A 56,837-nucleotide genomic window follows, 5' to 3' on the forward strand; every position below is an offset into this window, starting at 1 on the left:
CATCTCGAAATATGTCCCTTCAGTCTCCCAGCATCAAGCTGATGCAATAACCCCACTCAGTGGCCAGAGGTGTCCTACCCAGACATGTATTTTTGCCTTATTGAGCCTCCAGGTAAGCAAATTACCAGTTAAATATTTTACTTCTCAGTCCTGCTCTACAAATAGTATGCTAGCTAGCAATAGTACTGTGCTCTGACAGCTGACCTAGCTAACGTTATCGTTAGCCCGGTCAGTCTAGCCTGAGCCCCAACCAGTAACTACAGCCTACAAAGTACCCGGGTATAGACTCTGTATATCCTGTAGTCTACAGCAACATCATTCTTTCCACTCCTGCAAATATTCTGTGTATATTCTATTTATTATACTCGCATGTTGGGGCAGTACTGTTTAATCTGGGAGCCTATGTCCACCTGGGTTACACCAGTTGCATGTACTAGTATCGCCTGTGCCTGGAATGGTGTCTCAACCAAAACCGTTAAGCCGGCAATGATGAAGGACATTGAGTTCTACAGAAAGAAGGCCAAAAAACGAGGAAGTGGCAGGAACCAGAGACCCGTCCCAAAATCTTTGGCCTTACCGGAAAACCAGCTATTGCAATTGCTCTCTAAAACAAAGGAGCTTCCCATTGGCCTCAACACTTTCAAGAACCATGCTGATGCTTTCATCCCCAAACCCTGGTTCAACAACTTAGAAGGTTTTACAGAAGAGCAAGCCTCTCAAGTTGAGGAGGAAACAAAAGATCAAACTGCCTGTAAGGCTTGGCATCTGCATCGGGTGGGGCAGATCACAGGCTCCACTGCACACAGAGTCATGCACACATTACTGGAAACACCATCACAAACACTTCTAAATGATATTTGAATAAATTTCCTCTCAAGAAATCATTACATTACAATAATCAATATTAGATTGTTTAATATTACAATGAATTGTAATCAAACAAATTTAATTCACACTAAACAACAAGATTGAGCATCAAAGCTTTAAACATACAACAAATGAGTGACTGAATGTTAATTTTAACATAAACATGGATAAGCATGATAAACAAAGTGTCAAATGAATTAAAATCAAACTAAACAAATGTTTTGTTAACATTCATTAAAGCACAAATTAACAATTACTTATAATTTTAAACAACATAAAACAACTGCACAGAACATGTTTACATTTATGGCTGAGCTGAATCCACAGATTTAATACCAAATACATGTTGGTTGATGTGCTTAATAATTATTTTCATAGGCAGATTGTGTATTAAGTGGTCAACGCTACCGGAATAGACGTGTTCTGGTAACGCGTAGACGTCCAAATCACTGCTGAGAAGGTAGCATGTGTCACTGATGTCCGAGACTCCAATTATCTCCACAATCTGCCCTTCAGCAATCTAGATTTGACCAAAAAAATAAATGTTACATTAGTTCTTGTCCTCCAATTTGATTGGTCAAGAGGCACTCCAAGAGTGCTGATATCTAGTATAACAGCACTGGAACGCTTCATTGTTTGTATCAGTCGCGTATCTGTGTTCGCAGCATTCCACATCTTTGTATGCTGTTCGGGGAGAATATTCGTGATTTTCTCTCTCTAGACCAATATTTCCTAACTCTGTTCCTGGAGGCACACCAACAGTACACAGTCCTTTGGTAACCAACTGCGTTGTCATCAACATTACATTGAGCATTCACGTCAGGCCCATCAGACAAAGCAGAAGCACTTGGCTCACAAACGGAGGTTCCTCCATCCTCATTGGATTTCTTGCGTCGTTTCGTACTCTTTTTGGTTGTTGGCACTTCATGCGATGCTCGCTTAGTGGTACTGCGAAAACGGCTGATTTTTCTTGAAACAGAAAGGGTCTGTCTTAGGTGGGGGAAAATGGAGGACACGTAATCAGGATGAAGTCTGTCATTTATTTGGAACCCTGAAATCACGATACATCAATTTAGCTAAGGTTAGCATTAACGTGTTAGCTTAATGTAGCAATGGGCTTTCAGTAATCTAAACACAGGGATAGTATTTATAGCTAGCTATCTGCTCATAGCATATAATTGTTAATCAGACACAGCGGTAGCTAAGTTAGCTCTTACCTGATATGAAATGTTTTCCACACACATAAGTGTGTGGAGATGCAGGGTCCCATAGCTTCCTGTTGTCTTCCCTTCGTATAGCTTGGAGCCATAAAGCCCTTCTATCAGGATCTTTTTTAGGACATGGCAGGGGAACAAATAGCAGATCAGTGTTTTTGGATTTATTGTTGGTGCAACCAACTACACAGCAACTCTTCAGCATAGCGTTATTAATTTAAACCGGTTTGTATGAAGTGTTTATGCTTTTGCCGTCTATGCAGTACGTGGGATTGTTTTCCCCCAAAAGGGGGCGTGGTGATGAGAGCCTACTCTGGATGACGTATTGCCGGTCTGGTGTATGCCCGGATGTGATCTTGCTCAGCCCATTTTTATCGAGGAAGCATTGCGAGGTGAATTGTGTGGACTTGGGACAGCCAAGTATCCCAGAATGCATTTTGCACCAACCAGCAGCAATGGCGGAGAAAGCACACAAAATACTACTGTTGTTGTGACACGGAATGTAGTTTTAAGATTTTTTTAGGTGAGAAGTCCCGCTTGCTATCAAGATGACCGGGCGGTCAGCGCTCATGGTACCCCACCGAAAACAGCCTTATCTCGGCAAGTCCTTTTGAAATTTGCCTCTGGCTCTGTTGTCTCTGTAGTGGTTAAACATAAATAATTTATTTTGGGTATATCTAACAAGCAATCTTTGGTCTCATAGTCTAAATCTATTATTTGTTTCCAGGCTAATCGGTTTGGCTGAGGGCAAAGTTAAGGTTCATAATTTTATAATTTTATTTAACTTTAACATTGTACTAGAGCACTGCCTTTGTACTTTTGACCGAATTGTTTGCTTGTCTTTATTCCCTATTGTATTATCTTGTTATAATGGCTATTATTGTGCATTAAAACGAATATTTAAGCAATATTTTAATCAAGAGACAACTGAGGAAACCCGAGCCCTCGTTGACTGGCGGGCGGCCAATGAGAGCCTTTTCCGCTCACAAGGTGTTTACCTGTGTCAGACAATGGAGTATGCTTTTTAAAACCTGTGGATGAAGAGGATTGTATGTTCTCCTTAGAAGTAGTCAGTGTTGACCGGTGTGAAGAAACATCAAGGGGGGGGGAATTGCCTGGATGAGTATGTGGCTGGCTGATAAAAAATCTATGTGACAGTCATCAAAGGACATGCCTATGAGGAAATTAACAAAATGTTAGAAGACCTCATGCTGAGTAACACATCAAAACGGTCCATTGAAAATATCAACATATATCATCATCCTGGCAGTGGGGGAAGCACTGTGGCTCGACAGATTCTCTGGAATTGAAGGAAAAAGTGCGATGTGCTCAAAGCAAGCCACAACTGTCTGTGAACATGCTGTAAAGCTTTGGAATTATCTGGAGGTTGACAAGAATCCTGTTTACCAGTGCTTTTGCTGCTGGAGGATTGCAATGAAGAATATTAAGATGACCTGAGGTGAGAATTAAACACAGCATTAACAAGTATACCGTGACCAGCACCTCAATTTCATGGCTTCATCTGTGGGCTTTTTTGCCATGGCAGCATCTGGACCAGCATGTTGATGCTTGTTTCAAGTCAGCTCCAGAAAAGAACATGGCAAGGATAGGCACATGGTCATTCATTTGTGCATACCTTTGTAAGGAACTGTGGTCCTGTTAAAAAAAAAGAAATTTCTATTTAGAATTTTTTAACATTGTTTATCAATTGTTGTTATATTTATTATGTATTTATTGCTTATTTACAGTATGTGTTTTCACTATTTAATATTTATTCAACTGTATTCTAAATATATTATCTGATAAGAATTGTTGAAGTCTACCAGAATTACATTTCCCTCAAACATCTGACCTGTTTGGTCAGGTATCTGCTTATGCTTGAGAAGGTTTCTGTTTCTTTCAATGCTTGATAGGCTGTATAAGAGCACACCTGTCTTCCCAGGTCCTGAATCAAAAAGTTACTATAGCCTACATGATTACTGTATCATAGACATGAAATGTCTTGTTTGTGTTGAAGTCTGTCCTGGTTAATGACATACATGATGTACGTGACACAGATGAGGTACAGGTATTTGTTGCATTAATGTATAGTGATGTTTGTACACCTAAATGTACAAAGTCTGTCAGACTGAGTATCAATCTCATGATGTTTGAGTATCAAGAAGACAAACGCAGGTATGTAAGTGGAATGTAGGCTAATCCATTTCAATATTATTAACTGTCAAACCTCCCCTGTACTTGCCAGTTTATTAGGCAGACCTTGATAAATCTAATGTAGTCTAATACAGCAGCCCTGCAATACATTTTAACATTATAACCCTTAAAATTATAAGGTGTTTTTCCATCCCATTAATATGAATGAGATTAGACTAAATATTAGAAACACCTCTCAGTATCCACTACGGGAGTAACGGTATGACATTTTCACGGTATGATAATCGTCACAAAAATTACCACGTTATTACGGTTTCATGGTATTTAGGTGCATTGATAATATTAAAAGCAGTTCAATATTTGGTTATGAAATAGGCTATTTCTGATAAACACAGACAAATATTTCAGTTATAACCTATTTTGAATTTTATTTTGGATTTCTTAAACTTTAATCCTTTAAATTTTGATATTGAACATCAGGACACTCTCTTAATCCGACATGGTAAAAAAAACAACATCAACAACAAAAAAAAAAAAAAAAAAATCACAAACCGGTAAACATTAATAAAAAAAATCTGGCCAACAAGTACAGTAGTCAGATGATTATAACTAAATATATTTTGTTATTGTTATTTTATGATTTATGATATTGAATTGTAATCATTTGTAATGATTATTGCCCCTGTTAACACTTAAAATATGCATTTGCATGCATTCAGTAATTTGTTGCATTTGTGATTTAGTTCAATTCTACAATACCTACTGAAAATATATTATTCATGTGCAGTTTATTTATTGCCATTTTGTCCAATACTGACAATTTCTGCCACAGTTTCACTGTCAATTTCTTGCATGCATATTGTCAATGTCAATTTCCTGAACACCAAAAGCCATGCACTTTGTAAACCCTATTTAGTACTATGTTTTACAAATAAAACATTATTAATAGTATCAAACACATTGTTGGCCTACTGTTGCGCTGCACTTAGGCAAATGAACAAACAATTGGCACATCGTAATGTTGAACAAGTGCTTAATTCCGTTTGCTGCATTTGTGAATGTAACAGAAAGCATAAACATAACTTTAGCCTAACTAGTCTTTACAAATCACGTAAAACTACATTTAATCTGGTGTTTTTATGAAACGGGCTATAATTTATTATCCTGTGTACTGTATTTTCACTTACATTCATCCGTGGGATGGTGCTCACGGAGATGGTGCTTTAGGTTTGAAGTGTTTCCCGCCTGAGCCGATACTTTTTTGCGGCAAACTTTACAGACTGGGTAACCACCAACATTGATGGTGCCTCGTGGGTCTTTTACATAGCCAAGTAATCCCAGACAGCGGACTTAAACATCTGTGGCGGCAGAAATAAAGGTTCAGGCTCGGACATATCTGTATGTTGCGCTCGTGCTGTACTCACTTCTGATGTGCTCGTGATGCGCAGCGCTCGCGACACCTGCATGTCTCTTTTAAAATTGAGTGACAGTCAAATGAAACATGAGGAAGGCGCAATTTAAAGATTTATTTTATCTAGCCAAGTTTACATGATGCTTTAAATGTCGCAGATTCTGTCTTAAGTAAACTGATTTCGATTTTAGAAAAGTTCTGAAAAAAATCTATCTTCATGCAATACCGTCAATGAGAAGATTTCAACGGTATGATTACCGTCCGTTTTAAAACCGAGGAATATTGTGAAACCTTGAAACCGTTACATCCCTAGTATTTACCTTATTTTTCAGCAAAACTAGGGCGCTGCCATTATCAACCATGAATGTGGACCACTTCCGGTATAAGCCACTTCCAGCTATTTTAGCTATACAAAAATACTACATTATGCTGTTTTATATTACAGGCTGGCAATAAATGTCTACATATTATTATAATTAACTACGATTTTCATAAACTTGGGAATTGAAATTGGTTTTGAGCATATATAGTTTTACAGTTTATCGCATTTTGCTATTGTTTAATCACACACTGTTGAACTGGCAGAATGAATGACAGGCGCTGACATGATAGTCCTCCGCGCTGTCTGACACGCATCCACTAACTTTTCACAACCAGCAGAGAGAAGAAAGATGCCGGGAAAATCCTGCTTCAGCTTTCTTTGCACGAAAACTGCATCCATTTTTATTTTGGCAAATTAATATACGCATTTTACTCTATGTTCTTGTCAAAGAGCATTCTCTCTTTTTCTTAGCAGTGCATAGTAAACAAACACACAGATCTCACATTCAGCATGGCTTATGAAACATCGGAAATAAATAAATAAATAAAGGCATCATCAGAGGTTATTCAGGTACATATGAGCGGAGGTTTACATGGAGACAAGAAACACTGCATCGTCACGATCTCGGTAAAGAAATAAACAGATTTTATTACCATCTCTTCAGTACAACATCACAGCAACAAGCGAATTATTTACTTACACTTTTACTATAAATGCTGACATTAGAAAATTATCCAACATTAGCACATAATTCTGCTGTACATCCTGTGGTTGTGTGATAGTTTATAAGCTCAGATCACTAACTCTGGTATTATTATCCTTTTATTTATTTATTTACACTGCGGTCAATGCCAGCGGAACTTGTCACATTCGCCGGAAATGCAGCAGCTGCTTACTTCCGCATTGCAAAATAAGGTGGAAAACCCAGTAAAGTTCAACAGCACCACAGCCTACAACTGACAAAAAATCAATCAATCAGTCAATACCTCTCTAACATTAAATAAAGACTTTATACAATATTAAACTCCATTAATTTTGTTTCTACTCATTCAATCATTCAACAACAACCTTCCACAACATTTTCCCCGCCACTGACTTTTTATATGTAGGCAACAGATGTAGGAACACTACATTTTTACAGTTTTATATCATATTATGTTTTATTGTAAATATACATTACAGTGAAGATAACCGAAGTAGGCACGTATTGCCAAGACAAGCTGAGATAGTGTCGTCATCAAGTACGCTGCTGTTCCAATTGCAGAATAACCGTACTGTGTCCTCCCATCCTCAGGAGTTTGTACTTTTGAGTCGAACTTGCCAAGTCTGAACTGCCAAGTACGCAAGTCCGAACTTGGCATACGCAGAAATGCATTAGGGTACAACGGGGCTAAAGGAAAAGGAAAATTTGCTTTTTCTGGTAACAGTGCATCAAGATTGATATATTTCTTTTTATAAAAGATTGATGGAGCAACATAATTTGTGTGAAAAGAAATAATGAGGGAAGGTTCTTTTGACAGCAGGTTGTGTTTTTGTCTGACCCTGACTCCAAATCATCTGGACTTTTTCATAATTACCAAGAGTACCATGCAGTAAACCTCCACTTCCTGCACGATTATGATCATAGGGAGTACACACTGCTGACTTTAAGAATTTACAGCTATATGACAGGATGAGCAGGATTTTCTGCAATGGTCGAAGTGATTACATTGGAGGTAAAAGTCCATGTGATGAAAAACATGGATCAAAACAAGAAAAAAACTGTTAAAAAAACGCTATATCTATTATCTGCAATTAAATGCTCCCTAAAGAATCATTTGTGGTGCTTTTGATTCTCATGTCTGACAGTGAACAACCCTTTGTTGACTCTTTTCATGAATTCTATGCAGAAATGAGTGGCCATGAGGACATAGTCATGATCTCGGAGTCAAGGGAGAATTACAAGAAATGGTCAAGTCTTGCTCAAGTGTCTTGTTCGCTGGATGTGCTTGAACAAATTAGCATGGTTGGAATGCCAATGGGTCATGCAGATGCCTAAATTCAAAGCAATCAATTCACCAGTCTTCCGTTCACAAGGCGTTTACCCGTGTCAAACAACGGAGTATGCTTTTTAAAACCTGTGGATGAAGAGGATTGTTTGTTCTCCTTAGAAGTAGTCAGTGTTGACCAGTGTGAAGAAATAAATCTAAATGTCATGGAGCAAGAACAAATGCACAACATTGAGCAATACTTCTATCAAGGGGGAAAATTGCCTGGATGAATTTGTGGCTGGCTGATAAAAATCTATGTGACAAAGTCATCAAACGACATGCCAATGAGGAAATTATCAAAATGTTTGAAGACCTCCTGCTGAGTAACACATCAAAACGGTCCCCTGAAAATATCAAATCAAATCAAATCAAATCACTTTATTGTCACTCAACCATATACAAGTGCAACAGTGGGTAAAAGTCTTGGGTGCAGTTCCAAGCAACATAGCAGTCATAACAGTGATGAGACATATACCAATTTACAATAAACATCAGATTTACATAACACAATTTACATATCTAATATACACATAAATACACACAACACAATATACAAATAATAATATACAATGTACAGTATACAATACACACAATATAGAATACACAGTATACAAAAAAAAAAAAAATAGTACTATTGTAAATATATAGTAGGTTGTATTGTGCTGTATTGACATTCAGGCTGTCGGTTGATAGTCAGTTGCCAGTGTGTTGTTAGAGAGAATATAATTTATGGCAGTCCAGTGTTAGATTAATAAAGTGCAGTGCAGATGTATATTGATTGTGAGAGATCAAGAGTTCAAAAGTCTGATTGCTTGGGGTAAGAAGCTGTCATGAAGTCGGCTGGTGCGGGTCCTGATGCTGGGATACCGCCTGCCTGATGGTAGCAGTAAGAGCAGCTCATGGCTCTGATGGCTGGAGTCTCTGATGATCCTCCAAGATTTTTTTCACACACCGCCTGGTATAGATGTCCTGGAGGGAGGAAAGCTCACCTTTGATGATGTGTCTGGCAGTTCGCACCACCCTTTGCAGGGCTTTACGGTTGAGGGCAGTGCTGTTGCCATACCAGTCGGTGATGCAGTCAGTCAGAATGCTCTCTACCGTGCTAGTGTAGAACCGTGTGAGGATGTGGTGGTTCATTCCAAACTCCCTCAGCTATCTCAGGAAGAAGAGGTGCTGGTGAGCCTTCTTCACAACGGCCCTCAGTGTGGACGGACCATGTGAGTTCCTCAGTGATGTGGACACCGAGGAACTTGAAGCTGCTGACTCTCTCCACCGGTGCTCCATTGATGGTGATGGGGCTGTGCTCTCTGTCTTTTCTCCTGAAGTCCACCATAAGCTCCTTGGTCTTACTGACATTGAGGGAGAGGTTGTGCTCCTGACACCAGCATGTCAGAGTGTGCACCTCCTCTCTGTTTCATTATTGTCAGTGATCAGACCTACCACCATCGTATCATCAGCAAACTTAATGATGGCATTGTCTTGAAGTCATGTGTGTACAGGGAATACAGGAGTGGGCTGAGAACACAGCCCTGCGGGGCTCCAGTGTTGAGGGTCAGTGATGAGGAGATGTTGCTGCCCATGCTGTAGTCTACAAACAGCATTCTCACATATGTGTTCCTTTTTCCAGGTGGGAGAGAGCAGTGTGTCGTGTAGATGCAATGGCATCACCAGTGGAGCGGTTGTTGCGGTAAGCAAACTGCAGTGAGTCCAGTGAGAAAGGCAGCACAGAGCAGATGTAATCTCTGATTAGTCTCTCAAAGCATTTGCTGATGATGGGGGTCAGAGCAACAGGACAACAGTCATTTAAGCAAGTGATTTTGGATTGCTTTGGTACATGCACAATGGTGGACGTTTTAAAGCATGTGGGGACCACAGGTAAGGAGAGGGAAAGGTTGAAAATGTCTGTAAAAACATCAGCCAGTTGGTTCGTGCACGCTCTGATGACGTCCCGGATGCCGTCTGGACCCGTAGCTTTACGGATATTCACCCGTCGGAAGGATTGGGTTACATCCGCTACAGAGACGGAGAGTGAACTAACCTCTGTAGCTTCAGTCGCAAGAGCTCTCTCTGCAAGGGCAAATTTATTTCCCTCAAAACGAGCATAAAAATTATTAAGCTCATCCGGGAGAGAGGCAGCGGTGTTCACAGCAGAGTTTTTATTCCCTCTGAAGTCCATGATGATATTAATTCTCTGCCACATGCTTCTAGAGTCGGTGGTGTTGAACTGTCCTTCAATCTTGTCCCTGTACTGGCTTTTGGCTGCTCTGATAGTTTTGCAGAGGGCATAACTGGTTTGTTTATGCTCCTCCACGTTCCCGGAATTAAAAGCGGAGATCCGCGCATTAAGTGCACGAACATCGCTATTAATCCACGGTTTCTAGTTGGGGTAGATCCGTATAGTTTTGGTCGGCACTACATCCTCTATGCACTTCCTGATGAAACACGTTACGGTATCAGCGTAGATCTCGATGTCATCATCATAGGCGGACCGGAACATCTCCCAGTCTGCGTGATCAAAACAGGCTTGTAGCATAGAATCTGATTGGTCCGACCAGCACTGGATCGTTCTGAGAGCGGGTGCTTTCTGTTTCAGTTTCTGCCTGTAAGTGGGCAGAAGCAGAATGGAAGAGTGGTCCGATTTGCCAAATGGTGGGCGGGGGATGGATTTGTAGTCATCCCGGAAGGGAGAGTAGTAATGGTCCAAAACCCGGTCCCCTCATGTGTTGAAACTGATGTGTTGGTAGTATTTCGGTGCTATTAACTTGAAGTTGGCTTTGTTAAAATTCCCTGGTCAAAATGAACGCAGCCTCAGGGTGCGCGGTTTCCTGCTCACTTATACTCCCATACAGTTTCTTGAGTGCCCAGTCTGTGTCGGCTTGTGGGGGGATGTACACAGCTGTGATAATAACCACTGTGAATTCCCTCTGTAGCCAGAATTCCAGATCAGGAGAGCAGAAAGACTTGATAGAATGTACATTCCTCTGATCACACCAGGATTTGTTGATAAAACATACACCACCACCTTTGCTTTTACCTGAGAGGTCTTTCGCTCTGTCCGCTCAGTGCAGGGAAAACCCCATGGGTTCGATGGCTGAGTCTGGACTCTCCGCAGACATCCAAGTTTCTGTAAGGCAGATAATGCAGCAATCCCTCGTCTCTCGTTGGAAAGAGATCCACACTCTCAGCTCGCAGAGCTTGTTATCCAAAGGCTGAACATTTGCCAGTAGAATGCTGGGTATCGGGGGTCGATTTGCACAACGTCTTAGTCTGACAAGAATGCCGGCTCTCCTTCCCCTGTTCCAGATTCGTTTCCACGGCCAGGCTGCCCAGACAAAGGGCTCCGCTGTCGTGTTTGAAAACAGCGGGTCGGCATTGAGGTATTTAAAGTCCGGTTTTTGGTGTGCTATTGCAGAACCAATGTCCAAAAGTGTTTGTCTATCGTAGACAATAAGGCAGACAACATCCAAGACAAAAAACATAAGAATTGTAGTCAAAACAAACAAAGAACTGCAATACTGGGTCGGAGCTCGCAACGCAGCAGCCATACTCGGCGCCATCTTGAATGTGAACATGTATCAACATATATCATCACCCTGGCAGTGGGGGAAGCACCATGGCTCGACAGATTCTCTGGAATTGGAGGAAAAAAATGCGATGTGCTGTTGTTAAGCAATCAAAGCAAGCCACAACTGTTTGAGTACATGCCGTAAAGCTTTGAAATTATATGGAGGTTGACAAGAATCCTGTTTACCAGTGCTTTTGCTGCTGGAGGATTGCAATGCAGACTATCAAGATGACCTGAGACGAGAATTAAGCACAGCAGTAACAACAATAAAGATTGTTCCATCAACACTACGTTTTATCATTCTCTGTTGTAAGAGGTCTTTTGATCCAGAAAATGTGTGTAAAACTCTGCCTTTATGCACAATTGCAGTTACACACAAATTATCCCCAGAAGAAAAGAAATTCTTCTCAATGAAAGCAGAGAATCTCAAGCTGAAGTTTGAACCAGAGTTCATACTCACTTTTGTACTCACGTGTGAAGAGTTTGAACAATCTTACATCACAGACTGTGTTGGGAAACTGCTGAAGGAAACTGATCATTCATGTCTTCAGACAAAGTTGATCATATTTGTGGCACTACTAAACAGCCAAATTGAGAATTCTTACCTGTCTATGACTCACTGTGAGGCATTCTTACATTTAGGAATCCAGTTGGATAAATTGGATAAAACGTCCAAATACTCAGTCCAAATGGATGGATGAAGGTCGACGCCATACATTTTAAAATTCTTTAAAAGAGCAAGCAAGGTTTTTCTTCATTCAGCTAAATCTAATGAGACACACATCTCCTCTGTCAAGATAATTCATCATTTGGTGGCTAAGGAGATTCTAAAGAGAAGCAGCTCTCTAACCATCAGCCCCAGAGTGCCATAGCAATGAGTCTCCTTCAGGACAAAGCAATGTTCAACAACAGATTCGGAAAGGATGAATTTCAGATATTTGTCAGAGATTTGTTTAACAAGAGGGCCAAAAAAAAGCAAGGGAGATCCAAATGACAGTTGGTTTTCTCCTTCAATACAGCACGTTCAGGAAAAAGAAGATCTGGAGAAATCTATTGATCTTTTGAAGGTAGCTTACACCCGTTTTTAAGAGGATGCCTTTGTCGCTCAACTTGCACGACTGCTTTATGAAAACAAAAGGGTTGAGGAAGCACAGACTTGGGCTGAAATGGCAAAGTCTTATCTCCCACAGCACACATACATACTTTACACATTGGGACAAGTGTACAAGAAGTGGTTCTATGACAAACATGATGCCATACATAAGAAAGACTCAATTAAACCAGAGACATCATGGAAATTATTGATACTGCTCTAAAAGTAATTGCTTGTAGAGCCTCTGAAAAAGTCCAGTCACAGGCAGTCTGCTTGAATAATTCTTATTTTGGAGAAGTTGATATTGGATGTCAATTGCTTGAACTTCTGTCATATGTAGATGTTTTTGCTACGAAAGAGGGTAAGTCTGAGTAGATGGATTACCTGCTTACTGACTACATACCGGAGGTAGTACAAAAACCTTGGCAAAAGTTTCATGGCCTTTTGAAAGGAATGAAAGACAGCATTAGAATTGTCCTGGAATGCATTTGTGGGGATCTAGCTCGCTTTCAGACTTACAGTTCTGAAAAAGAGGAGGAGCTGGATGAAGGAGAGCCTGAAAAGGTAAATAATTCAAGAAAATGGCTCATCAAAAGTCAAGTGTATGCCAAGTTTGTCTGTGGTTCCATTCAAGAGGATGAGGTAGTTGATTATGACATATAGTTTCCCCTTTCAAGAGACAAATTAAAATTTTCCAACTTGGAGGTGGCAATGTTACAACAATTCTTTACCTGCTCTCTGACAACAAGAAACAAAGAGCTAGAGAAAAGCTTGAGAGAATAATTAACCTTTTCCCAAGTGACCTGAAAAACTATCTTGATTGGACAGAGCTCATAAACTTCATCTTCTGTCAGATAGCTCTCTCCTGCGCTTCACCTGGCTCTGGGAAACTTCTTTCTATTGAAGAACTTCAAGATCTCAGCAGAAAGTTGTGCAATGAAAGGAGAACTGCTTTATCAGAAACTGCATACTTTCTCCTTTCACTGTTATTTTGGCCAGAAGATTCTATGGGTACAGATCCATCCAATAAAAGGAGCAACACTGTCACAAATGCAATAAAAGCACTCCCCACAGACACAAGCTAAAACCTGCCTCAAGTAAAGGTAGAATTTTAGCTCACTTTCTCCTTGGAAAAGCATGGGGTCTCAATAAAATTGTCCACAAGAGCACAATTGAAAAATTCATCAAGGGTGGTCAAGTATGGACAAACCCAGATGTTGTTCGACTGCTTAAACGAGTTACTGGATACACCGAAAATGGAAATCTGTTCATTTGTATATCCGATCACAGCAATATCAGAGTCATTCCAATTTTTCTGCCTCTTTGCCAAGTTCAAATGGAAATGGTACCTTCTACCTAGGGTTTTCTTTTCATGGAGTGGTAGCCTTTGACATCAACGTTTCAGAGTGAAATTGCAAGGATTGAAAACAGATATATGTTTACCAAAATGTACCACCATTGGAAAATGAATATGACAGAAATGTCATTGTAAAGGAGAGTCATGATATGTGTATCTACAGTTTTGTGGAGTTGTACATTAGTTAATATTTTTATACATTTTAACATTGTGAATGTCCACATAATACTTAGATGCACACATAGATTTTTAAATGGTTAAGTGGACTAATCACAATCACATTTTAAGAGCAAGTTTAATGTCTTCTGAAACTGTTTTGATGGAAATTTATTTAACAATAATTAAAGATTTAGTATAGTTTAAGTGAATTGACAGGTATCTTATTTTTGCAATGCATGATTGCAAGGAATGACAAACTTGTGTCTGTATTCATGTTGTACAGGAAATTATATTTTTTTAAATGAACATGCTATTGCCTAATCACATATTTAACATTACAAATGTGTGGTTATATGGACATATGTCAATAAAATCAGAGAACTAGTGTCATACAAATCTGCTTCATATAAATGTATTTAGACTGTATATAAAGAGGCCACTTGAGAACTTAAACTTGTGATTTTAAACATTCTCTGAATTCTCTGAAATTTCTCTGAACAAAATACAGTGAGACTCAATCCAGAGTTTTTTTTACACTGCTTTAATTCTTTGAAGTTCTGACAGAATTAAATGTTGCTGGCACAAATTACAGTACAGTCATGCCAAATCTGAACAAGAGAGGAATTTCAGGAGCTGCACAATTCTAATATAATTAAACAAATTAACATGTTTTACAACATAATCAATATATACACAAACAGTTGATTTTTTTTTTTTTTTTTTTTACTATATACAGAATTATACTTAATTTCTTTGTGTTAATAACATTTACATCTAATTTCTGTAATAAGTTTAATTTTATATTAACAAGATTAAAGATTTTAAGGTCTTGTCTGTCTTTGGTAAGAAACATTATGAGATAGCCATTAAGGAGAAATATGAAAGGAATTAATTATGAAGTCACAAATTCTCAAAAAAGACCTAAATCATAGACCTAAATACAAAAGTCAAAAAGTACTCAAATATTAGACAAAAAAAAAAAAAAAAAAAAGACTTACAAAAGGTAAGTGTAATTTCCACTGGAATCTGTTGTTTTTGTCAGAGTGTAAAAAAGCTATCATGCTACTGGCTTGTGCTGAGCTTCATGATTAAATGATTAGCTTCCTTCTTCAGCGTTACAAACCATTAATGTACAGGACTGTCTGCTTAACACTTGGTTTAACATCGCACATCTTCAAATGATGCGTAAGACATCCGCTATGACACAGCTGAGACTACATACTAGAATCAGGTGTTACATATAAACATTATAGTATATATATATATATATATATATATATATATATATATATATATATATATATATATATATATGTAAAACCAAGAACAATTATTTAAATAAAGCTGGAGCATGTAGTATTTTCAGTTGGTCCATTGTATTGAATCTGTTTGGTTGATAATTATTCATAATTTTATTATCAGTTAAAGTACCCAAATCGACGTACAGCAGCATATCACAGAAAATTAGTTTTTGATCTTTGATGTTGAACCTCAACAACACAAACAAAGATGGACTAAACTTAGTGTTTTCGATTCAAGTTTGTTGAACTTGCCCAAAATGCAAATCTATGACCAAACTGCTATGGTTAAGAGGGCTTGCAATTCAGGGGCAACTGCTTAAAACAGATTTATTGAAATCCGGTCCTGCAGGGCAACCATTAACGCAGAGTTTTGCTCCAACCCTAATCATCAAACACACCTGAACAAGCTGATCAAAATCTTTAGCATTACTTGAAAATTACAGCAGGTGTGTAAGAGCAGGGCTGGAACTGAACTCTGCAGGAAGGCAGCCCTCAAGGCCAGGAACTGAAAAGCTGGTTCTCGGACAGGTGAGTGTATGAAACCTTGCGGCCCTGTGCGGACAGAGAGGTGTCAGTACAGTGTGGCCTGCGCCTGCTCACCGAGGAACTCTTCCAGAACTTTAATGATTCCGCAGGCCTCGGGAAGGCTGCTGTGCTCAGCACGTGCATTCTGCAGCAGAACGTCTCCATTTCCGCAGCTCTGCAGGAACAGACAGCAGCGGAACAGAGCATAGTGGCTCATCTCTGCCTGACGAATGAAGCGTTTCAGGTTGTTCATGTCCTGAATGGCCTGCATGGAGAGAGAGAGTGCATGTTGAAGACTACTGAAATGATGCCACTGAGTTCAGGTTGCAGTTAGGTGCAACAGGTCAGTTCACATTATTTGCCATTTCTGAATGTGATCAATCTTAAGAGGGTTTCCACATCTTTTGCGATTATATGAATTTTTAAAAATTATTTTATAGAGGTTGTAGTCACAAAGCGCAATTTCTATCCAATGAAATTATTTCAGAGCTGAGCATACTATAACTACAAATATGTAAATTTACTTTAGAAAGTTCCAAGACTTTTCCAGGCCTGGAAATAATTTTTTTAAATTGTCCTAATTTATCCAGGCTTTCCATGTCTATGGGAAGTTTGGGAACCCTGAATTACACCAGGCGGGGTACTATAAAGATAAGATATATGATTTGCTCCAAAAAATCATTCTGGCTTGGCAGATCTGGTGGTGTCAACTGTTGTGCTTCTTTGCTTTAAATTAATTTCCTGATGGATAATTTCACATATTAGTTATAATGTTAGCAGTTTTACAACTTGATTTAGACCATAATAATTAAACATAATATTATTTTTTTTTAAATAATAAAATGTAGAAATTCTTTGACATTTTTAAATATATATTAACTACAGTGAAACCAGTGTGATACATGTGAAGACATGTTTGTTATGTTTGTTCCATCTGTCATGTCTGTTTTGTACAGGAATGTGAGTGTCTGTGTGTATATGTTTGTAAACAAGAAGCAGTGAGAGACAAAAAAAGTGTGTGAGAGAGTATGGGAAAGAGAATTCATAGATATACAAAAAAAAATCTACATAATATCATGTGTAAAGCCACAATTGATGCCCGGTTCAAAATTGACCACAATTGTCCTTACTCAAAATTGAGTAAGGACAGGACAGCAAAATATGTACATTATTCCAAACTTTTTGTTTGGAATAATGCACATATTTTGCTGTTTCAGAAGGAAATTGGTACTTGAATTCACCAAAGTGGCATTCAACTGATCACAAAGTATAGTTAGGACATTACTGATGTAAAAAAAAGCACCATCACTATTTGAAAAAAGTCATTTTCGATCAAATCTAGACCAGCCCCATTTCCAGCAGCCATCACTCCAACACCTTATCCTTGAGTAATCATGCTAAATTGCTAATTTGGTACTAGAAAATCACTTGCCATTATATAAAGCACAGTTGAAAGCTATTTGGTTCGTTAAATTAAGCTTAACATTGTCTTTGTGTTTGCAACTGTATGCAATAGACTGGCAGGTCTTAAGGTCATTATTAAGACCAAAATGGCAAAAAAGAAACAGTTTTCTCTAGAAACTCATCAGTCAATTATTGTTTTGAGGAATAAAGGCTATACAATGCTTGAAATTGTCAAAAAAAACAGAACATTTCATACAAAGGTGTACACTACAGTCTTCAAAGACAAAGGACAACTGGCTCTAACAAGGATAGAAAGAGATGTGGAAGGCCAGATGTACAACTAAACAAGAGGATAAGTACATCAGAGTGTCCAGTTTGAGAAATAGATGCCTCACATGTCCTCAGCTGACAGCTTCATTGAATTCTACCCGCACAACACCAGTTTAATGTACAACAGTAAAGAGAAGACTCAGGGGTGCAGGCCTTATGGGAAGAATTGCAAAGAAAAAGATACTTTTGAAACAGAAAAACAAAAAGAAAAGGTTAGAGTGGGCAAAGAAACACAGACATTGGACTACAGATAACTGGAAAAGAGTGTTATGGATCTTAATCCCATTGAGCTTTTGTGGGATCAGCTAGACTGTAAGGTGCATGAGAAGTGCCCAACAAGACAGCCACATCTATGGCAAGTGCTACAGGAAGCGTGGGGTGAAATGTCAGCCGAGTATCTGGACAAACTGACAGCTAGAATGCCAAGGATCTGCAAAGCTGTCATTGCTGCACGTGGGGGATTTTGTGATGAGAACTTTTTGAAGTAGTTTAAGAAGTTCTGAACATTTTTTCAAATTGTAATAGTAGTTTTTCACGTTATTAATGTCCTGACTATACATTGTGATCAGCTGAATGCCACTTTGGTGAATAAAAGTACCAATTTCTTTCCATAAGAGCAAATCTGTACATTATTCCAAACCTTTGGCAGCCAGATATATCTATCTATAGATAGCTAGATAGATATTATGTTTGGTAAAAAAGAAAAAAAAGAAAAAAGATGCACAACAAAGCTTTACAGTATTAATGAAAACATTAAATGAAAAAAATCTGATTACCTGAGGCGAAAGGCTGCCATGGCTCAATCACAACATGCTGATATTCAGTACACTTGCTTTTGTGATATTGCTTACAGATAATAATACTAATAATATTATATTATTGTTATTATGAGTATTATTGTGACTGCTTTGAATATTACACTTTTATACAGTAGTGATATTTGTCTGTCGTAATGTCTTCAATTTCACAAATCCAGTTGAACAGAGCTCACATTTCAGCAGGACTTTTATTTTGAAAGATCTTTGAAGTTCTTCCTGTTTGCGAAGAGTTCGTTATATCAAGCTTCCTGCGACTCACGACCTGAAATCTCTGAGCTGCAACTGAGAAAGAGTTCATTTGAGAGTTCACAGCCGTTTATACAGTACACTCAACACTGATCTGTGGCTCTGCAGATGGATACTATTGGACACACTGCATGAAAATCAAGCATTAGTAGTGTGTGTTACGTTTGTGTGTGTGTTCGTGTGCATGCCTGTGTGTGAAGTAGATGACAGGGCAGAGAGGCGTCTCTTATTCATACTGTGGCGAGCAGTGCTTGTGACTATATTATTTCATTAAATGACATCCTTCTGCTGTTTAATGATCACACTTGTCCATATAGAGGCTTTTTTATTATTATTTTCAAATGGTCTTTGATTTCATCTCAAAACTCTCACATTACATTACATTTTGCTATTGGCAGCATACTTTAATATGGTACCGAAATTAACAACAAGATGATATCGTACCATTTTACATTTTTTGGTATCGTGATATTTCGTTGGTACCGGTATACCGTGCAACCCTATCCCGTACTAAAAAGTTGTGGTTTTTAAAAAGTGTTATCTACCTCTCCTGGGTCAAAATGACCCAAATGCAATAGCAGGGTTAAACAGATTGCAGAGGGTTACCAGTGACAAAATACAAGTGCTAAATGTCAGATCTGGGAACCAACTGCAGAGAATGGGATACCATTCAATTGTATCATGTATTATATGGATATCAAAAACCCACTCACCTTCAGTTTAAAGTTCTCCAGGATCTGACGGAGGAGGAAAGGGTTAAAGCGCTCAGCAGCATTGAGGAAGGCCTGGATCCAGTCATCACAGAACCGGTTACTGACTGTAGAAGTCAAAATACCACTTCAACACAACATTATCAAAATAATATATTAATAAAGGAAGAAGGACTGTGGATTTAGTGGGTGAGGTAATGATCCTGACCTGCATTGGTAAGTGTGGGTGGACTGGTGGAGCAGTTGATGATCAGATTAGTGTGCGAGTCCTCTGAGATGGCCATACACAGAGATGCTGTGGCAGTGTCTTCCTGGACTAGACCCTGGAGGCCTGCTGCTTTGATAAATCTAAAAGAGACAACGGCCATCATAATTGCAATGGATGTCAGTGTTTATACTGGATTATGAGGAGAAAATCCTGTTTGCTTACCTAGCTACATCTGCTTTTGTCTTCTCATCTGCCCCTGTGACTTCTACAATTTTGTGACTCAAAGCCTGCAGCAGAGAACTCAGTAATCCATACTTAGGCTAGACTAATTTAGCATGCTTACAAAACTGGCTGGCCATCCACAGTTAAAGGGATAATTCACCCAAAAATGAAAATACTGTCATCATTCACTCACTTTCATGTGGTTCCAAATCCGTATAGCTTTCTTCCATGAAACACAAAAGGAGATGTTAGGCAGAATGACGTCCATAGTCACCATTCACTTTCATTGCAACATTTATTCCATATGATTAAAGTGAATAGTGACTTAGGCAGTCATTCTGCCTACCATCTCTTTTTGAGTTCTGCTCATTTGGGTTTGGAACAACATTAGCCTGAGTAAATGACATAATATTCATTTTTGAGTGAACTATCCATTTAAATGCATTAGAATGTGATTATGAAAAACCTCTGGGGAGAAGGTTCACTAACCTTGTACTCCATTGACCACACAGCATAATTTGCATCGGTAACACTTTACACTTAACAACATTAGTTGAACTAACAATGAACAACTTTTACATCATTAATTAATCTTTGTCAATGTTGATTTCAAAATATACTAATACATTTTTTAAATCAAAATTATATGTTAACATTAGTTAATGCATAATGACTAACATGAACTAACAATGAACAATTGTACAGTATTTTTAACTAACTAGCTAACATTGTTAGTTCATGATAGCTAATGCATTAACTAATGTTAACAAATGGAACCTTATTGTAAAGTGTTACCTTTGAGTCTCTATTCTCTTTTTTTTTAGATGTGACTTTATAGAATTCATATGGTATAGACAACAGTGGTTTCTTACAGCATGTAGAAGGTACCCAACTTTCGCCTGCAACAGCTGAACCACTCTGTGAATATGCATAACTGATTCTTCATACCAGCGCTTCAGGTAGGGCCTGACATCCATCTCCAAATTCTGCATCTGTAAACAGGGGTTATCAAATAGTGTCAGCTCATAGAAATCCAATATTCAGAGGCAGTGTGCTAGTAAATATTGACTGAGATACGTAACTGGATTTAAGTCACAGTGTGTTATTTGTATGTACATTGTCTCAAACATTTTCTCACCTCTTGGTTCAAACTACCCTGCAGACCCTGGACATACTTGTCCAGCTCAATTCTGAATGTTTGTAGGGTTAAGGAAAAACAAATATATATTTTTTTAATTATTATTATAAATCTTAATAATAATGCAGTGGTAAAGCTAGTCTAACCTGTTTAAAGACCATGGCAAAACTATAAAACTCTTGTTTCTTGTATTACTCTTGTAGAGTCGTATTTCAGTATCACTTTATTCCTTAATGTTGTAGTTGTTGCAGATATGCTGACTTGTTTGAATGCATTTGTACAATTTCCAACAGTTTAATGGCCAGCCATTTCTGATTTAAGGATATAGATTCAGGCCCTTTTCTGATTCTCCAAGAAGACACACCACCCAGCCGTTCCCATCAGTCTCAGGCTGTTCAGGAGAGTTCTCCTGTTCCAGCAGACAGCAGTAACAGCCCACCGCTTGCTCAGGAATGCTTGAACACACAAAAACAGTGAATTGACCATAAAAGTGACTAAAAACAATGATAATATTGATGATATTATCTAGGGAAATCTTTGGCCGATACTGATTTTAACAAAAACCTATAGGCCGATTCCGATATTTTGCCACTTATATTATTTTGTCATCAGATCAATGTTTTAATTAGAACTGCTTAAAATTTATAAAGAGGTACAAAATATTTTTATAACAATAAATAATTTCCAATACATATAGTTTCCGATATCTCAGAACTCAAAGTCTGCTGCTTTCAAAGCGTTTTGGATGGTTTCCCTCATGATGTAGCCTATTAAGTATAGGTAAGATCTAACGGTCACATCCGTTTATGCTGTTTGTTCCACATTAATGTGAGAATGAGAAAGAATAAAAATTACATGTTGTTAGGAGTGCCCACCCTTCTACACATTGTGACTTTAATTATTTCTGAATTGTGCATTTGAATTCACAGAGTTTTTACAAAGTGGGTTACAAATTAATTATAAATAAACCACCAGGTTTTTATATCTGTGTTTTAATTATAGGCGTAATTTCAGGTAGGAATGATAGGGACATTTCAACTTTCAGAAAATTGGAAATGTCCCAACCAACATTTGGACAATTTTACCACACAGAAAATTCTTTAAATTTATACTGTTCTTATTTTTATTTTAACAACTATTAAATGACCCTAGTATAATTATTAATGTGCCCATTATTGTCCTACCTCTTCAAAAAGCAGCATAAATGGTGTTGTCACGTGACACCTGTTCCTTTTCTCAGTGCTGTTCAGGATGCACCAATCAAAGTAATTTGTAAGATTTTTAAAAATCATTTTCTTGAGATTATGACGCCGGATTTCCATTGGTATTTTATGTCCAATCCTTGAAATTAGTAGATTTAAACAAGCAGACTTTTCATGTACAAAATGTTTCCTGTCAAAAAGTCACAAATGTCATTGAGTTTTAATTGCAGCCCATTGGACGATTCTGCTTTTTGGCCCGGCAAGCACCCTCTTGAGGAAGACACCTTAAAAATTTAACAATTGTGTCAGGTGAGGATTTTATGATATTAATGATGGGGTGCAGGATTTTAAGATCCTGGTATAACTTAGGGATGCACCGATCCGATACTGACGTTTTTAGATGGATCGGTTAAGCTGCGTTCACACTGCCAGCTACTTTGTTGCTGCATGTCGCCAGTGGCTGGCGGTTAGGTTGCTAGTGGTGGGTATGGAGAGTCTAAACAGCACTGTTTCTTTACAATTAATATTATTATTAAAATATTACTAAGGTTATTAATATGGTACATTTATTCACTATATCTGATCATTTATATGGTTTTGTTTGCTGTCATACATGTAACACATTTTCAAAACAAATTATTTAATAGTTAATTTTACAGGCTATTTGATGATTTAAACCTACTTGGAATCCCCGTGATCTCAGATACACCTTTCCACGCATCATTTTTCTTAAATATGTCCCTGTACCTGGGCAGAGACATATCATATAACACTGGTAAATTTCTAACAGCAAGAATTAGCATTTTCTCCATCTTTCCGTCATTGCAGGAGCTGAGAGAGAGAAGGATCACGTGAGCTCTATCATCTTCTCTCGTATTGGCTGTCGCTCCCGAAAGTTTCTCTTCATTTGCATAAAGTTAAACATTTCTCAACTTTGTCGCGTCGCTGGACAAGCCCACATCCGGTCGCCAACGGTCGCCGTCGCTCGTGTCGCCGGAAGTCGCCGGCTCTCATTGAAAATGAATGAGAGGTCATTTTGTCACTGCGTGTCGCTGGCAGTGTGAACGCAGCTTTATCGGTCCGAGGAGCCCGATCCAAATCCAATACTGTGTGTTAGTCATGTTCGTTCCTGTCAAGCTCCAAAAATTACATAAAAGAACCATAAAAACACCACTGAAGTAGTTCATATGACTCGTGCATTTTATTCAAAGCCACTTGAATCTTGTGAATCACAAAAGGCTGTGTTTAGTAAGTAAATATATAATATGCACGTGCAGCACGTCAGCGAATGGCGCTGCTCTGTTTACATACACAATCGCGCCTATTTTTAGCCTTCACGCGTTGCGCAACATTTGAGCGCTACTCACAAACAACACCTCAGATGTAGATGCTCAATAGTTCGTTCACTTATAATATGCATTTAGAACGGCGCTGGAGGTGCATTTTACCAGAATTTGAATAAGAAGCAAATTAAACTAATGTGAACTTGCCTACAAACAGACACATACAGGACTTCCGGGTGAGTTTAGAATGTCAAAATAAAAGCCTGAGGGTTTTAAAGTTAAAGGTGCACGATTGAGATATATTACAATTGTATTTAAAATTCTAAAAGTCAATAATAATAATAATGTATTATTTTTATTATTATTTGTTTAGAAATTATAATAATAATAATGTATTATTATCATTATTTGTTTAGAAATTATAACAATAATAATGTATTATTATCATTATTTGTTTACAACAAATAATGTCAAAAAAATTACTGTGAATGAAAAGTGAGCTGATATCTTCCAACGAAATTGAACAAAAAAGAGATCTGAATCCTTTAAAGTCCAGATACAAGTTGAATGTTTTTTGCCAAAAAAAATAAATAAATAAAAACTGCCTTCTTTTCTACTGAACACTTAGACTGGAATTACTGTTAATTTTGCTGCTACATTATCCAGTAGACTAGTTATCAATAAAGTTTTTCTTAAAAGTTTGTACATTTATATTGAAATAATGTGTAGTTAAAGGTTTGTGTTTCTTCACATAAAATTAGCATCACTCAGGTATAGATATTCTAAACTGATTATGAAAAAACAACACTGGAATCAGATCGGTATCGGCTGATACAGAGATTTCAGATATCGGAATCGGATCAGAAGAGAAAAATTGGAATCGGTGCATCCCTAGTTTAACTCCCAATAAATGTTTTATTTTGCAAATTGGAGAAGAGCATCGGGATTATAAAATAATTTCTTGTCAATAAAATAAGGCATTTGTGATAAAAAAAAAAGTCAATAATTGTTGGCTAACCCTTAAGCCTACTTTGTTCAGGAGGCCTACTTTTTCAAATAAAAATTTAAGAACATATAAATAAACAATATGAGAAAAGATTCTGTTGGAGTTAGGAGAGTTGGAAAGCAGAAAGTGGGGGAATGTCTGTTCCATTCTCCCCATAATTTGTTCATCTTGTGATGTCATTTTGCACATGTAAATTGTTAATTTAGCCCACTCTTTGTTAAGATTTCCATTTTTTTATGTTGGATAATACATTTTACACAATGTCACTTTATGTCCCTTTGATATTATTTTCTCTTGGTAAATCTTCTTGAAAAAAGATAACATTTGATTTTTACACATTAACCTTAGGTTTATCGCACTGCATATCGCTGCATATTTTCCAAGTTTATCGCATATCACATTTTTCCCTCCTAACCGTGCAGTGGTCAGCTCTTAATTTGTTTATTTCTTTAGAAATTAATAATATTTAATATGGTGGGGCAGAGAAATTCTGAAAGAAAGGAGACTTGTCATATAAGGTAAAATGTTACTTTGCCTGTATTACCAGACTGACTTTCTCGCATTTTCCTAATACCAACATTTTTAATATTCTTGCTTTATGTCCCTACCAACTTTCAAACCAAACCAACGCCCTTGGTTTTCATGCTTATTAGCGATATGCCGATGGTTTTAATTTGATCAATAATTGGCCGATAAATATCGATAATATCGGCAGCCAATACATCGGTGCATTCCTAATATTATCACAATAGTCTGTGATATTAAACTATGCCTAATTGGGAATACAATGAGAACACAACAAAGGTTTAGGTTTTGATCTTTAGTCCAAACCAGTGTCGGATTTGGGCTGAAGGATAATAAAATAAACAAAGAGTGATGCAAATGTATTTGAGTGTCACTACTCTGAAAAGGGTAAAGGGCTACCTTAGTTCCACAGTGGCAATGTTTCCCATACCACCAAGCAGAGCACCCTTGCTCAACCTGCGGGAGATGTAGCTTTGCAGTTGTAGCTCTGCCTCTGGTGGTAAACTGGTGTCCAATAGTGTGAGACTTTAAGAGTGGAAAATATATATGTTACAAAACAAATCAGTTATGATACTAACACGCAAGGATAAAGTGAGCAAGCAGACAGATAATAGTTAATGAAGCAATGAGCAGCAGCAGCACCTAACAGAGGTTTATATAAGACAGAGTTCAGCTCAGTGGAAATGGATGACACGAACAAGTCCACAGGATGAAAAGCCAAAGCTAGATATTTGATTGAAGCCATGATTTTTCCTCAGTGCGCAGAGCAAATCACAACACCGAATGTCACAGGACTGAGATGACTGAGAGATGAAGGACACTCTTTACCTAAAGTCATCCTGACTTGTAGTTGAGTCTGATCTCCTCTGGCTCCAGGCCACACTCTCTCCAGAAGCCTCAGATCTGGGTTGTTTAATAATGCGTTTAATATTTTAATGAGTGTTCATATAGCAAAAATCGTCTAATGGGGTTCTCACTGGCCTAGATGGTCATTTATGATGCTTTCCAAGTATGCTATGCATTATAAAGATTACACTGTGTTCATACACTCATGGATTTATCAGAGGGAAAAGAATATCAAATCAACACAGAATTGATTTATACCATAATAACAAAAACAAAGCTACTAATTCATCAAACTAATAGACTAGGATGGGCTTTTTGCAACTGCAAGATATTTGTTTTCTACGGAGCCCCTTAGAGGACAGGGAGGGAATTTATTTTCTAAAATAGTTTCCCCGCAATAGTTTGCACTGACAATAAGTTTTGGGAAACACTTTACAATAAGGTTCCATTTGTTAACATTAGTTAACAAAATTAGTTACATGAACTAACAATAAACAATTAATTAATCTGGGTTAATGTTAATTTCAACACACAGTAATCATTTTTAAAATCAAAAGCTGTATATGTTAACATTAGTTAATGCACTATGAACTAACATGACGTAACAAATAACAATTGTATTTGTATTAACTAACATTAACAAAGATTAATAAACGCTGTTAAAAATATATTGTTCATTGTTAGTTTATGATATCTAATGCATTAACTAAGAATGGAACCTTATTGTAAAGTGTTACTAAGTTTTTTGTTCCCTCACAATAGCTTTAACCATCCTTTATGAAAATTAATTTACCATGATTTTATAACAGTAACTATAGTTGAACTATGGAATTTGTAATAAAACCATAGAAACCACAAAATGTATCCTGGTTTTACCACAGGATCCATATTTCAACCATGATATAAACATTAAAACCACAGTAATAAAACAGGGAAAGTAAAACTATGGAAACAGAAAAGTTTTAAAAGTACAGTTTTACCATAGTAGCATGGTTAATTTGTGGTACAAATACCATGGTGTTTAAAACCTTAGTTTTTACAAAAAATTATAATTATATATATATATATATATAATCTAAATTAACCATGGTTTCACTATAGTAAAACTGCAGTAACCATGACTGTAATAACGTACGTAACCTCAGTTCCCTGAGATGAAGGGAACGAGACATTGCATGCTAACGCATATGGGAGTTGTCCTTCCACACAACCTAGTTGAAACCTTTCTACAATAACGGCAATATTCTAATATTGGTTATGGTGTTTGAGGCCCACCTTTTTAGATGTGAAGCTGTCTGCTATACAAGCAGGTGCAAAAACACCATTTCTCAGAATTTTCTGACTGAGTCTTGCAGTGCGGCCAGCGTTCACAATGTCTCGTTCCCTTCCTCTCAGGGAACAGAGGTTACACACGTAACCAAGACGTTCCCTTACAACTCAGTACACTTGACATTGTGTGCTAATGCATATGGGGAACAGAATCCCATCACGCTGCACTACACGACATAACCTTCCAGAGAGGAAACATGATACCGCAGTCCTGCGGGACAGCGACCGACATGAGTATGCTGCAAGTGAGTGACACTCATGTTGGGCTAGGAGGGGAGCACTCAGAATTAATATATGAACTATAGTCATATGGTATGAATTCACTTCACGAACTCAGTCAGGAAGGGAGTTTATTTATAATGAAAGTGCTTGTGACTTTATGGTAAATTACAACGGCCTGATGCAGGCGGTTGTGTAAAATGATGGGAAGCCCGTAATTAAGGGGAGGGGCATAAGTATATGTTTGGCAAATGAAATAGCAAGTACTCTAAACAGAGGACTTGTGAAGAGAGAGACGTTAAGTCTAGGTTGTAAAACCTTGCAAATGTGTTTTGAGAAGACTATCCTGCTGCAAAACATATGTCTTGTAAAGACACACTGTTCATCCATGCCCATGAGGTGGCCATGCCTCTAGCTGAGTGTGCTTTAACACCAATTGGGCAGATCTTACCTTGCGACTCGTAAGCCAGGGCAATTGCATCAACGTTCCAGTGAGAAAGTCTGTGCTTGGAGACGGACATTCCTTTCACGTGTCCTCCGTAGCACACAAAGAGCTGATCAGACAGTCTGAAATTGTGGGTGCGTTCAACGTATGCGTGTAACGCCTGCACAGAGCATAACAAATGCAAGGATTGTTCCTCACCCGGAATAAATGGAGGAGGGAAGAAAGCTTGAAGGTGAACCAAATGCGCTCTGAAGGGCGTGGTTAGAACCTTAGGCACATAGCCTTTTCTGGGTTTGACGGTGGCTTTTGAAAGACCAGGACCAACTCCAGACATGAATTGTCAATTGATAGTGCATGTAAGTCACCGACCCGTTTTACTGAGGCCAGAGCCAGCAGTAGTGCAGTCTTAATGGTTAGCATGCACAAATCAACAGAGCCCAGAGGCTCAAAGGGGGGCCCAGAGAGCACTTTTAGGACCAAAGTTAGGTCCCAAGTCGGGACTGTAGCCGAAGGAACTTTATGATTAAATCATGCTTGCCTATAGTGGCCACATAAACCCAGTTGGAATGCCAGTAAGAGCTCGCCACATGTCCGCGTAACGGGACAGAGGGCAATTTGGTATGTTCATAGTATGATATAATGCACCGCTCACCATTGGGAAACGGCTGCGCATAATGTGAGGCTTTGAAGTGGGAAAGCCCTTTATTGAAAAGTGTGAGCGTCTCGTGCATGTGCAACGAGCGCTGTAATCTTTTTTCAATCTTTGTAATTCATTACAAGATATAATGCGCCGCTCACCATTGGGAGGCGGTTGTGCAAAATATGTGGGCTTTGAAGTGGGAAAGACCTTTATTGAAAAAGCATGAGCGTCTCGTGCGCACGCTGTACTCTTTTTACAATCTTTAACCGTATTCTTCCCCATGATCCACATTGGAGAGGATGTAATCGCTGCGCGGGTGAGCTGAATAGCGTGCGTGCCAGGATTTTGACAGTTCGTTATGAACTTCAGGGAAGAACGGGGCAGATCTACGAGACGTGGTCGCTAGACAGCATCTGGACTGCAGAAACCATTCATCAAGGCAATACTGTGTAGGTTCTGGAGAATACCACTCGATATCGAGCTCTTCAATCACCCCTGAAAGGATGTGAAGCAACTCCTTGTCAGTGGCGTGTACATGCTCCTTGCCCTCGCTGGGGGGAGGGGTGGTAGCATCATCAAATGATCACTCACCTGATGCAGCGAGAGACATGACATTGTCATCATCCCCAGTGTCAGGACCGCCGAACGAGACGAGGCCGTGCGCTCATGCAGAGGGCCAGAGCTCGTCACGCACATAATGTATAGGCATAGACACATTGCATGGAGATTGAGGGGCTCGCGGGCATGTGCCGGCACAAGGTCCACCTCAAATTCATCCTGCTTAATTTTGTGGCCCCGCCATGCCTCCTCGTGTGATCCCTCGGGTGTCACAGAAGAGACAGGTGGGAGAGCGCATGAGGCTGAATCGTTCCTCAGAATGAGGGCAATTCACGTGCGCAGCGTCTTGAGACGCATGCCCTCACAGTGAGGGCAGTCTGTCTCCATGAGAGCTGACTCTGCATGGACGCGGTCCAGACAGAGAATGCAGCAATCATGCTGACCTGATGGTGGGATGTGCCTCTCGCACAAGGAACACCTATGGAATGACATCTTTAAAAAGACGCGAACATGTAAGCGACTCATTTAGAAATATATATATATATATATATATATATATATATATATATATATATATATATATATATATATATATACAGGTGCATCTCAATAAATTAGAATGTCGTGGAAAAGTTCATTTATTTCAGTAATTCAACTCAAATTGTGAAACTTGTGTATTAAATAAATTCAATGCACACAGACTGAAGTAGTTTAAGTCTTTGGTTCTTTTAATTGTGATGATTTTGGCTCACATTTAACAAAAACCCACCAATTCACTATCTCAACAAATTAGAATATGGTGACATGCCAATCAGCTAATCAACTCAAAACACCTGCAAAGGTTTCCTGAGCCTTCAAAATGGTCTCTCAGTTTGGTTCACTAGGCTACACAATCATGGGGAAGACTGCTGATCTGACAGTTGTCCAGAAGACAATCATCGACACCCTTCACAAGGAGGGTAAGCCACAAACATTCATTGCCAAAGAAGCTGGCTGTTCACAGAGTGCTGTATCCAAGCATGTTAACAAAAAGTTGAGTGGAAGGAAAAAGTGTGGAAGAAAAAGATGCACAACCAACCGAGAGAACCGCAGCCTTATGATTGTCAAGCAAAATCGATTCAAGAATTTGGGTGAACTTCACAAGGAATGGACTGAGGCTGGGGTCAAGGCATCAAGAGCCACCACACACAGACATGTCAAGGAATTTGGCTACAGTTGTCGTATTCCTCTTGTTAAGCCACTCCTGAACCACAGACAACGTCAGAGGCATCTTACCTGGGCTAAGGAGAAGAAGAACTGGACTGTTGCCCAGTGTTCCAAAGTCCTCTTTTCAGATGAGAGCAAGTTTTGTATTTCATTTGGAAACCAAGGTCCTAGAGTCTGGAGGAAGGGTGGAGAAGCTCATAGCCCAAGTTGCTTGAAGTCCAGTGTTAAGTTTCCACAGTCTGTGATGATTTGGGGTGCAATGTCATCTGCTGGTGTTGGTCCATTGTGTTTTTTGAAAACCAAAGTCACTGCACCCGTTTACCAAGAAATTTTGGAGCACTTCAGGCTTCCTTCTGCTGACCAGCTTTTTAAAGATGCTGATTTCATTTTCCAGCAGGATTTGGCACCTGCCCACACTGCCAAAAGCACCAAAAGTTGGTTAAATGACCATGGTGTTGGTGTGCTTGACTGGCCAGCAAACTCACCAGACCTGAACCCCATAGAGAATCTATGGGGTATTGTCAAGAGGAAAATGAGAAACAAGAGACCAAAAAATGCAGATGAGCTGAAGGCCACTGTCAAAGAAACCTGGGCTTCCTTACCACCTCAGCAGTGCCACAAACTGATCACCTCCATGCCACGCTGAATTGAGGCAGTAATTAAAGCAAAATGAGCCCCTACCAAGTATTGAGTACATATACAGTAAATTAACATACTTTCCAGAAGGCCAACAATTCACTAAAAATGTTTTTTTAATTGGTCTTATGATGTATTCTAATTTTTTGAGATAGTGAATTGGTGGGTTTTTGTTAAATGTGAGCCAAAATCATCACAATTAAAAGAACCAAAGACTTAAACTACTTCAGTCTGTGTGCATTGAATTTATTTAATACACGAGTTTCACAATTTGAGTTGAATTACTGAAATAAATGAACTTTTCCACGACATTCTAATTTATTGAGATGCACCTGTATATATACATACACACACACACATATATATACATATACACACACAGTTGAAGTCAGAAGTTTACATACACTTAGGTTGAAGTCATTAAAACTCATTTTTTAACCACTCCACAGATTTAAAGGAGCAATATGTAATATATTTAATGAACTAAAGCACAAAATTATCACAATATGTTATCAGAGATTTAGGAAACATGCTAAGTTGAAATACTGGCTTCTCTGATAACAATGCTACAGCCAGTATATTCTACTTTGAAATGTCCGTTCCGGGCCGGAATTTTTGTTTGTGTTTTGGCCTGTGTGATCCCGCCCATTGCCCATTTTCCAATAGTATTTTGACACCCCGGGTTGCCAAATTTGAAACAAATTGGCAAACAAACACAGCACACTGCAGCCATGGAAGCCAGCAATACATCTAGCTAACATTGACAAAGTTATAAAAAATCCACATGAGCTGGTTTATAATTTGCAAACAATAAAAACATTGCAAACGTATAGCTGATCAACTTACAGTGTAAGGCTTGTCGCTTGCCATTGTCAGTTTGCTCGTTCCTGTTGGGTGTCCTCAACCTGGCAACCCGTATGAGCTTCGAGTTTGGGGAGAAGGGGGCAGGGGAGACAACTCTCTCCAATATATTGAATTTGAACTGCAGTACCCATTTGAAATGCTTGATGTCAATGTTAAATATTGCTCCTTTAATATTAGCAAACTATAGTTTTGGCAAGTTGTTTAGGACATCTACTTTGTGCATGACATGAATAATTTTTCCAACAATTGTTTACAGACAGATTGTTTCACTTTTAATTGACTATCACAATTCCAGTGGGTCAGAAGTTTACATACACTAAGTTAACTGTGCCTTTAAGCAGCTTGGAAAATTCCAGAAAATGATGTCAGGTGATGTCCTTTAGACAATTAGCCAATTATCTTCTGATAGGAGGTGTACTTTCAAACTCAGTGCCTCTTTGTTTGACATCATGGGAAAATCAAAAGAAATCAGCCAAGACCTCAGAAAAAAAATTGTGGACCTCCACAAGTCTGGTTCATCCTTGGGAGCAATTTCCAAATGCCTGAAGGTACCACGTTTATCTGTACAAACAATAGTATGCAAGTATAAACACCATGGGACCATGCAGCCATCATACCGCTCAGGAAGAAGATGCATTCTGTCTCTTAGAGATGAATGTAGTTTGGTGCAAAAAGTACAAATCATTCCAGAACAAAAGAAAAGGACCTTGTGAAGATGCTGGAGGAAATAGGTAGACAAGTATCTATATCCAGAGTAAAACGAGTCCTATATATTGACATAACCCGAAAGGCTGCTCAGCAAGGAAGAAGCCACTGCTCCAAAACTGCCATAAAAAAGCCAGACTACAGTTTGCAAGTGCACATGGAGACAAAGATCTTACTTTTTGGAGAAATGTCCTCTGTTCTAATGAAACTATAATTAAACTGTCTGGCCATATTGACCACTGTTATGTTTGGAGGAAAAAATGGTGAGGCCTGCAAGCCGAAGAACACCATCCCAACCGTGAAGCATGGGGGTGAGAGCATCATGTTGTGGGGGTGCTTTGCTGTGGGAGGGACTGGTGCACTTCAAAAAATAGATGGCATCATGAGGAGGGAAAATTGTGGATATACTGAAGCAACATCTCAAAACATCAGCCCGGAAGTTAAAGCTCAGTCGCAAATGGGTCTTCCAAATGGACAATGACCCCAAGCATACCTCCAAAGTTGTGGCAAAATGGTTTAAGGACAACAAAGTCAAGGTATTGGAGTGGCCATCACAAAGCCCTGACCTCAGTCCGATAGAAAATTTGTGGGCAGCACTGAAAAAGCATATGCGAGCAAGGAGACCTATAAACCTGAATCAGTTACACCAGTTCTGTCTGGAGGAATGGGCTAAAATTCCAGCAACTTATTGTGAGAAGCTTGCGAAAGGCTACCCAAAAGGTTTGACCCAAGTTAAACAATTTAAAGGCAATGCTACAAAATATTAACAAAGTGTATGTAAACTTCTTACCCTCTGGGAATGTGATGAAAGAAATAAAAGCTGAAATAAATCAAATCAAATCACTTTTATTGTCACACAACCATATACACAAGTGCAATAGTGTGTGAAAGTCTTGGGTGCAGTTCCGATCAACATAGCAGTCGTGACAGTGATGAGACATATACCAATCTACAATAAACATCAGATGTACACAACACAATTTAAAATCTAATATACACATAATTACACACAACACAGTATACAAATAATAACATATAATGTACAGTATACAATACACACAATATAGAATACACAATATACAATAAAAAAAACAAGTATATATAAAAAATACAGTAGGTTGTATTGAACAGTATTGACATTCAGGCTGTCAGCTGATAGTAAGTTGCCAGTGTTTTGTTAAGAGAGAATATAATTTATGAAAGTCCGGTGTGAGATAATAAGATTAATTAAGTGCAGTGCTGATGTATTTTGATCGTGAGAGATCAAGAGTTCAAAAGTCTGATTGCTTGGGGGAAGAAGCTGTCATGTAGTCGGCTGGTGCGGGTCCTGATGCTGCGATACCGCCTCACCCAAATCATTCTCTCTACTATTATTCTGACATTTCACATTCTTAAAATAAAGAAGTGATCCTAACTGACCTAAGGCAGGGAATGTTTTCTACGATTAAATGTCAGGAATTGTGAAAAACTGTGTTTAAATGTATTTGGCAAAGGTGTATGTAAACTTCTGACTTCAACTGTATAGTTGAACTATGGAAATTCGTAGTAAAACCATAGAAACCACAAAATTTACCATGGTTTTACCACAGGAACCATATTTTACTGTAATATGTGTGTGTGTGTGTGTGGTAACATGATTTTAAAAACTAAATAATAATAATAACTATGGTGTTACTATAGTAAAACTACACTAACCTTGTTTTCGGCTAAATAATTATTATTTTTATTACCATAGTTTTGGTTATTATTATTATGGATTCATACGAATATCATGGTTAAAATATGGTTACTGTAGAAAACCCATGCTACATTTTGTGGGTATAGATTTACTAGAAATGCCATAGGTAAACTATTACAGAAATATAGTATAAAAAATAAATTTCCTTGCCGTCCTCTAAAGGGCACCGTAGTTTTCCTGTCATACAGCCAGGCACTGAACAGTAAACTGGATCGTGAATTTTCACTAAAATACTTACAAAATTGCAAGAGGTTAGCAATGCCCGAAAATGCATGTATAGAATTCACATATTCTTTAGTCTGAGGCACAAAATGTCCCCAAAATAACAACCAGCGTTCTGCAAAGCTCCCAACACCTTGCAAGCCTTCTTAGCATAGCGTTAGCATGCTATATCTCTTAATGATACTATATACAAGTGAAAACCACCATACCTTGTGCTCTGGTAGTAATATATGGCATAGTAGCTGTTAATTGGTTGTATTTTCTGGCTGTATCCAGCGATTTCTTCGCTGTCAAAGTCTGCATCCCTTTCATCCACGTCCATGGACTCCTGAAAGGAAGAGGTCTGGGATGTAAACATCGCTCTTCAAAGCCAACAGAAGACTAATGACGCTGATGTCAGCTCCGGATTATGTGCTTATACGATAACTAATCAATTTCAGTTATTGTAAAGATGTCGACCCACTGCTGTTGTGGGCCTATTTTGCTATAAAATCCATGGAAATGTTAGGTGACAGTTGATATGGGTCATGCAGTGTGACGATGACACTACGCATGCGCTGTAGACATTCACGTAAGCGCGCGTAATAGTCAGCAAGGGTAGATGCTGCAGCTTCACGCCTGAAACATATTGTTTATATCTACATATCTGTCACTCATGCCATCAAACGTGGAAATAAAGGCTGTTTTGCGTAACATGCGTTACCTGACGCAGCGCGCAAAGGAGCTGAGCGGAACAGAAGGGACTGTAATCCGCCAGCAAGACACGTTTTTCAATGTCTCTGCAGGACGCCTGAAACTCAGGGACTTACAGGATGGGACAGGTCAGTTAATATTCTATGAGAGGCCGGACACAGAGGGACCCAAGCTGTCAAACTACTCTATAACCCCTACCAACGATCCGCAGGGGCTTGTCAAGGTCCTGACTGATGCTTTGGGGCAAGTTGGGCAAGTCAAGAAGGAGAGGAGGCTGTACATGGTGGGACAAACCAGGGTGCATGTTGATTCTGTGGAGGGCCTGGGGGATTTCATGGAGCTCGAAGTGGTGATGCAAGAACATCAGAGCAGAGAGGAAGGGGTGGCCATCGCTAATCAGTTGATGCTGGACCTGGGAGTGAAGGAGGAAGATCTGTTGGAGGGTGCCTATATGGATCTCTTACTGAAGACCCAGCAGAATGGACATGCACTGTAGAATCTCACCACCACCAGATGTGCTGTACATCAGCACTTAGAGACAACTGTCAAAGATAGATAGTTCAGCTCACTATTTGTCCCCAACAGTGTTTTAGAGCATTCTCTGACCAAAAGAAAAAAAAACCCTTGAAATGTTTCTGTAACTTTCTTACTTTAAACACAGCTGTTCCTTTTCTATTGCTTTGCTATACAGTGTGTTGATATCATTGCACATCATCTGATATGATCAACAGAATAAACAATGCAAATGACATTCTGTTTGGTCTGTCTTTACTGATTATGTATGCTTACATATTTATTTTGGTGATAACCTATGTGTTTGGAAGTTTTGGTTGTTGTTTTAAATGAGTTAAATATAAGGTGTTTTAATCTCTCACAATTAAAAGAAATGAGACCATAACCTCCATAATCAATAATTTTGATGGATTCGCTTTTTATTGTGAACATCAAATAACAAATGTTAAATAGTTGGATTATGTAGATGAGAAATAAAAAGAATAGTTCACATTTACTCACCCTCATGCCATCCCAGATGTGTATGACAATATTTATTTTGCTGAACACAAAGATTTTTAGAAGAATATTTAAGCTCTGTTGGTCCATACAATGCAAGTGAATGGATACCACAATTTTTAAGCTCCATAATGCACATAAAGGCAGCATAAAAGTAATCCATAAAACTCCAGTGGTTAAATCTTTATTGTAAATAAAGTAAATTGTCTTCAGAAGTGATATGATAGGTGTGGGTGAGAAACCGATCAATATTTAACTCCATGCCCAGTAGGTGGCGATATGTATGCAGAATGCAAATTCGAGAACGTGAAAGTGGAGATTGATAGTAAAAAAGGACTTAAATATTGATCGGTTTCTCACCCACACCTATCATATCGCCTCTGAATATATGATTTAACCACTGGAGTCTTATGGACTACTTTTGTGCTGCCTTTATGTCCTTTTGGAGCTTCAAAATTTTAATGAGCTTAATGTTTTTTTTGTTTTTTTTTTCAGGGTTACTGTTATCAGCAACAATCAATGATAATAGTGGGCGAAAGGATAATTCTAAAAAAAAAATTACAGGAATGCTTCACAGAAAACATTACAATAAATAAACTGTGACAGTGAACAAATGACAGAAATTCCAAACAAAAGTTAGAAAACATTTTTTTTTCATGAAGAGCCCTTTATAAGATCTGTCCATCAAAGTGAGCAGGGCATAGGGATGATCACTTTCAATTGGAATTCTCCCAAAATGTTTTTTAATTAAAAATAAATAAACATAGATAAATGGATACAGCTTTGTTATGAACACAAACTAGGGCTACTAGATTGTTAAAATGGAAAAAAAGGAAGATTTATTTATTTTTAAGAGGATTTCATTGTGTATTTAAATATTTCATGATTTATTTTTTTTGTAATTGTGACCTCCTTAGACAAATGTGCTAACAACACTTTTTATAAACACAAAATTGATAAACTTAACATTTACATAGAGTGTAGAATATATAATATCCTATCTAAAATAGAATTATAATATTATATATAATATCTAAAATATTAGTATATTATGTCAACAGCACTGAGGTAGAAGCTGTTGCACTGCGAGAAAAAGTTCACCCAAAAATGAAAATGCTTATAATTTACTCGTCAATGGACGCTGCGAGATTTAATTTTCAGAATGACTGCCACCTACAGATTCAGAGTGTCACAGTGTTTCATGAGAGTAAACACATCTTAAAGGGATAGTATAACCAAAAAGATAAATTCTCTCATCATTTACTCACCCTCATGCCATCCCAGATGTGTATGACTTTCTTTCTTCTTCTGAACAAGAACAAATATTTTTTTTTTTTTTACAATAAATTCTCCTCCCTGCCCAGTAGGTGGTGATATTCACAAAGAATGCAAATCGCCAAAAACAAAAGAAGAAAAATGTGAAAGTGCAGATTGATAGTAAAAAAGGAGTTAAATACTGATCTGTTTCTCAACCACACATATCATATCACTTCTGAAGATATAGATTTAACCAACGGAAGTAGTACGGATTACTTTTATACTGTCTGTGTGTGCTTTTGGAGCTTAAAAATCTTGGTACCCATTCACTTGCATTGTGTAGACATACAGAGCTGAAAATTTATTCTTCTCCATTTGTGTTCTGCAGAAGAAAGAAAGTAATTCACATCTGGGATGGCATGAGGGTGAGTAAATGATGAGAGAATTTATCTTTTTGGTTATACTATCCCTTTAAGATGTGTTTACTCTCATGAAACACCGTGACACTCCGAATCTGTAGGTGGCAGTCATTCTGAAAATTAAATCTCGCAGCGTCCATTGAGGCTCTCGCGAGAGTACATTTTTCCCAATTCTCACCGCGCGCCCCTCTTCCTTCCTCTTTCCGCCATATTGCAGAACTGGTAAGGTCCAGGATTACTACAATGCTTCAATAATCTGTTTAAAATCACGGACATCGTTGTATATCATCAACACACAGTATTGAATACGTGTTCACGAACACCCTAAACGCCAGGTTTTTGAACCATTTGGTTAATCGTGTCTGTATAAAGGGATATTTTCCCTGATAATCACGGGTGCCCAACCAATCCACCACACAGTAGTACTTACCCATGTTACTGATGGACAAACGCGAATAAGCCGAGTCAAGTTTTCTCAAGCGGTCCGGTGCCTTATATTAAATTACCCAAGTACGTTATAAAGAATGCCTTGATAGCTTAAATTGCTAACTTCCCCACAGCGGCGGATCGTTAACCTTGCATGCATAGTGTCGGAAGAAAATTGTGTTCACGTTTGTCACATATTGAATAACTTTTTTATAATCTAACTTAAGTTTGAGGTATTTCTATTCTTGCTTATGCACCTGACCACTCTGGCTTTTGTAGTCGCAATTTAGTCTGTTGTGACAAGTGACTGCACAAGGATATATAACTGATAAAGCACTGTTCTTTATTACAGGCATCATGGTGCGCATGAACGTTCTCGCGGATGCGTTGAAAAGCATCAACAATGCTGAGAAACGGGGGAAACGCCAGGTTCTCATCAGGCCCTGCTCTAAAGTCATAGTGCGCTTTCTTACTGTAATGATGAAGCATGGTAAGTACGTTCATGAATACACGAGTTTGTCATATGTGCATTCTGTTGACCATTCTTGAGACATTCATTCATTCAAATCTTATAAGCCCATTATGTGTGTGCAATCTTTGCAGGATACATTGGTGAATTTGAGATCATTGATGATCACAGAGCAGGGAAAATTGTAGTCAATCTCACAGGGAGGCTGAACAAGGCAAGTGTGGTCATTTACATCTTCAATACATAAAAGTCCTAAAAGTAAACAAGGCCATATAGTTGGAACTTAAATGATTTTTGTTTGTGCAGCACATGTTAAATAATATGCTATGTTAAATAAGGTTAATAGTTGGTCTCTCTGGGTGCTGTGTAGTGGTATACACCAAATTTACATTAGTGTTCACACTTCTATGACATGATCAACTTTTTCTTAATGCCATTATAGTAAGATCTACCATGCATTGTTGCCAGTGTTGTCGTGATACAAAAATGTCAGAAGTCTGTTCCTATACCAAAATTGGACTATTTCCAATACCAAGACTAGGGCTGCAGAATTGAGACAAATCATTAAGGATTATTTCCCTTGATATGGTAATTGTGATATTTTGTTTGTGATAAATAGAATTTACATCAAAATATTTTGTGTGGGTCAACTGCATTACATTTATTTTTATGTACTAAGCAACATGTCTAAAACAAGCTGAGACCTGTTCATAAATGACTATTTGCATGAAAAACAAAAGTGTTTAATGTTATATACATTTTTACTCAAAAAAGCAATGCAACAATTCTAAAATTGTTGTAAAAGGTTGTCATTACTGATATGCCGATAGACTGATTTGATTGGAGCAACATGAATGAATTCACCACCAGCTTAGCTGAAAACAGCTAACAATATCTAGAATAGATTTTACTTGGAACAAGAGCAAAATATAATCTGGTAATGTGAATATCAATGCATCAGAGGAGAAATCACCTCATTCTCAAATGTATCCATGTTATACTTATAAAACTTGCAAATATAAGACTTTTTTAATTTAAGACATATTGTGGGATAGGATATTCACATAATATTGAAGTTGTATTGATATTTATGCATGCGTATTTATTTTTTTTTAGTTTGTATTACTACAAAAACTTGGAATGTATATTTATAGAGTGATTGCAGGGGAGGAGTTATATTCATGAGGAAAGTGATACCTGATTAGTCAGAAACTATAACCCTACCCATAAACCTAACCCTATCCAATCCAGTAGATCTTTCCTCATAAATATGAATGTCTTCCCCTGTCATCCTATGTTCAGAAATCTGTGTGTGGGGGAGCCGACATAAGGAAATAAAGTGATCTTTAAAATTCTCTTTATGTAGTTTCTCTTTCTGCTCCTTTTCCCTTTTGACCTGTTAACGAGATCAACCAGTGGTTGTCTTGAGATTGACCGGTCTATCAACGTAATGAGCACACCTGATGTAGGTGAACCGGTGTTCCGTGTCTGATAGCTGATACTATATTGTGTATTTTATAGAGCCCGACCGATACCGGTTTTAGAGAGGAAAATTCACCGATTACTGATATGGTGGCCGATATATTTAATTTTTGAGCTGGAATGAAAACAGACCTTTTCTGTGTGGGTTTTTCACCGATTTTGCACTGATATGACTATGCAAAGGTACTCAGAAGGCTGCTTTCTTAAATATTTTTATCAAAGATTATTTGACGTTATTATTATTCATTGTCAACAAATTCTAGAAATGAACACTGAGAAAATAAAGAATAAATAAAAATAAAATAAATAGCTTAATAAACATCAGTACTGTGTTTAGAAAGTCAGTTGCTGACCATTTAAATAAAGAATAAATAATACAATAAATAGCTAAATAAACATCAGTACTGTTTAGTATCAGTCAAATGCTGACCATTAAAATAAAGAATAAATACAAATAAAATAAATGGCTAAATAAACATCAGCACTGTTTAGTATCAGTCAAATGCTGGCTATTAAAATAAAGAATAAATACAAATAAAACAAATAGCTAAATAAACATCAGTATTACTGTTTAGTATCAGTCAAATGCTGACTGTATTAATACTGCCGAGTCAGTATAAACAGCGGCAGTGGAGTTACACCGTATTCTGCTATACAAGTTCAGGGGAAACTTTCAGCGGTGGAAAACCAGACTTTTAAATATTACATTTTTTAAATGACACGACTGGAATTGTTCGGTTGAAGGGGGTACCAAACTGTGAATCCTGAACAAAACAGTTTGGTGAATACATGTTTACTCATTAGCTTCCACTCAGCTGACAACAATGAAAGTAGCTACGTGATTAGCTAGTTAGCTATAAGCTCATTGCCACGGAGAGTAAAAGACAGACTTTGTTTATTTTACTTTCCAGCATTGTGTCTCACCAACTAGGTAATAACATGGCATGAAATCAGCACTCAACAGACACAATCCACCACCGCACCATTGTCTGCTGAGCTGCAAAAAGATGCTCTGATGTTTACCTTTCAATCTGCTACATTACTGACTGCACTGACAAACTATAGCTGGCTAACAGCAAACAGACATGAGTGACATGGTTGTCAGGGACAGAGTTAACGTTATATTAGTTATATTGAAAAGGGAAAATGATGGGGTCATTGTTTAAGTTTCCAGTATGTATTTAACAGACTAGTTAACAACTTACTGTGATGACACCGCTGAACTCCTCCCTGTCTGCAGAGCAACCGTCAATTCAACTCTAAGTCGGAGCGCGCTCTGCTGGACAAACTACGCTATGACAACATTTCTAAAGCATTGTTTTCTGCATTATATGTTCTGAAAAAAGTTTTCATATCGGTAAAATATACGCGATACCGATATATTGGTGAAAGGTTAATATCGGACGACCAATATATCGGTCGGGCACTAGTATTTTACCCTGGCTGGAATGCTGCATTCACCAATCGGCAACCAGAACCGGGGCTGTTTTATAATGAAATTTTCTCTTTTTTTTTTTGTCTAACATACACCATGTGTAGATTGAAATAAAAAAAAATTAGAGGAAGAATGACGAGCCTTTTTGAATTGTCCTCAGTTGGCAGAATCAGTTGGCTAACATAAATGGGATATTGGGTTTGAAAGTTAATATTGTGTACCTTGTGCCCTGTTGGACTATAGAATACATGTAGATAAAATGTGAGTTATAGTCATTCTAACCATTTTCTTAACACTATCCATAATGCAGTGTGGTGTCATCAGCCCACGGTTCGATGTGCAGTTGAAGGATCTGGAGAAGTGGCAGAACAACCTTCTCCCATCCAGACAGTTCGGGTGAGTTACTATTTGAATTTTTATCATTAAAAGGGCCAAACCATGTAGAAAAAGCACACTGTAGTTCATTATGTAAAATACCTAAACTAAATCAATGAATTGAAAGAAATTCTCAATCTGAGCAATTATCATGGTTGCCTAGAAAATCAAATACCAAAGTAGCTGTAATTGCATAATAACAGATTAGATTAAAAACAGATTAGAGCTGCAACAATTAATCGATAATTATCAATAATGAAAATCAGTGACAATGAAATTAATTAGCGATTAGTAGGAAAAATGGGGCGAGCACGGAGAAGCTCTGTCAGTGACGTCGCTTTACAAAATGATGGAGACAGGTTTAAGTGGAACAGTACTTTTTTTCAGATTTACAAGTAAATGAAAGGAACTGTTTTGCACATGTCCTAAAAGTAATACAGTTATTCAAAAGTAACTTTTCTTAATTCAAGCTTTGTTTAAAGTTTTGTGGGAGTATCAAATCATGAATTTAGTACCTTGAATCGAGCAAAATCCTTATGCCGTTACCATTTTTTAATCACATTTTTAATAAAATACAGGTAATAATGTTTTGTTGTTTTTATCCATTTAATTAATTGTAGTCAAAGATGAATCATCAAAATAATTATAAATTGCAGCCCTAATCCAGAAATAACAGCTACAGCTACATGTTGCAACGGTGACTGTGGAGGCTTTAGACTCATTGGCCGAGAATAGATTTTTAAAAAAATATCAATTATTAGATTACCAATTTAAAAAGGAAAAAAGAGGGATATGTAATAGAGGATTATGTGCTTCCACTCAAGTATGAGAGGCAATTCTGTCACTTTCGATGGATGGATTTTTGGATTTTTTTCTGTTGGTTAATTTTTGACTGCTGACTACTACTTAAAATGTTTGCCTGCAGTTTGTTGAAATTGTTGCTCTTTTGCAAAGCATTTTTAGGTGCATTTTGTATAAGTATGTAGAACGAACAGTAAGCTCTTGTGTCTAGCACTCAGCTGGTTTCCTGAAGTGTTTTAGGAAACCCACATTACCGGGAATTGTGATTTACAATGGGAGCAGGCACAGTGTAGAAAAATATACATACATGACTGAAAGCATTGCAAGCAGTTAAGGTATCTTTTTTTTTTCTTGCCTGAATGCAAAAACCTTGCATCTTGATTTGTAAATTCTAATCAGTGGTGTATTGAAATTTTTTGTTTTGTTTTTATATTGTATGTTCCCTGAACATTATCTAAGTTTTGGCTCTTTATAATGGGTTGCAAAATGCTGCTTTGTTATTGGATACCTTGTTAAGTTATAGGCCTAAATATTGTCCAGGGCTGCATTTCCCAAAAGCATTATAAGACTAAGTACATCGTAGAAACCATTGGTGCCAATGGTCTCCACAATCAACTTAAGATTGCGATGCTTTTGGGAAATGCAGCCCTGGCCAACAAAACGGTCCATATATGGCAATTTAAAAATTGGCTTCGGCCAATAGAAATGCATAGTCAGCCAGTTAACACAAGCTGTAACCTTGTTAAAAGATGGAAGAAAAAATTAAATGAGTAAAAGTGTAACAATAAGTGTTCATTTAAGCAGTTGTGTATGTTTCATTTGCCATTGTTCATTATATGCATTATGTCGGCCATTGGCCACCCTGCACTCTAACTATCGGAATCTGCCAATGAAAAAACTATATCGGTCAGCCACTAATGTTACCAGCAAACGTTAGTCATATTACTAAGATGTTCATTACTACTACGTAACCACGTTGTCTTCTAAAAGCTGTTTGCTAACTCAGGCAAATACTGTTGATGATGAGCCCAGTTAATGTAGCCTAACAATTTTAGTTATTGCAAATAGGTTGAGAACTAGGCTAAAACTGCTGAATGGGTCAATCAAATTCAAATATCCAAAAATATCATGCCTTCGAATGTAACAACTCTATTTATGACGAATGACCCCTCCTATTCTTTTTGTTGATTTCTTGATTTAAAGGGTTATGAAGCGCTTTATATATATACACTATATATATTTATACACTATATTGCCATAAGTATTCGCTCACCCATCCAAATAATTGAATTCAGGTGTTCCAATCACTTCCATGACCACAGGTGTATAAAATGAAGCACCTAGGCATGCAGACTGATTCTACAAACATTTGTGAAAGAATGGGCCACTCTCAGGAGCTCAGTGAATTCCAGCGTGGTACTGTGATAGGATGCCACCTGTGCAACAAGTCCAGTCGTGAAATTTCCTTGCTACTAAATATTCCACAGTCAACTGTCAGTGATATTATAACAAAGTGGAAGTGATTGGGAATGACAGCAACTCAGCCACGAAGTGGTAGGCCACGTAAAATGACAGAGCGGGGTCAGCGGATGCTGAGGCACATAGTGCGCAGAGGTCGCCAACTTTCTGCAGAGTCAATCGCTACAGACCTCCAAAGTTCATGTGGCCTTCAGATTAGCTCAAGAACAGTGCGTAGAGGGCTTCATGGAATGGGTTTCCATGGCCGAGCAGCTGCATCCAAGCCATACATCACCAAGTGCAATGCAAAGCGTCGGATGCAGTGGTGTAAAGCACGCCGCCACTGGACTCTAGAGCAGTGGAGACGCATTCTCTGGAGTGACGAATCACACTTCTCCATCTGGCAATCTGATGGACGAGTCTGGGTTTGGCGGTTGCCAGGAGAACGGTACTTGTCTGACTGCATTGTGCCAACCGTGAAGTTTGGTGGAGGGGGATTATGGTGTGGGGTTGTTTTTCAGGAGCTGGGCTTGGCCCCTTAGTTCCAGTGAAAGGAACTCTGAATGCTTCAGCATACCAAGAGATTTTGGACAATTCCATGCTCCCAACTTTGTGGGAACAGTTTGGGGATGGCCCCTTCCTGTTCCAACATGACTGCGCACCAGTGCACAAAGCAAGGTCCATAAAGACATGGATGAGTGAGTTTGGTGTGGAAGAACTTGACTGGCCTGCACAGAGTCCTGACCTCAACCCGATAGAGCACCTTTGGGATGAATTGGAGCGAAGACTGCGAGCCAGGCCTTCTCGTCCAACATCAGTGTCTGACCTCACAAATGCGCTTCTGAAAGAATGGTCAAAAATTCCCATAAACACACTCCTAAACCTTGTGGAAAGCCTTTCCAGAAGAGTTGAAGCTGTTATAGCTCCAAAGGGTGGGCCGACGTCATATTAAACCCTATGGATTAAGAATGGGATGTCACTTAAGTTCATATGCGTCTAAAGGCAGATGAGCGAATACTTTTGGCAATATAGTGTATATAACATAACACTATCACTGGACCTCAGGGAAGATAATAATATATATATATATAATTTTATTATCTTCCCTGAGGTCCAGTGATAATGTTATGTTTTTTTGCACCAAAACGGTCGCAATTTAGTAATATATGATAATTTTCCACCCTGTTTTTGGCCCTCTGTCTGAAATGCTTAGTTTTGGACTAGGCGCCTCAAAACTTCAATGTAAATGACCACTGTTATGATTGGCTAACATCATGCACCCCCTCAAATTCAGCAAACTCAATCGGAAGAGAATGAATCTCGAATTAAAAAACTGAATTGCAGGGTTTACACAACACATTGCATCTGAATATATTAAACTGTTCATCTCAAGCACAACTGTTAACACTCAGCACCATAAAATATCAAACAGTCATGAGATTTGAAATATTCATGAATAAAACAGTTTACTTATGTTTAAGAGTTTTTAACTGCCCCATCCTTCAATAACAGTTCCTTTGCAAATCTTGAATTGTATTTTGACTGTTCACAAGCATGCTGACATGAGCCGAAAAAAAACGAACACATCATGGTCCAAAGAATGGTGAAATTACACACACACACACACACACACACACACACACACACACACACACACTGAAGGCGCACATCACTGGAAACACAGAAACTGTCAAAGTTCATGTTTATATACAAAATATTTAAAAATAGCCAGATGTTTCCCTTTTGGTGTTACACAAGGCCTGCCATCTTGACTTGAACTGCGCGCCAGTGGGCAGGGCCAAGGGTGCGATGATGCATGTTGTGTAAATACAAATGAGCAATGTGTTTGATGTCATTAACACAGAGATTTCAAAATAAGATGTTTTTTTAAGCAGGGTGGCAACTATAAATGCTCTTTTTAGACTAGGGAGGATGTTTTGAGTTCTGAAATGTACAGTAAGATTTATAGTAGTTACCTCATGTCTAAATATCAAGGAAAAATGTATTCTGCATTTCATGACCCCTTCAAAGAAAGGGGCTTGATAATTTGACAGAACCCTAGCTGAAAGTTTTTTTTTTTTTTTTTTGTTTTGTTTTTTTTTTCCTCCAATTTGGAATGCCCAATTCCCATTACTTAGTAGGTCCTCGTGGTGGCGCGGTTACCTCAATCCAGGTGGCGGAGGACAAGTCTCAGTTGCCTCCACTTCTGAGACCGTCAATCCGTGCATCTTATCACGTGGCTCGTTGTGCTTGACACCACGTAGACTCCCAGCATGTGGAGGCTCATGCTACTCTCCGCACTCCACGCACAATTTACCACGTGCCCCACTGAGAACGAGAACCACTAATCGCGACCACAAAGAGGTTACCCCATGTGACTCTACCATCCCTAGCAACCAGGCCAATTTGGTTGCTTAGGAGACCTGGCTGGAGTCACTCAGCACGCCCTGGGTTCAAACTTGTGACTCCAGGGGTGGTAGTCAGCGTCAATACTCGCTGAGCTACACAGGCCCCCGAAAGAAAGATACTTTTTTGATTAATAGGGCAAGATTCATAGGGCAGCACCTTCTTGGACAGCATGGTCATGTTTTTTCTCTTTCTCTGCAGATTCATTGTTTTAACAACTTCTGCTGGTATCATGGACCACGAGGAGGCCAGACGAAAACACACAGGAGGAAAAATCCTTGGGTTCTTTTTCTAAACATGTAAAGTCGCCAACAAATAAACACAGTGGAAGACAAGTTGTTTGTGTGCTTTTTCATGAAAGTGCTTACAAAATGCATTACACAATCAGATGCTAGCTAAAAGAGCAAATCTAAAAAGTAGTAAACGTACGCCTTGAGTGAAAACATTTTTCAGCGAATTGTGTTGATTGGTGATTGACACCCCTTGCATTTGGTTGGTAGAAGTACAATATCAAGCTGCTCTCGTCAGTATCATGCTGTCATAACACAAATTACACTCAGCTCCTCAATTTGCAATTCAGAAGCTATTAACTCTAAAAAGGGCAAACATATATAGAAATGGAAAATGAATTAATTGCTATTTTCCAACACATTAGGGCCCACAATACATTTCTTTGTTCTTTTTATAATTGGTTTTCAGTTTTGTAGAAAATATGAAAATAACATTTAAAAGAGAGGACGGTTTCCTCAAAATCAGCTGCCTTCTCAAAATACTGCTTTTTCACTTTTTGGATGAATTTTGTGAGCTGGATGAATATTTGGGACCCACTTTTCAATATTTTTCATAAACTTGACCAACTCACTCATTGCTCCTCTCCCCAGCCTCTTAAATGTTTGTGTCCCCCAGAAATCAAACATATTTTTAGGGTTAAAGGGATAGTTCACCCAAAAATGAAAATTCTTTATCATTTACTCACCCTCATGCCATCCCAGATGTGTATGACTGACATTCTTTTGCAGCACACAAAGACTTTTAGAAGAATATCTCAGCTCTGTAAGTCCATACAATTCAAGTGAATGATAATCAGACATTTGAAGCATAAAGGAGACAAAAGTAATCCACACGGTTCCAGTGGTTAAATCTATATCTTCAGAAGCAATATGATATGTGTTTGTGAGAAATCTATATTTAAGTCCCTTTTTCTTTTTTTTTCTTTTTTCTCAATCTTCACTTTCACATCTGTAACTCCCATGTGATGCTTGTTTCACTTAAACATCTTGAAGTGAAAGTGGGGATTTATAGTAAAAAAGGACTCCAATATTGATCTGTTTCACAGACACACACCTATTATATTGCTTCTGAAGACATGGATTTAACCACTGCAGTCATATGGATTACTTTTATTCTGTCTTTGTGATTTTTGTTTTTGTTGTTGTTGGTTCTGGCCACCATTCACTTGCATTGTATGGACCTACACAGCTGAGATATTTAAAAATAAAAATCTTAAGTTCGTGTTCCACAGAAGAAAGTCACATCTGGGATGGCATAAGGGTGAATAAATTATGAGAGAATTTTCATTTTTGGATGAACTATCATTTTAAGTTTTCCTAGAAGAACTTGAGTTTGTAGGGGATGCCTTTTTATTCATTTGAAGAATTTGAGTGATAAATACAGTGCATTCAGAAAGTATTTATTTTGTTATATTGCAGCCTTATGCTAAAATGCTTTAATTTTATATCATCAATCTACACTCCATACCCCACAATGACAGAGAAGAAAAAAGATTTTTGATAACTTTGCAAATTTATTAAAAAGAAAAAAAAGAAATATTACACTGACATAAGTATTCAGACCCTTTGCCATGACACTTGAAATTTAGCTCAGGTGCACCCCATTTCTCTGAATCATCTTTGAGATGTTTTTACACTTTGATTGTAGCCCACCTGTGGCAAATTCAATTGATTGGACATGATTTGGAAAGTCACACACCTGTCTATATAAGGTCTCACTGCTGAAAATGCTCATCATTGCAAAAACTAAGCCATGAGGTCAAAGGAACTGCCTGCAGAGCTCAGAGACAGGACTGTGTCGAGGCACAGATCTGTGGAAGGCTACAAAAACATTTCAGCTGCATTGAAAGTTCCCAAGAGCACAGTGGCCTCCATAATTCTTAAATGGAAGAAGTTTGGAACAACCAGGACTCTTCCTAGAGCTGGCCGCCTGGCCAAACTGAGCAATCGGGGAGAAAGGCCTTGGTAAGAGAGGTGACCAATAACCCGATGGTCACTCTAGTTGAGCTCCAGAGATAATGTGTGGAGATGGGAGAAACTTGCAGAAGGACAACCATCACTGCAACACTCCACCGATCTGGGCTTTATGGCAGAGAGGCCAGACGGAAGTCTCCTCTCAGTGCAAGACACATAAAAATGCACCTAAAAGACTCTGACTGTGAGAAACAAGATTCTCTGTTCTGATGAAACAAAGATTGAACTGTTTAGTCTCAATTCCAAGCATCATGTCTGGAGGAAACCAGACACCGCTCATCACCTGCGCAGTACCATCCCAACGGTGAAGCATGTTGGTGGTAGCATCATGCTGTGGGGGTGTTTTTCAGCGGCAGGGACTGGTCAGGGTTGAAGGACAGCTGAATGCAGCAAAATACAGAGATTTCCATAATGAAAACCTGGTCCAAAGTGCTCAGGCCTCAGACTGGGCTGAAGGTTCACCTTCCAACAGGGCAATGACCCTAAGCACACAGCCAAGACAACGCAAGAGTGGCTTAAGGACAACTCTGTGAATGTCCTTGAGTGGCCCAGTCAGAGCCTGGACTTGAAACCAATCGAACATCTTTGGAGAGACCTGAAAATGGCTGTCCACCGACGGTCCCCATCCAACCTGACAGAGCCTGAGGGGATCTGCAGAGAAATCCAGGTGTGCAAAGCTTGTCGCATCATACCCAAAAAGACTTGAGGCTGTAATTGCTGCCAAAGGTGCTTCAACTAAGGACTGAGTTAAGGGTCTGAATACATATGCCCATGTAATATTTCAGTTTTTTTCTTTTTTAATAAATTTGCAAAGTTATCAAAAAATCTGGTTTTTGCTTTGTCATTATGGAGTATGGAGTGTAGATTGATGTGGAAAAATAAATAAATACATTTAAAGCATTTCAGCATAAGACTGCGACATAAAATGTAGAAAAATTAAGGGGTCTGAATGCACTGTATCTGTTTGCTGAGACCAGCACTTTATGTGAACTGAGATGGCAATGGAAGAGATTTAGTGATTTCAAGTTTTGCACTGTGTATCTAAAGTGGCAATGTTTCATGGCTGGGAACAGTAAAGGAATGAAATGAGTGTGTGTGTGTGTGTGTTAATGGGATTCACACTGAAATGCACATTCCTTCATGGAGTATTCATGAAGGACTTCCGTCTTGACTAGACTGTGGTTTTGGATAGCTACTGTGAACCTGTTTCAAAGGGGACAATGTCCTATCTTGTATAAAAACATTGCTAAATGTGTTATACATGTTCAACCTTAAGAAGTGTTCTTTCTGAGTAAGGCAGTTTATAGGAAGTCCCAAGTTATCCTGTAAGCTCTGTAGATAATGAATTATAGTACTCTGATGACATTAACATAATAGACTGTCAAAGCCCAGAGGAGATCTTGGCTTTGACATGGTCTTAGGAATTACTGTGCTGCTGAACTTTATTTTTGATAGGAAAATTATCCCCAGAACATTAGTGATGACCAAGCTCACATGTCCTTTGAATTTCTGACCGATTCTTTATTATAAATTGAAATTTGTGTTCACAATGTCTGCAGTAAGGGGACAGAAAAGAAACTCTTAATTTACTGATCTGGTGTATACAGCTGACAGAAATATAAACCCCAATTCACTGAACTGACTTCAAAAAGCAAGTACTAGTGCTTTTATGAGTTCTTAGCCTGTAATTTAGAAGAATTATTTTTTTTTTTTTTTAGAACAATTACTTGTACATTTGCCCATATCCATCAACAGGGGGAGCTATGCTTCTTTGTTGCTTGCCATAAGAGACTTAACACAGTTGAGATGGCAACCTTTATTCTTTAAGATTCATGCACTGCCTTTCTTTGGAGTCCTGAAGCTGCAAAAAGCATTTGCCTCATTCTTGTTTCATTGCACCAAAGTAGATCATGTTGTTCCTGTTCTTGTCACTTGATTTATTTGTTATTTTTTATAAATAATTTAGGATGATCGTATTTAGACGTGGTTCAGCCTTTTAACAAATGATTAACCACCAAGCCCTGGTAGCCTAATAGAGGGGGGTTGGCCTACAGTCAATTATGCAATAAATCAAAACAGCTTACAACAACAGTCAATTAAGTTAACTTTAAACATAAGCAACTTAAGTTTGAAAAACAGACATACAAATTTGGCATTCTAACATTACTGTTGTTGAATGGGAATAGAGCTATTCAGCCATGAAGTCAATTTCTAGGTGAACCCGGAAGGATAAATCGCCATGGGTTCACTTTGGAATTTCCAGTGGGTATTTATGATGGGGTTTGTCTGTTATGAGTAAAATAAGGACTGTGGTAAACATTACTTTAAGAAACTTGGACATTTTGTTCTACATAATTTAAAAAAACAGTGCTGCATCAAATGTGAATCTTGGAGCCGGCATATATTTTTTATACTTTTTTTCTTCTATATCCACCATATTTTGCATTTCAGTTTCTCCCATTAATTTTAATACAAGTGCTCCATCTCAGACTAATCGTCTCTGTCCTTATCTAGCAACTTGTTTGCCACATTTAAAAAAAAAAAAAAAAAGCACAGCAGTTTTAAAATTCATGTTTGAGGTATGACTGTGTGTAATTAATGTTGTAGAACAAAACGTCAAGTATCTTAATGTAGTGTTTACCAAAGACCTTATTTTACTCATAAATCCAAAACTGCCAATATAAAAACCCATAGGAAAATCCTGAGGGAGCCCTTCCAGGTTTTTGGACTACAACCTGAACAGCTTAGCTGATGAATATTTGTTTAGTGCTAAAACAATGCAAGTTCTCATGTAAATACGTGTATCACTGTAAACAGGCTTTTGTAATCTGTAAAGTGAATTGCTATTATCATTCTTCTTAGCTCATCTACCAGAACCCCTACCATTCCCTTTGGATTCCTCGCCTTGCTCATCTACCCATGCCATGACAACCTATGTCAAACCTACCAGAGAGGAATCAAAAGAGGAGCCTCCATTTTTTCTTGCTTAGTCTTTTCCTCTCCTCCAGAAGCTATGCCTAAAGCAGGTTATTTATTGACTTTGTATATAATTAATGCAGACCAATTTTATCTCTGAGATTTGGAGGCCTAACAACTTACATTGGGATTATTTAGGATTTACTTGGGAGACAGCAGGTCAAAATCTGTATTCGTTTCGTCTACTTGGAAACCAGATATTTTGAGGAAATGGTTTTAAAGTGACAGACGTGATGACTTTTTGAGAAAGACATTCATTTAGCATGATTCAGCTTTGCCTCATTGTTCTGGTGGTACATGATGGTGTTGAGGATGGGCACATTTCAGCTCTGCATGGCTGGAATCGTAGCACGTGCTAATAGAGACAGTTTCAAAGCTGCTGACTTGTAATGCAACAAAACAGCCAGTTTGTATTAAATCCAGCAGCCCTGTCTTCCTCCCGGGTCTCTATAATAACTTTTCTTTCAAATATGAAGGAGTAATATCAGATGTGTTCCCCACTGAAGACAGTAATCAGGTCCAGGCCATTGCCCCTGCTGGCTAAGGGCTTGTTTGATGACTGTAGATGTTGAGTGTTCAGGCCCATTTGGTCCTGCGTCTCCGATGTGACGGGACCTTCTCAGCAGGGCTGATGGGGTATTGCTTTGAATCTCTCAGATGCCGCTACTGTAATGAGAAGCACCAGCCTATGGCTGTTCCTTTGAGTGGGCTCCTCTGTGATGGTTTAATGGTTTCTCACAATGCCCTGCTGATGTAGAGGTGACCAGTTTGCCCAAAACAAGTCAGTCACAATTTAACACTCATAATTACATCATTAATCTAACTTAAAGCTCTTGAGATTAAAGTGACATTTGCCTGATTCATATCCTCTGTGCATGCATTAGCTACATCACACAAAAGAAAGCTCACTGAGAAGAATCGTGAAGTTATGTAGTTCACTTCTGGATCAGGGTCTGGAGGACCTATAGCATGTGGGTGTATAGCATAAGCAAATGTTTCCATGAAAATCTAAATGTTTACTTATGGTATAAACAGAATGAAGCCTTTTTCGGTTCCAAGGACAGGGGCACACGGGAAGATACTGTAGTTGCCTCTCCTTTATACTACAACAAAATAGTAGTCTTCATTTTGTCTGTAAATAAATCCTCAACATATTAAAGGTGATCTATGTAATTTTTAGATGTTTAAATACTTTATAAAAATCCTATTCCATCTTAATATGCATAGATGTGTAAGACATTCGATTCTCCTGAAAAGTGCAAACACTGTGATTCTGTAGAGCTATCAAAACATTGCTCTGTTTGTTTGAACATGAAACCTACCTGACATGGCAACATTGTCTAAACTAATGGGAGTTTGAGTTTGGAGTGGGACTGTTTGACCTGTTTGATGGACCAATGATAGACAGAGGTAGTGTTCTGGAAACCTGTTTGAAAATGGTCAGTATTTTTACTATCACAATTGGTGATGCAAAGAAATTATGCACTTCACCTTTTAAAGTGATAGTTCACTCAAAAATAAAAATTCTTATCATTTATTCACTTTCATGCCATCTCAGATGTGTATGACTATCTTCTGTTGAACACAAACAATTATTTTTATAAGAATATCTCAGTGCTGTAGGTCAATGCAAATGAATGGTGACCAAAACTTTGAAGCTCCAAAAAGCACATAAAGGCAGCATAAAAGTAATCCATATGACTCCAGTGGTTTAATCCATGTCTTCTGTAGCGATGCAGTTACTTCGGGTAAGAAACAGATCAATATTTCAAATTTTTTTTTTTTACTATAAATCTCAACTTCCACTTTCATAATGTAAAATTGAAAGTGGAGATTTATAGTAAAATGCTTAAATATTGATCTATTTCTCACCCACACCTATTATATTGCTTCTGAATATATAGATTCAACCAATCACATGGATTACTTTTATGCTGCTTTAATTTGATTTTTGGAGCTTGAAAGGTCTAGTCACCATTCACTTTGGCATTGAATGGACATACAGAGCTGAGATTTTCTTCTAAAAATCTTTGTTTGTGATCTGTAGAAGAAAGAAAGTTATAAACATCTGGGATGGCATGAGGGTGAGTAAATGATTAGAGAATTTTCATTTTTGTGTGAACTATCCCTATAAAATATGGTGAAGTCTTACCATTTTATAATAGGCTATTAAATGTGATAATACGGCATGCTACAACAATACAAAAATCCTTTAATTAAAACCTACATGATCATTGTAATCATTATAATTCTATTCATAGAGACCTCTCTATGTAAGTCTGCCTTCTGAAGATTTCCAGCCTATAATGATTGGTCACATGTTATAAGAGAATAACTATAGGGCGGATGGCTGTAGAATGGATGGTGAGATGACTAATTTGCACCTTTTTAATCTACTCTATACCAAAAATGACTGTTTATTAGTGACATGCAAATTAACATGCAATCACTCATGTTATACTGTTTAGATATGTAGTGGTGTTGGTCCATGTCTTTTAAAATGTGAAAAAAGCAATTTTATTTTGCATTTTAGCGACAACCCACACAAAGGAGAATATTGTAGACAGATAGTGTTCACTGACAGAGACAACACAACTAGTAATTATAACAATGCAACAAAGATAGAGAGAGACACAAAGTGGTGGGCAGCCTGGAGCGTGTGCTCAAACAGGCACTGTAAATAGATTATTATACTGTTGCTCCTGTATAGCACTTTCTCTGTCTCAGACTTCCTAAATAGTTGCTTTGCAGCAGCAGTGTAGAACTTACAAAGAACTATATAAATTATCTTTATCAGGAGCATAGGTTTTACCTAATTAAAAGTCAAGCAAAAGTATCAAGCCAAAACATACTTGTATGTTGATGTGTGTATCTTTTTCAATGTTGAAATGAGAGATTCAACGATACTACTTGGTAGTACTCGTATTGTGCCGATACTGGGGGGTAAATACTCGTTGGTATTGGTATCATAATTTAATGCTTGTGAGTATGAGTACATTAACATGGCTTTGCATGACGCTTCTAAGACCAGTTTGAAAACATGAGTGATGGTGTTTAAACCATTTAAACATATAATGTCAGTTTTAATTTCTATCAGTTCTTTCATTTTCATATCCATATTTATCCATCTAATATATACGTGGCTTCCCTCACGACACACTATCTCTCTCCAAGTACGTTTTTTTATGGATAATTCTAAATGTTTTCCGTCACTTTGACAGATGAAAAACAGCAAGAAAAGAAAGAAAACCATTTAAAACTAGCACATCGGTTTTCGTTTTATCCATCTTTACACGATATATGCGGCTTCTCTCTCAACACACTTGTGTTTGAGAGAGGGAGAGCGAAAGAGCACTTTCATCAGACTTGCATTAGACGGTTGTTGTTATCCTAAACACTGCGACTTCAAAAATCATATACAGTATGTGTTATGTATAAAGGAGATGCTGATAAAACTGTCTGCCACATTTACTTACATAGTTTTGGGCGAGAACAGACCAAAGCGTAACTACTTTTTCACTATAAATCTTGACATCAGCGGTCTCCTTGGTGATCATGATGTCAAGAATGATTACACTTCCTACATCGGCATCTAGCACTCTGTGCACATAGGTCAGGCACTAGGAAGTGTAATCGAGCTTGAAATCATGATCGTGCCTAGAGACTGCAATGGCAAGATGTACAATGAAAAAGGAGTTACATTTTGGTCTGTTCGTGCCAAAAACTGATTAGATAGCTTCAGAAGACTTAAACCACTGGAGTCTGATGGATTACTTTTATGCTGACTTTATGTGCTTTTTGGAGCTTCAAAGTTTTCTTCAGAGATATTCTTCAAAAAAATCTTCATTTGTGTTCAGCACAAGAAAGAAAGTTATACACATCTGGGATGGCATGAAGGTGAGTAAATGATGAGAGAATTTTCATTTTTGGGTGAACTCTTCATTTAAGACCAAGGACTTGGTACTTATATTGGTCTTCAAAACTGGTAACGGTGCATCTGTAGTTAAAAGACTTTCTCCTATACAGTCTTATTATACAGAGGCAACTATAAGTAAGCCAGTGTTGATTTCCTCTAAAACTGTAAACACCGTGGCTCTTTGGTACTACGTATAATAATAAAGTTTTGAGCAGCCCGTCCAGCCTGATACAGCAACATTGGGGCGGGACTACATATTTGTTCGATCAATGGAAAATGGGGGAGGGTTCAAAAAAGCTGTTTGGAAACTATGATTATTTTTGCAATTCTGTTTGGTGAAGTTTGTGGCACAGAAATTACACACTTCAGCTTTAAGTATTTAAAAGTAAATATTTGTTTTAAAACGATTTTCTCATTAATATAAAAATTATCAATGGCCTATTAAATATTAAATTCAGTCACAGCTGATTTTATGTTCACATTTAAGTTCGTCTTTAACAATAATTATAACATAAGAATGTGATTTTTTACTTCAATTGGCTCAATTTTTCAATACGAGGATAGATTTATGTCATGATGGTGATTGAAATATATACTTTGAAGGTCTAAATGAAATTGTAAAAAGTAAGCTTTTTTACTTAGAAATGTATTTTGAGTAAAAGTGCAAGTATTTAATTTTAATTGGTACTCTAGTAAAGTACAAATTCCCCGAAAGATTACTTAAAGAGAGTTTACCCAAAAATAAAAATGCTGTCATCATTCACTCACCCTCATGTTGTTCCATGTTAGCCAGTCAGCATTTACAGTCATTGCATATTTTTGCCATACAATGAAAGTGAATGATGGCCGAGGCAAACATGCTGCCTGACATGTGGGTGCAACAACATGAGAGTTAGTAAATTAAGTTTTTATTTTTGGGTGAACTATCCCTTTAAGTATGGTAATGACATA

The 56,837-nt window shown here is 38.0% G+C and overlaps 2 protein-coding genes and 3 pseudogenes across 3 annotated transcripts; 4 read left to right on the forward strand and 1 right to left on the reverse strand.

The window, feature by feature from the left end:
• Positions 1-486: 486 nt before the first annotated feature.
• LOC127451516 (sterile alpha motif domain-containing protein 9-like) lies at positions 487-11,743 on the forward strand (annotated as a pseudogene).
• LOC127451517 (sterile alpha motif domain-containing protein 9-like) lies at positions 11,582-12,659 on the forward strand (annotated as a pseudogene).
• Positions 12,296-14,066, forward strand: LOC127451106 (sterile alpha motif domain-containing protein 9-like; annotated as a pseudogene).
• Positions 14,067-14,692: 626 nt separating this feature from the next.
• Positions 14,693-35,035, reverse strand: LOC127451105 (protein Njmu-R1-like). Of its 2 annotated transcripts, XM_051715536.1 has the most exons (10): positions 34,708-35,035; positions 25,919-25,993; positions 25,490-25,615; positions 21,399-21,529; positions 21,075-21,130; positions 20,809-20,928; positions 19,937-20,001; positions 19,715-19,854; positions 19,510-19,613; positions 14,693-16,263 (listed from the first exon to the last, which is right to left on the reverse strand). In XM_051715536.1, exons 1-10 carry the CDS (start codon positions 34,854-34,856, stop codon positions 16,045-16,047), a joined length of 1,185 nt encoding a protein of 394 aa, XP_051571496.1. In that variant the 5' UTR covers positions 34,857-35,035; the 3' UTR covers positions 14,693-16,044. The 2 variants fall into 2 exon arrangements, with proteins under 2 accessions (XP_051571496.1, XP_051571497.1); XM_051715537.1 differs by lacking the exon at positions 25,919-25,993 and having other exon boundaries at positions 34,708-35,033.
• A 3,026-nt stretch (positions 35,036-38,061) lies between these two features.
• Positions 38,062-47,065, forward strand: rps15a (ribosomal protein S15a). Its single transcript, XM_051715541.1, has 5 exons — positions 38,062-38,100; positions 38,657-38,794; positions 38,908-38,987; positions 42,001-42,086; positions 46,932-47,065. The coding sequence occupies exons 2-5, from the start codon at positions 38,662-38,664 to the stop codon at positions 47,023-47,025; spliced, it is 393 nt and encodes a 130-aa protein (XP_051571501.1). The 5' UTR covers positions 38,062-38,100; positions 38,657-38,661; the 3' UTR covers positions 47,026-47,065.
• The last annotated feature ends 9,772 nt before the right edge of the window (positions 47,066-56,837 follow it).

The sequence above is a fragment of the Myxocyprinus asiaticus genome, chromosome 14 (genome assembly GCF_019703515.2).
Source record: "Myxocyprinus asiaticus isolate MX2 ecotype Aquarium Trade chromosome 14, UBuf_Myxa_2, whole genome shotgun sequence".
In the NCBI taxonomy this organism is placed as follows: Eukaryota; Metazoa; Chordata; class Actinopteri; order Cypriniformes; family Catostomidae; genus Myxocyprinus; species Myxocyprinus asiaticus.

Coding starts and splice junctions, on each gene's coding strand:
- LOC127451105 (XM_051715536.1), bottom strand. CDS start 34,856: ATGTTTACATCCCAGACCTCTTCCTTTCAGGAGTCCATGGACGTGGAT. Junction 25,616..25,918: donor ACAAGTCAGGATGACTTTAG/GTAAAGAGTGTC, acceptor CCACTCTTAAAG/TCTCACACTATTGGACACCA. Junction 16,264..19,509: donor TGGAGAACTTTAAACTGAAG/GTGAGTGGGTTT, acceptor CTCTCCATGCAG/GCCATTCAGGACATGAACAA.
- rps15a (XM_051715541.1), top strand. CDS start 38,662: ATGGTGCGCATGAACGTTCTCGCGGATGCGTTGAAAAGCATCAACAAT. Junction 38,795..38,907: donor TACTGTAATGATGAAGCATG/GTAAGTACGTTC, acceptor CAATCTTTGCAG/GATACATTGGTGAATTTGAG. Junction 42,087..46,931: donor CTCCCATCCAGACAGTTCGG/GTGAGTTACTAT, acceptor CTTTCTCTGCAG/ATTCATTGTTTTAACAACTT.